Source organism: Acartia tonsa, chromosome 2, assembly GCF_053477335.1.
Source record: "Acartia tonsa isolate MP-2025a chromosome 2, ASM5347733v1, whole genome shotgun sequence".
NCBI classification, from domain to species: domain Eukaryota; kingdom Metazoa; phylum Arthropoda; class Copepoda; order Calanoida; family Acartiidae; genus Acartia; species Acartia tonsa.
The window spans coordinates 56,652,369-56,724,457 of NC_137261.1; the positions used below are offsets into that span (position 1 = coordinate 56,652,369).

At 34.2% G+C, this 72,089-nt stretch overlaps 1 protein-coding gene across 1 annotated transcript; it reads right to left on the minus strand.

Annotated features, from left to right (window-relative positions):
* Positions 1-14,384: 14,384 nt before the first annotated feature.
* On the minus strand, positions 14,385-56,827 carry LOC145312626 (uncharacterized). Its single transcript, XM_080151887.1, has 8 exons — positions 56,822-56,827; positions 56,574-56,632; positions 56,263-56,306; positions 55,792-55,839; positions 55,333-55,421; positions 53,175-53,200; positions 52,517-52,600; positions 14,385-14,480 (listed from the first exon to the last, which is right to left on the minus strand). The coding sequence occupies exons 1-8, from the start codon at positions 56,825-56,827 to the stop codon at positions 14,441-14,443; spliced, it is 396 nt and encodes a 131-aa protein (XP_080008013.1). The 3' UTR covers positions 14,385-14,440.
* Positions 56,828-72,089: the final 15,262 nt, after the last annotated feature.

The window sequence follows — 72,089 nt, forward strand, 5'->3', positions numbered from 1 at the left end:
TAAACTGTGTTAATATTAGTATTAATAAGGTATTGGTCATCTAGATTTACTATATTTATTTTACATTTTATATAGAAATATATTCGGCTAGAAGCTGAACGAGATACCTTTTTATACATATGTATGTGTTCATGTTTACAGGAATAAATGTTTATTTATGTTTTTTAATCCTTATAGTAAAGTAACAGGATGTCTCTTTGTTTGTCTTTTTGTCTGTACCGTAGGATCTCGCTAACTGCTGAACCGATCGGGTTCTTCTTTCCAGAGTAGCTTCTCATAGGTCCTGGGAAGGTTTATATCTATTTTGGAGAATGTACCACCACCATCCCAAGAGTAATCGCCCCTAGAAAAAAATAACCCCCCCACCAAAAAAAATGTAATTAAATTTTTTTACTAAAAATAAAAATGATGGGCGTCAGCAGGTTGCAGAACCTGTTTATTTGTGAGAAGCATTGATGCACAGGTCAGCAGTCAATACAGTTATGTAATCAAACTCAAATATTTATTCTGACTTACATTTCACAATAGACATAATATATTTAGATGGTCCATCTGTTCCCATCTTTCGTCAAGCTTAAAAAGGGATTTTTTGCAGACAAAAACTCCTGAAAAATTCAACTTATTATATGTTCTATGCTTCACATTATCCGAGGGAAATTTTTTTTACACGAAATAATGACACACAATGCGAACGAAATAAAAAAATTATGTCCAAAATCTGTTAAATGTTTTAACCAATGACATGTCTAGTATGTAACTTCACTTTTATCATATTGGCTGATTTAGAAGTATGGCTCTAGCTTATCTCTATTGATTTCACATACAAAGTGAATATGAATATTTTTCTCAAACTTTTGAAAAGAAACATGGTAACTGGGAAAGTAGCACCAATGCTATTACTAAGCGTCTTTTTAAAAAGTTACAGCACTAAATAATATGGGCGGTCTCTCTCAAAGTGCCTAGTCCAGTTTAGAAATAATAAAAAAAAATTGAAAATAAGCTTCTAGGAAAAACGCAGGAGTTATTAAATGACTAACCATTACGAGCGGCTTATTTGTATATTCTAACCTGACCTGTATATTAATCGAAAATAAGAGGTTTGGGGTGTAATTTGAAGTTTTTTAGGACAGGTAAGTTAGGGTTATATTAGCTGCAGAGTTGCCCCGCATGGTTGGAGCATCGGAGGTATAGGCCCTGCTGGATTAGATCACCTCAAAGAGATTAGGCTTAAGAAATATACTACCTCCCTTATTTTCTTTCAATAATATTGGAGGGGGGGGGGGGGGGGCACGGGGTACTTTGGAAGAAAGCACCAAAATTTGAATACTAAAGTTGACTCAAGTTAAGAAAATGAAAACAATAAATGGGTCAATAATAGAATTATCTTTATATTGAAGAATATTTTGAGTATCTGAATATCTTTGATATTTTGTAAGTATGAATTTTATTAGTGTACTGTCAACCTTACAGCACTAAAAGAACGTGTTCTAACTTTTGTGATTTTGTTTAAACCAATTTGTAACGAGCTCCCAAAGTTCACAGTTTTGATTCAACGGGGTTCAACAAAATATACTTTTTCATTAAATACTTAACAGAATTCAAAAAGTAAGGTGCCAAATTAAAGATCATACTATTTTTGTTCATAATGGCATTTTTTTTCTTAATTTGTTGCATTTTTGTACCTGAAAACCAACTTGATTAAAAAAAACTTAATTTACTTCAAAAATAAGAGGTCTACAAAAACCCAATAGCATATCCAAATTCTATTAATCATTTTACATCTACTACTTACTAAAAGCACCGACTACCTATTTTAAAACAAAATCACAAAAGTTAGGACACGTTCTTTATAAATAGATATGGAAATCAAATAAAGTTTCAAAAAATCCTTTGTGATTTTTAACACACTAGATATGGTTAAGGGATCTATCTATAAATTTTATATATTGTTGTTAAAACTAAAAGGAAGCTAGAAGAAGCTTCAATGCAAAAAAGATTTTCCAGTATACCACACAAAAAATATATATTTGCTTTGTGTTTGTTAAAAAAATTTCTGTAGGTACAGAAAATATGATTGATTTATTATTTATTATTTTTATTTTTTTTCGTGGAAATTTGATAATAAATCATCGTAAAAAATGTATTTTTTTCTACAGGATTATAATTCAAATGTTTTGTTAAGTTCAAAGTTACATTTATTACCTTCTAAAAATACCATTATCAACATGTTAAATTATGACCCCAGCCTCGCCAAATTCAAGAGTTAACCAAAGAGTAAATTTCCGGTATAAAAATAAACTGAGACTTTAATTATAGTCTACATACGCTGTAAATAAAGATAAAATGGAAAATTTATGCATATTTGTTAAAAGCAAAGATTTTCTGTAATTTGAGTTGGTCCTTTTGTACGTTTGTCCGTCCGTAACGGTTAGCTCTTTCCATTAATTAAGACATGTTAGAATTGTCCTACCGATTTTAAACTTTGCATGAATTATCATAAAAGTTAGGTACGACTTAGAAAGCGAATCAACTATATAATCATTACTGGAAAGTCCGTACGTCCAATTAGAACATGCTGTTTAACTTTTTTGACAACAAAGTTTTTTATGCTATAATTATCCTTTTCATCTGATATTTGGAGTAATGATTCTTATTACAGCAAGGTACAGTGCTATAAGCGAAGCATCTCTATAATCAATTCTTAAAAAAACATTATTCTGTATTTACGCAGTTATGCAACAAATTTACTTACCATTTTGTTAAGACTTTTATATTCTGTTTATTCAGTTCTGACACTCTTTAAGTATTACTGTTCGTTTGTCCTGCCTTTTCAGAGCTTAGCTTTTATGTATGTTTCCATCCTTGTTAAAATCGAAGCTTTTCTATAATTAGGGTCGGTCCGTCCGTCCGTAACGGATAGCTTTTTTCGTTAATTTAGGCATGTTAGAATTGTCCTATCGATTTCAAACTTTGCATGGTGATTCCTGTAGTAGTTACGTACGATTTAGAAAGCGTAGCAACTCTATAATCATTACCAGAATGTCCTTACGCCCATTTTAAACTTATCGATTTTTTACTTTTTTTAACAACTAATTTTCATGTGATTTAATCATCCGATTGATCTGATTTTTGGTATATTAATTCCTGGGACAACAAAGTATAATGTTATAAGCGAAGCAACTCTATAATCAAGTCCTAAAAATGTAAGTATGTCCATGAACATTATCCTGTATCCAGCAGTTTTTTTAACAAATTTACTTACAATTTTGGTTCGACTCTTATACATTTATATTCTGATTATTCAGTTCTGACACTCTTCAAGTATTACTGTTCGTTGTCCTGCCGTTTCAGAGCTTAGCTTTTATGTTTGTTTCCATCCTTGTTTAAAGACTTTATCTATATTTTCTTTTATTTTGTTTTTAGCTATTCAAATGACACTAATACACATATTTTGAATATGTTTTTAGAAGCGAAGCTACTCTAAAATTCGATATAACCGTCCATCATTTTTTTCTCTTCTGCTTTTTAAGAGAGTAGGACGTCTCCTGGGTAAATCACATTGCCCGTCGCTCTATCGTTACTTCTCTTAAATACAATTTTTAATGCTGTAATAAAACATAATGAAATTTTGTGTGAAGATTCGTATGACCACTTATCATCGTTACATGTCTATTATACTTATCTTTCTTCCATTTGCTTTGATGTTTTTACTTTTATATTAAAGAAACAGATCTATAGTATAGATTTATGCATGAGATAACTACTTGTCCCTTTTCCCATGACCGTTTTCGTCTGCTAGCAAACTGTTTTCGGCTACTTGGCTGTGTCGATTTTAAAAGACCCAATTGAGAGTCGACAAAAGGTCAATGGGATGGAGACATACAATTATTTAACCCCTTCCCCTTCTAGTGTTTTAAAGAGCTTCGCTACTTATGGATGTTTTTAGTTAAATATTTTTGTTTAAATTGTTGCATCCCCTCCTGGTTCATAATGGAATTCTTTAAATTTTATTGTGGAGAATATTAAATCTCATTAAATAGGATTACACTGCCCACTTTTATCATCCTTTAAGACATAAACAGAGATTATGAAATGTGGAATTTTCTGCATTACATATACATTCCAATGTGCAGTGCACCCTCTTTATTGAGCTTTCAATTTTCAGTTTAACCATATGCGCGAATCTGGTGGTTGGTCAACTAATGAATCTATAAATATTGATGTAGACCAGACAACTATCTGAACTCCCCTGTTCAGGACCTTTTTCGTCTGCTAGAAAATTGTTTTCTGCTCTTTTTAGCGACTTGGCTGTGTTAATATTCCCATCGCTTTTGGTTGATTTACAAAGACCCAATTGGAAGTTGGCACAGGGTATTTGGAGTTGAGACCTACAGTTATTTAACCCCTTTCCCCTCAATGGTTTTCCTCTAATGTTCAACTAAAGTTTGGTTCCTGATCACCTTTTCCTAGGTGGATCCTAACCCTTCAAGGCCTATACCTGTAGTGCCCTAACCCTACGGGGCTACTATTAATTTATAAACAATAAAATTCTGCCCTAAAATTCACTTTGTCCATTTATCCAACAAACATTTTGTGAGATTCGATACTTTGTGATTTTGTTATCCTTGTTTTTATCTATGGCTCATACCCTATCTTAATACAAACTGCATAATACGCCCTTGTTTGGAAGTATGCACTTATTGAAAATAATAGATCCTAAGATATGTTATAACATCAGGGATCATAGGGGATAAGGCGCAATGGACGAGAAATTGATCTACATACTTAATGATGATCAACACAATTACCTCATTTTAGCTTAAAATTATTGGTTGAAAAGTGTGGTCACTTGTTGTTTCAACTATCCTATCGAGTAAAGTTTTCAAGCCCCCGATACGAGAGCAGCTTAAAAAGAATACCAGTAGAATAAAAAGTGATACAGCGTATAGTGTCCAATAAAAAATTATGTCATACAATAAAAATGACCAATGATATTCCAGTTTGCAATTTACCATTTGTCAATTACAATGAATACTGGCCTATCATTTGTCATTTATATTGTAAAACGTCATATTTTTTTTTACAATGTCCCCCGCATCCCTGTATAATATATACCCTTACTGTCCTCCACAGAAATGCTGACTCACATTTTATCAGGAGCGCAGCTATGTATAATTAGGGTCTGGTTGCACGTCACTTCATTAGAAATTATTTAGTTTACCCTTATATAAAAGTAAAGGATGTGTGTATTTGTTTGTAGCAAATGATCTCATTTACAGTGAAGATTATTTTAGGTCAAAGAATGGTTTAAAACTCGGGAATCTAATTAGATAAGACAATGGCCCATAAATCAATGTACATTCCCAATGATGATACACAAAATTACTCTTTATGTAGATCACAATTAGTGTTTGAAACGTTTGGACACTCATTTTTATGAACCAAGCAATCAAAATCAGTCCTAAATCAGTCCCTAAAATTATCAAGCCAACGAAAAAGAAAACATTATTATAAAACTTTGGGGACAAGTGCAATAAACAGCCCATTGTCTCCCCCCTCCCTATTTAAAACTATTTTGAGGAAATATAAATTTATTTTCTGCATGATATTTCTGCATTATTTATGGATATAATTGTTTTATCTTTTCAATTTCATTTTATAATGTAAGCATATAATAAAGAAATGTGAACGAAATCTGTTAAAGCTTAAAATTCTATTTTTCTACATATAAAATCGGTCTAGTTAGATTCTTTGATTCTAATTTTCCTGATGATTCTTGTAACAATTTGGTACAATTTAGAAGCTTTGAAACTGTGCTATGTATGTTAGTAGTAAAATTTTTTTTTGCAACATCCTTATACTAAAGTAACAGGATGTCTGTGTGTCTGTGTGTTTGTGTGTCTGTGTGTTTGTGTGTCTGTGTGTTTGTGTGTCTGTGTGTTTGTACCGAAGGATCTCGCTAACCGCTGAACAGATCAGGTTCTCCTTGACAGGGTACCTTCTCATAGTTCCAGGGAAGGTTTTTAACTATTTCGGGGGAGGGTAACAACAACCCTCCCAAGAGAAATCACAATAAATCGCAATTTTTTTCTCTCGAATAGAGACTCCTACGTAACATTGCAAAGTATCGCAAAATATTGATAAAGACTCCTTCGAAACATTGCAAGGTATAGTATTATTTTTTTTAAACCAAACATTTAAAGTGCTACTAGATGCCTCTAGGGGCGTAGCCGCTAGTATACAATAAAGTAAAAGAATAGTTGGTGCATAAGCTAAATGTATCTCTGTCCAGAAAGTGTTTTGATTTTGTATTGGGTCTTTGAATTCAGAGCTGGATCTTTAAACCATTTTAGTGGTGAGCCAGATCGGGATGAGCCAACTTTCCACCAATTAGAGCACAACATTTCATGAAATGCCGCGCTGTGATTGGCTGAAATTCGGCTCACCCCGATCTGGCTTACCACTAAAATGATTTAAAGATCCAGCTCAGCTATTAAAAACAAAGCTGAGTCCCTTCAAAATAACTGAAAACAATTAGTTGGCATACAAAAAGGGTCTCCATCACTTGGATCAGATAGCTGTCTGGGTTATACATCTAGACTTAAATAATTATGATTTAGAACAACTTTTAGATGAGTACTAGTACAATACCTGATATTACTACATAACATAATGAAATTCACCAGAGCTCGATTCTTAAATAACATTAGTTTAAATAAAAACTTATGCCTTTTGAAATGAAATAAATAATACTGGCCTTTCGTCTACAGTCATATAAACCCATAATTAGCTGGAACTTATTCTTTAAGAATCCGCTGCATAAAAAAAGGTGTGACCCACACAGACAGATAATTTTTTAAGGCCACTGTTTTGGAGATCCTTAATGCCATACAAATAAGGAGAAAATATTTTTCAATTGGTGGAACAGGATTGCTGTAGATGCTGTAAGAATTGTATGATAAGAAATAAGGAAATTTTCTAATTTTATCATAACATTACATTTAATAATTCGATTTTTTTAGAATTGACATTTGGTAATTTTTTTGTTTGGCTAAACTTGTAATAAAAGAATGAAATTCTAATTTAACTTTGAGGACATAAAGGGATAAGACAATGGCCGATAAATTGATGTACATCCCCAATGATGATTCAAAAATTTAACCCTTCTATTTATTAAAATTGGTGGTTAAAACGTTCAAACACTCAACTTAATGAAATAACCTATCAAAATTCACAAAAGCTGTAAAGCCATTCGAATAAGAAAACTTTATTATAGGACTTTGGGGACTTGTGTAATAAACAGCACAATGCCCCCTCCCTCCCTGACAGCACACACACATATATTGATTTTCATTTAGTTTGCTAATTGAGATGAGCACCAATTATTCTAATTCAATAAATTTTAACAATTTTGCATTTCATCATTCAAATTTGTAAGGAAAAAAGACAGAATAATGTCAGTACAAGAGCAAATAGCTAAAATTCCAGGTATTGTCCCTTTCGTGGCAACGCTCCTTAAGGGGCGATTCTTCATTTTGGCTATACTCAAAAAACGCCCATCTCAGAAAACGCCTATCTCAAAAAACGCCCATCTCAAAAAACGCCTATCTCAAAAAACGCCTATCTCAGAAAACGCCTATCTCAAAAAACGCCTTTTTCATAAAATGCCTACTACATTTTAAAAAAATTGTCTTGTAGTGAAACATGTCAGTCTAAGGTATTGTGAATATTGTACAATATGTACACTATAAATCTTCTTATTAAAATATCTATCCCTGAGGTATAATATCACTATTGTACATTCCTTTGGCACTTTTTATTTTTGTAAGCATTTTGAGCAACAAAATACTAAAGGTTTGCTGTTTGAAAATTGATCACAATTGAATAACAAAAACTTTTACATAGTTAATTCATTTTTTAAGTTTCTTTACTTCATATATCTACTGCAAACAACCCAGTTTACTTTTCTGTTATTATAATAAGATGAACAACTATTAGCTCTATAAAACATAATTCTTATTTATTATGCTATCATTTGACCTAATATCTTGAATTAACAGAATATCAAGTTGAAATGTTGTAAATATGACTAAGCCTAGTAAATTTGTTAAGAGACATTCATAAAGATGTTGTGTCATTTTGTTCTAGTTTTTATTATGCTTAAAAGAAATTTTAGATTCATGTTATATAATTATTAACATACACAAATAATATACAAAATATTTATTGAGTATGATATGCTTTAAAATTATCAGAATTATATAGCTATTCCTCAAAATAAAAAATGTTTTTAGAATAATTATTATAAATTAATTATAATTATATAGCTGTTCCTCAAAATAAAAAAAAAGGTTAAAATAATTATCATAAATTATAAAGCAATTTAACATTTTGTTAAATCTTACTTTCCATAGATGATGAATTTTGGGGGAAAAATAGGGTGAGGGTATTTTAATGTCTTTTCCCTATATTCCTTCTTATTTTTATTAGATTCAAAAATGATGTACTTTTGAATAAGCTTCAATAATTAAACCCTTTCCTCCAATAATTTGTCTGAGAACACTTTTAAAGGTATCAATAGTCTTATATTTATGAATAGAATGGGTTAAAATAGCGCGCCAAAAAATTTTGCATCTTGAGTCGGCCTACTGTTTATTTGTGTTTTAAATACCTAATAGACCATGAATGACAAGTATTTTGTTATTCTATTGAATACTAGTTATAAATTAGGCTTAATTTTTTAAAAATGTAGTAGGCATTTTATGAAAAAGGCGTTTTTTGAGATAGGCGTTTTCTGAGATAGGCGTTTTTTGAGATAGGCGTTTTCTGAGATGGGCGTTTTTTGAGATAGGCGTTTTCTGAGATAGGCGTTTTTTGAGATGACCCTTCATTTTTTTCACAGTAGCTTTTCTCCTATTTCTAGCCCCTGCGGGGGGCTCTAACCCTACGGGGCCAATTGTCTAACCCTGTGGAGCATTCACCTATCCCATAATAACCTATCAAAAGCCATTTTAAAAAAACATCGAATCGACGAAGGGGCGTTGCCAAGAAAGGGACTGTTTCCAAAATTCCAGCATTGTTTCGAAAATGATTAGTGTCCGCTGGATTAGAAAATAAATCATGTATACAATTGTATTAAAGGCAATTTTCAGCGAATATTGAAATATAAAATTAATATCTGTGGAAAGCTGTCCCTAATACGATGCAATAAACAACTATTGTCTTTAAAATTTGAATTGATCTTTGATTTTATCCCCTTGTTTTGTACATTCTAGTACATTTTAAAATTTTTTCCAAATCATGGAACAAAGTACAATAATTTTCCTATACAAAATCTGACCCTGAATCAACAACCTATATAGATACAAGGCCATCATGTTGTAAGTCTAGGGTGAACAGCCTAGACTTTTTTCAAGATTTGTACTGTATTTAAAAACAATATTCTATTCAGATGTGTTATTGATAAACTAATAATTTTATTTTAAAAACGACTTACTATGAAATTAATTTGAAAAAAAGTTAAAATTTTAATAAACTGAATATTTGAAAAGCCTTAAAAAATGTGCAAAAATTATGTACAGAGGGCTTTTCATTTGTGTGTGTGTGTGTTTGTATGTGCAATAGAAAACTTTTTTTATAAAGTTTCTTATAGAAAATGTTGAAAAGTAAACACTTAATAATATATAAAATGTTGTGCACTCGGCTGCACACACTATTCTTCTATTTTTAGCACACTTCCAACTGGAAACCAAGTTTGAATTCCGTAAAAAGACCTGTGCTTAGTAAAGAAGCATACAAACTTTTATTCATAGCACACTGTTACCTGGAAATCCGGTTTGAATTCTTTGAAATGACCTAAACTCAGTAAAGAAGAGTACCTACTTCAATGTATAGCACACTTCTACCTGGAAACCAAGTTTCAATTCTGTAAAAGAACCTGCACTTTGTAAAAAAAGTGTAAGTACTTCAATTTATACACGTATATTTAGCACACTTCTACCTAGAAATCTAGTTTCAATTCTGTAAAAGGACCTGCACTTTGTAAAAAAGTGTAAGTACTTTAATTTACACACGTATATTTAGCACACTTCTACCTGGAAATCTAGTTTTAATTCTGTGTAAAAACCTGCATATAAATAGAAATCTAGTTTAATTATGTCAAAAGGACCTGCACTTAGTAAAAAGTGTACATACTTTTATATATAACACACTCCTACCTGGAAACCAAGTTTGAATTCTGTAAAACAACCTGAACTCAGTAAAAAAGTGTATGTACTTCTATTTATGGCACACTTATACCTGAAAATCTAGTTTTAATTCTACAAAAGGACCTAAGGTGGATTCTAAAAAAAAAAAAATTGCCTAACTAATCGCTTAGTGGGGCAAAAATGTTTTAGTGAAAAATCCTCCAAAATCACATAAAAAATCTACAAAAATTAAATAAAATCTTATGTTCATAACCCTTCTATGATTTGTTTAATTTTTATAGATTTCTAATGTGATTTTAGTGGATTTTTCACGAAAACAATTTTGCCCCACTAAGCGATTAGTGGGGCAATTTTTTTTAAGAATCCACCTCTGTACTCAGTAAAAAGTGTACATACTTCTATTTATGGCACACTACTATCTGGAAATCTATTTGAATTCTGTAAAAGTAACTGCACTTTTTAAGTTTTTTAACTTACTTTTCTCTGAACTGGAAATTCGACCGACAGATGAACTTTTCGAATTATAGAGCACGGGTCCCAAGGAGGGGTGTGTCAAAACTTTATATATTTGAAAACTTTACGTAATCCTTTTTAAATTAATCTTATTTGCTAGTTGCTTTACTTAAAGTCTCAGGGGCTTAACCGAGACAAAGGTTAAGGTAACCCCAATTTTCTTAAAATAGCCTTAAACCTGCCACGAATCAATACTTCTTTTCCTTGAAAATTGCTCCAGTCGTTTGCTAGATCTTAGTGGAAATACATAGATGATACTAAATGAAATTGTTTGCAAATTTTGTAAAAAAAATTGCTTTTATACATGGGACAAAATACCTTTAAAAAACTTGATTATAAAAATACTTCGCATATAACATTGTACCCTATCGTTCTAGTAATCATTATTCAAACAATTAAATGAAAGGAATAATTATATCATATAAAAAATTGTTGTAAAAAAGTAAAAAAATCTAAATGTTTTAAATGGACGTATGGAAATTTTGGAAATGATTATACCTAGAGTTGTTTTCCTCACCTTAAAAAAATTAATTTTTATGCCAAGTTGGAAATTAATAGGACAATTATAACATGCCTAAATTAGCAATAACAACATAATTGTAGAAAATAATAATATTATACTAAAAATTTAGCAATGCTTTGACAATTGAATAAATGACAATAAAACTACTTAACAACAAAGTTTGATGAAAGTATCCCAAAAAATAAAAAAGTATTGAAGTTAATGACCTATATAAAAGTTGCCAATTTTGTGCTCGCTGCTCTACTGCTGCAATTTCAGACATTTATTTGACAAGCAATTGTAAAAAGAAATAGCAAAGCGAGAATTGGGACTTTTCCTCACAGTGCCAAGCGAGAAAAAAAAAACACCCCCCCTCCCCCCCTTATACTAATAATTGATAGAAAAATATGCAGGGGAGTTTCTTTAAACGTCACCCTTGCGTTGGACTAAACCCTATGGGAGATTTTACCATTCGACGTTACCCTGTACCTTATATAATCTAACGTAACCTAAACTAAAGTGAAACACAAACACACGAAAAAATACCCCCCCCCCCTCTTGTTTTCAATTTATTTCAAAATAACTTGAAGGGGGGTTCGTTGTTCAACTATTTACTTTGTGGAAAACCACCCTAGAATTTCGTAACATTGTTTGTGCATTTAGGATATAAATAATCCTTAGGTTTACAAAATTTTATTTATTTTGTGATGCATATTTTGTCTTGATTCTATTTATAAAGTTGTAAGGTTTTTTTATATAACAAATGCGATTTCGCAATACACTGAACTGATTGCTTCAGAAATATTTTTGGGGGGGATGCTTCATAAAAACACGGATGATAACATCCATAAATGCGAAGCTCTGAAAGTTAGGACAAACTTGTAGAGTGTCAGAACTAAAAAAGCGGAATATAAATGTATAAGTCAAAACAGAATTGTAAATAAATTTTTGGAAAACTACATGCTACAATTTTAAAACTTGATTATAGAGTTTAAAATCGTTAGGACAATTCTAACATGACTAAACTAACAAAAAAATCTAACCGTTACAGACTTACTGACGGACCCTAATTATAGATAAAGCTTATTGATAAATTTTAAAATTAATAACACGATAAAAGATATATTTATTAAACAAATTAAATTACAATTGTTTTGCATTGGTTATTGATACATAATTGGTATAGTTAATTATCTAATCGTATAATGAACACCTTTCCGCGGATAATAAAATTTAAAAGATTAATGCCAGTTTTGTTTGTCCTAAGGTTCTGAAGACCTGGACCAACTGGATATTAATTTTATTATTCGTGAAAAATTGAATATAATACGACACTCTTCTTAAAGTATGGCCGTAGAACCGGTTCCAATCCCGCGTATATTAATCAGTTTTGAATCCATGCTTGAAATGTTTATTATCAATAGGTTTCTCTATCGTTACTTTTGATACATAACTATTACTTTGTAGTTTACTAGCGGGTTCGACCCTAGCCTCTAGGGGCTTTGCTCCAAGAGGTTTGATCAACCTAATTTTTCGCATTTTAGATTTAAAAGAAAATTTCATTAGTTGGGGGGGGGGGGGGGGAGATTAGTCGACCCAACTATTCTAATTTTAGTTTTGAATAGAAAGTTTTTTTTTTTGGGGGGGGGATTTTTCATTTAGAAAATAGTTATAAACCTTCCCGAGGCCTATGAGAAGCTACCCTGTAAAGGAGAACCTGATCGGTTCAGCGGTTAGCGAGATCCTTCGGTACAAACAGACAGACATTATTATACTGTGTATTATAGATAGGAGAGATCTTAAGGGATAAGACAATGGATGATAAATACATGTAAACCCCAAATGGTGTTTAACTAAATTTTCCTGTGAAGAGGCGTAGACATTGCTATATGTACTAAACAAATAGAAATAGTTTAGAAATCCTCAAAGATTAAAGCCGAAGGAAAAGCGAGCGTGTTTTAAAATGACATGTGTTTTAAATTACCCCCCCCCCCCCCCCCCCTTAACCCTTTACAGTCGGGCCCCTTGCCGCACCTTAATCGGTCGGGGGGGGGGGGGCGTTCAACGCCCCCCCTAATTATCTCAGTTCCTATTAGAGCTAGAGGGCTAAATGTTTTTGTGCAAGTCCCCTGTTTGATAATGAATTTCCGACCTTTTATAAGTCTAAGTCAATTTTCGCTTCCTTCACCCTTTTATTTAACAACCTTTGTTTTTAGGTCTTTTTTTATTTAAAAATTTCAAACGGCTGTAATTTTCTTATTTTTGAAGCTAGAAGAAAAATTTTTTATGTAAATTTTACATTAGAAATATCAAAATATAAATTTCAGCGGCCGCAGCTGTACTTGGCAGCTGCCAGCTGCCGCAGTCGGCGGTCGACGGGAAAACGGCGGCGGATCTTCATGAAATATTAATACGTTATGTAGACATGTAAGAAAAGCTTAAGTTTAAAATTTGAAGTCTCTAAGTCAAAAATTGCGGCCACAGGAGCCTTTTAAAGATTTCTGGAGACCTGGAGGATCAGGACCTGCAGGATCATACCTGGAACCTGAAAGTGACTTGAACACCTGTATTTCATATAAGGATGTACTACTAGAGGATTTTTTAGTATTTTGGTATGATAAAATGCTTTGTTTTAGTCAAAAAAATATTTTTGCTCTTTACCTGGATGACCCTGCCAGGTTTGCTGGCATCCTGTGCCCGCCAGGATGGAGATATTCAAAAAATTCCAACTCTCAGTTATGTGTCATACCCATACTTAAAAAGTCAAGCAGTTTGGGCTCTTTATCTTTCACACACAGAAAATGAGATAGAAAAAACCGGATGGGGGGGCGTTCAACGCCCCCCCCCCGACCGTTAAGATTTTAATTCAAAATTTAAAAAAATGAATTAATTGTATTTGAAATCAATTTTGAATGTATTTGATACAACTTTGTAACTGGAGCAGGACATGTCATTTATACATATCAGGATTGCTTGCACATATCCAGAGAAGGAGGGTACATTGGACTGTAAATTACACGGGTGCCCAAAGTTTTGTTTGTTGACTACAAATTTTCAGTACTCTAATTGAATTTGGTTTTAAACTTGAAGATTTAAAACTTTTCCATAATTTTAATCTACGTACAGGAGTAATTTTGTTTATCAATAATGGGAAGTTACACCAATTCAATGTCCATGGTCTTATCCCTTAAGATCCCTGAAACATATGAGATTGCTATCAATTTGCAGGTGGTCCGATATCTCTGCATTCAATCGCCCTAAATTAAATTTTTAATTAGTTAAATTCTATACAAATATTTTGTATTAACCCTTAACAGTCGGGCCCCTTGCCGCACCTTAATCAGTCGGGGGGGGGGGGGGGGGCGCCCCCCCATATTATCTCAGTTCCTATTAGAGCTAGAGGGCTAAATTTTTTTTGTACAAGTCCCCTGTGTTATGATGAATTTCCGACCTTAAGTAAGTGAAAGTCAATTTTCGCTTCCTTCACCCTTTTATTTAACAACCTTTGTTTTTAGGTCCTTTTTTACTTAAAAATTTCAAACGGCTGTAATTTTCTTATTTTTGAAGCTAGAAGAACAATTTTTTTGCAGAAAATGTTTTTCTTTATGTAAATTTTATATTTGAAATGTCAAAATATAAATTTCAGCGGCCGCAGCTGTACTTGGCAGCTGCCAGCCGCCGCAGTCGGCGGTCGGCGGGAAAACGGCGGTGGATCTTTATAAAATTTTAATACGTTACCCTAGTAATCTCAAAACGTGTAAGTAAGCAATTAACATTTTTTTTGGCTTACTTAAATGTGCCATTGTGCCATTTTTGTGGTAAATTACTGATAAGCCATAAAGAATACTAATTGCTTACTTATATCAGCATTCTACAACAATTTGGTCTTACTTGTGAGATAAAAGAGGGTGGAGTAAATAAATACTCAGTCATTTACAGTAAAAGTGGCTTATATAAGTTGAAGTGAAGAAAAAGAAGGAGGAGTAATAATTAATCCCTTCCTTCCTGTAAGCAGTTTATGAAAAAAAGAGAAGATTTGGCTGATATAAGCCAATTAAGCAACAAATGTGATTGATTGCTTATAAGTAATTTATCCAAAAATTGCATGATTTGGTATATAGGCCAAATAAGCATTTATTGTGATTGATTGCTCGTAAGTAATTTATCAACAAATTGGATGATTTGGTATATAAGCCAAATAAGCATTTATTGTGATTGATTGCTTATAAGTAATCTATCAAAAAATTGTATGATTTGGTATATAAGCCAAATAAGCCAAAATTTTCATTGATTGCTTATAAGTAATCTATCAAAAATTTGCATGATTTGGTATATAAGCCAAATAAGCCAAAACTTTCATTGATTGCTTATAAGTAATTTATCAAAAAATTGCATGATTTGGTATATAAGCCAAATAAGCATTTATTGTGATTGATTACTTATAAGTAATTTGCATTTTCATTGATTGCTTATAAGTAATATATCAAAAAATTGTATGATTTGGTATATAAGCCAAATAAGCATTTATTAAGATTGATTGCTTGTAAGTGATTTATGAAAAAATAGCATGATTTGGTATATAAGCCAAATAAGCATTTATTGTAATTGATTGCTTGTAAGTAATTTTTCAAAAAATTGCATGATTAGGTATATAAGCCAAATAAGCACTAAGTGTGATTGATTGCTTATAAGTAATCTATCAAAAAATAGCATGATTTGGTATACAAGCCAAATAAAGATTCATTGTGATTGATTGCTTATAAGTAATCTATCAAAAAATTGCATGATTTGGTATATAAGCCAAATAAGCCAAAACTTTCATTGATTGCTTATAAGTAATCTATCAAAAAATAGCATGATTTGGTATATAAGACAAATAAGCCAAAACTTTCATTGATTGCTTATTAGTAATTTATCAAAAAATAGCATGATTTTGTATATAAGACAAATAAGCATATATTGTGATTGATTACTCATAAGTAATATATCAAAAAATTGGATGATTTGAATTATAAGCCAAATAAGCATTTATTGTATTGATTACTTATAAGTAATTTATCAAAAAATTGCATGATTTGGTATATAAGCCAAATAAACAATCATTTTCATTGATTGCTTGTAAGTAACTTATCAAAAACTTGTATGATTTAGTATGTAAGCCAAATAAGCCAAAACTTTCATTGATTGCTTATAAGTAATCCATCAAAAAATAGCATGATTTGGTATATAAGCCAAATAAGACAAAACTTTCATTGATTGCTTATAAGTAATTCATCAAAAAATAGCATGATTTGGTATATAAGCCAAATAAGCCAAAACTTTCATTGATTGCTTATAAGTAATTTATCCAAAAATAGCATGATTTGGTATATAAGCCAAATAAGCATATATTGTGATTGATTACTCATAAGTAATATATCAAAAAATTGGATGATTTGGTATATAAGCCAAATTAGCTCTTATTGTGATTGATTGCTTATAAGGAATTTATAAAAAAAAATTGCACGATTTGGTATATAAGCCAAATAAGCAATCATTTTCATTGATTGCTTGTAAGTAATTTATCAAAAACTTGTATAATTTAGTATATAAGCCAAATAAGCCAAAACTTTCATTGATTGCTTATAAGTAATCTATCAAAAAATAGCATGATTTGGTATATAAGACAAATAAGCCAAAACTTTCATTGATTGCTTATTAGTAATTTATCAAAAAATAGCATGATTTTGTATATAAGACAAATAAGCATATATTGTGATTGATTACTCATAAGTAATATATCAAAAAATTGGATGATTTGAATTATAAGCCAAATAAGCATTTATTGTATTGATTACTTATAAGTAATTTATCAAAAAATTGCATGATTTGGTATATAAGCCAAATAAACAATCATTTTCATTGATTGCTTGTAAGTAACTTATCAAAAACTTGTATGATTTAGTATGTAAGCCAAATAAGCCAAAACTTTCATTGATTGCTTATAAGTAATCCATCAAAAAATAGCATGATTTGGTATATAAGCCAAATAAGACAAAACTTTCATTGATTGCTTATAAGTAATTCATCAAAAAATAGCATGATTTGGTATATAAGCCAAATAAGCCAAAACTTTCATTGATTGCTTATAAGTAATTTATCCAAAAATAGCATGATTTGGTATATAAGACAAATAAGCATATATTGTGATTGATTACTCATAAGTAATATATCAAAAAATTGGATGATTTGGTATATAAGCCAAATTAGCTCTTATTGTGATTGATTGCTTATAAGGAATTTATAAAAAAAAATTGCACGATTTGGTATATAAGCCAAATAAGCAATCATTTTCATTGATTGCTTGTAAGTAATTTATCAAAAACTTGTATAATTTAGTATATAAGCCAAATAAGCCAAAACTTTCATTGATTGCTTATAAGTAATCTATCAAAAAATAGCATGATTTGGTATATAAGCCAAATAAGCAAAATCTTTCATCGATTCCTTATATTTTATCTGTTGCATATCCCCTCTTTGTCTAATTCCAATATGAACCCGCCCTATTATACATCATATATTTATGGTTTTTTTTTATTTAGATTTTAAAAATTATATTGATTTTTAAAATATTAATTTTTTGTTTGTTTTTTTATTTTAAAAAATTAATCAAATGATTTTCATTTTTAACTGTTCTAAGAAGAAAACCTCCTTCAAAAGTTTAATGTGATAATAAATGTAGGATGTCTAAGTCCCCAATTACTTAATTTGACGAATAGGAATAAAATGTAGACTAAATCATACCACAATAAAAATTAAATTGAGAGTAATCAATTTGCCAGGTATTTTTACAATATTTGATTAATACAACTTTGAATATTTGAAATTAGCTTAAGATTAAGGTTGTTTAGGGAAATTACAATGTTTAAAATCTATTTATTATGAGATTGATTTTCTAGTAGTAGTAAATCTTATTTGTATCTAGATTGTATTGTTCAATTATCACACTGATTATAACCAGCTTTCTGCAAATATAAAATGTACAATCATAAAATTAAAGGCATGGGCTTAAAGGAAGCCTGCAAGAAATACCACAAATTAACTGTTGAAAGACTGCAACAAGTAGACCCAATACCCCAAATTTGAAGCCTTCAGCTTCAATAACCAAAAAGTTCATGGCATTTTATAATGACATTTTATGTGCAATTAAAATTTTGAAAGATTGTCATTGCTCATGTTGGAAATTTTGAGATTTAACTACGTGGCCTAGAAACAAAATTATAAGCTTATTTTTGTCATAAATTTAGGTTGCCAGTAACTAATTATATTTTTACAAAAAAATACCCATTTTTATAGTCAAATCATTTTAAAAAATTAAGTTTAACTTGCGTTGTACTGAGAGTACTGTAGTATTTCCAGCCAATCAGAAGGCTGAATCAGCTCAACAGAGCTGAGCTTGCATTAGTTTCATTTGTTTGTGCTATGATTTTTTGTTTACAAATGTAATTTAAACCAATTTTTAATATGGAATGTGGTGTTTTTATTGTAAAAATGTAATCAGTATCCGGCTTACCAGTTATCTAAGTTTCTGACAAAGATAAGGTTTTAATATAGTGTCTAGGCAATGTAATTCAATATTTTTTTCTATTATGGGCAATGGAAATCTTTCAAAAGTACGTAAAATGACATTTGAAATGCCTAGAACTTTTTGTTATTGAAGCTGAAGGCTGTAAATTTGGGGTATTGAGTTTTACTTGTGGCAGTCATTTAACAGTTAAAGCATGGTATTACTTGCAGGCTTTTTTTAATCTTATGGTTGTACTTTTTTATATCCATAGCAAAACTGGATATCAAACAATGCCTTACACAATTATTCAGGATAGCTGAGAGCAGGTTCCAATCAACAGGATATTTGTTGGTTCCAAAGCAATTCTTCATATGTATTACACTAATCCTCCCCCTTTTTTCTCTTCCTCTCTCTCTCAAAACACTCCTAAAGGCAAAAGTGTTGTCACCAAAATATTTATATTTTTTTCTGTTAGAGATAAATATGGTAAAATTCTATGTTTTCTAGGCTTAAAAAGAATGCCTTATCCACATAATTTGTTTTTAAAAATTGTACAATAGGGCGGGTTTGATTTTCCCCTTTTTTCTTTTTCACAAATTTTTGTTGGCCAAGCTTTAAATATGTAAAAATCAGTTTTACTCAAACAGCATTTTTCACGCAGCTACTCAAAATTTGGTGTTTTGGTATAAAAGCTTAAAATCATAACTTTATTGTTTTTTTTAACCCTTACAGATCTGGCCCCATTTCCAACCTTATAAGATTGGGATCAGGGGTCTAAGAGCCCCCCCCCCTCTATCTCAGCTCCTGTTACAGATAAAGACGTAAATTTTTTTCTGGTGGTTCATGTGTTTTTTTTAGAGAAAATTCCTAGTCATAACGGTCAGACCGCTCCTTAGCCGCATTTTAGCAGCCAGCCACAAAATATTAAAACAGCTGTAGAGCGGCCAATTTTAATGCTAGGTTAACCAAATTTTAGGATGAACTTTTATTTGTCATAACAAAAAAAAACACCATTTTTAGCGGTTACGGCAGTAAAACGGCGGTTGGCGGCGCCAATTAAAGGTACTGTGAACGAGAAAATTTCTCATCAGATTATCAAACCTTAACATCATCTCATTAATATAATTTCAAATATAGGGCAAAACTGTCTTTCATTTCCTTAAAAAACAGCTTTTTTTTGCCGATTTTTACTACGTCCAAGATTGGGGAAAAAATTTCCAGACTATATAAATGTGCAGTTAATTGTCTTTTTTCCATATATAGCTACAACTAAACTTTTTGACATAGTTCTGTATTTTTCCTAACGGTTAAGTTGACTTTTAACATAATCCTTGCTTTGAACCAATGTATAGTTACTTAGAAATTGATAAAATAAGCAATATTTGAAAACCAAATACAATAACAAAGCTAGAAATAGGTTTTTAATTAGTATCCAAGTAACTTTAGATGGCCCATCTCTCGCCCACCTTTAATTACAAATTTGTAAATAATAAAGGTGCAATATTTCTTTATAAATAGTCTGATAAAAGTGTAAACTAATTCTCCAAAGTGGGTTATATACTGTCCAAAACAATAGAAAAGGATATTATTATTTTAAATAACCTTTGAGATTTAACCCTTTTTAGACAGTGAGGTATTTTTTTGTCAATAATACGAATTTAAAAAATATCTTTATTACCTAATTACTACGTTATTAAAAAACTAATTGGTAATTTTATGTCATAAAAAAAATCCTTAACAGTAAGTAAATTGTTTCAACTATATATGACAAGTTAAATATCCGTACAAACATTATAAGAAACAAAAACGTTCAGATTTTCCCTTTTTTTCCTTTTTCACTCCCAAAATACCATAAAATCAAGGCATTATTTCTGGATATTTTTGTTAATAGGACGTTTTTAGTTGATCCGTGTAGTGAAATGTGCTTAGAAAATGTTAAGATTTAATAATCAGATGAGAAATTTTTACGTTCACACTCCCTTTAATATTTTTATCTGTTTATAATCACAATAATAGACTACATACAAAAATTAGCTGGTCTAGAGCTGTTTTAAATTTCAGCAACTGGCAGCTTAAAAACTGCAAAACTACAGGTAATAAATAGAAAATCAATCAATGAGTGGTCAAACGGTCATGACCTTACTATTCACAGAAGTTCATTATTCCTCAAGGATTTACCAAAAAAAATTATAGGTCTCTAGCTGTAACAGAAGCCACAAAATGCATGACATATGTCTATAGTATAAGACGGACAACAAATTGGTCATGAAACCCAAACGGTCAAATGGTCTTAACACCACTTTACTCAGATGTTCATTGATATCTAAGTATTCACCAAAAAAAAAATCAACTTTTTTTCTCCAACTATATAAATTTTTAGTTTTTCTTTTAAAACTTAGACTTCACTATCTATATATTGAAGTAACCGCAATTGTGGCTCAACACATAGCACATCTGCTTGTCGACGTGGAGGTGATAGGTTCAAATCTCAGACTGACCTGGCGTCATAACTATAGAAATTAAAAATGGTGCCTACTGCTGCTCTGTCAGGTGCTAGACATGAATAGTAAGAGCAGGGGGAATGCCCTGGCCCATAAACAGGTGCAGCAACTTACTACTATGCCCAAATAGGACTTCTCAGACAAAGGTCGTGCAATTAAAGGGTTGGTTGTTTTACTTAACCTAATATCCTTGAGTGTTAGAGTATCGCATCCCATTACAAATGGATGATGCTCTATATTCTGTAAATGATCCCTTAAATCTAAGGGGAATCCTGCCCTTACGAGGTAATGGTAATTGTAATCTATCTATATATAAAAAGTAACAATTTGTTTCTTCTTATATAAAAGTAACAGGATGTCTATATGAGATTGTCAGTTTGTCTTTTAATACGATAGGAATCTATCTAACCTCTGAACCAATATGGTTCTCCTATGCAATGTAGCATCTCATAGGTCCTAGGAAGATGTTTTTTACTTTTTCTTTATGGACCTAAAATTGATTCACCCCTCCCCCATTAGAGGCTTCTAGGGCCAGGGAGTAGCCCCTAGTAAAAAACAAAACACAGGGAGGGAAAGAAACCATGGGCTTTTTAATACACTACTCCCCAAAGTTTTATAATAACATTTCCTTGTTTGTTGGCTTGCCATTTACATTTATTGTATTTTTATTTGTTGGTTCATAAAGTTGAGTGGTCAAACATTTCAACCACTTATTTCATTCTACAGATGTTTCTATTTTGTGTATCATCATTGGGGATATACAACAACAATTTATCGGCCCTTCTTATCCATATAGATCCCTGAACAAAATAGCATTATATGAAATGATACTCAGGGATACAAAGGGATAAGACAATGATTGATGAATAGATGTACATAACCAATGATGGCACACAAAATTACCCCTTCTGTAGAAATTATTGGTTAAAATGTTTGAACACTCAACCAATCTTAATTTATCAAAAGTCCCCAAAGTTGTTAAACTAACGAATGAGAAAATGTCATTATGAAACTTTGGGGACCAGTGTAATTAACAGCCCAATGTCCCCTCCCTCCCTGATAAAATTAAATGATACTGTCCAGCAAGATTCTCGGTTGAGTCATCTTCTGTCAGGGTTATCATTGTTTTAGCCTGTGAGGCCAGCCTTGCTAATGTTCTTACTAGGGTTGGGCCGGATATCCGGTGTGGCCGGATATCCGGCCGGATATCCGGCCATTTTCAATATCCGGCCGGATACCGGATATTGAAACTATCCGGCCGGATACCGGATATTGAAACTATCCGGCCGAATATCCGGCAATATAATCTTTTATATTTTACAACAAAAATCTCTGTTTTTTTAATCTTCAATGGCTTTAATTTTCTTATTATTGAAGCTAGAAGAACAATTTTTTCTGAATATGTTTATGTTTATGTAAATTTTTTATTAGAAATCTCAAAACATAAGTTTTGGCGGTGGCAGCAGTACTTGGCAGCTGCCAGCCGCAAACCGATGGTTGGCAGGTAAACGGCAACAGATTTTATGAAATTGTAATATGTCATGAAGATATATAAAAAAAGCCTAAGTTTAAAATTTGAAATCTTCAAGTAAAAATTTGCGGTCACAGGAACTGTTTAAAGATATCTGGAGACCTGGAGGTTCAGGACTTGCAGGATTATACCTGGAACCTGAAATCAACTTGAACATCTATATTACATATGAGATGTACGACTATAGGATATTGTAGTATTAGATAACATAAAATGCTTTGTTTAAGTAAAAAAATATTTTTACTTTTTACCTAAATGACCTTACCAGATTTGCTGGTATCCTGTGCCCGCCAGGAAGGAGGTATTAAAAAAATTCCAACTCTCAGTTCACTGTGGGCTACAATTGAATCAAGACAAAAGTAAGTGCCGAGCCCTGGGACCTATGTAGGGTGAAAATATACATAAATCCTTGATGATTCCATGTGGAGACAAAATATTTTAGCGGGGTCTTTTGGATTTTTTTCAATTTAAAGTTCTGAAAAAAAATTGAAAAAAATATTAAAATCTTGAATAAAAAACAAACAAAAATTGATTTGTAATATTTTTTTTTATTTAAAGATACAAACAACTTATATATATACTATAAGCTTTAAAAAAATCACAATTTTCAAATTTAGACTTTCAATATAAAGATTTGTAGAAAAAACCTAACAACAAATTCTAACATATTTCTGATCAACATAGCAATAAAACGTCTTTTGCAAAATCTTTATCATCAAAAATAAATAGCACTTACTAAAGACTTTTTTTTCATTTAAACTTATACTTTTCACATTATTTAACTTTAAAGATTGATTTTTTTTAAAAGAAAGGTTGCGTGATTTTTTTATTCATAATTAATTGCCTAATTTTGAGATTCAGATAAAAAACTTTACTACTTTATATTAATGGATAATCTTCTAGCAGCGGCTACGCCTCTAGAGGCATATGAGGCCCTTGGGTTGGGGGGGAAGTTGAACCCCCCTTACAATTACAGTTTTTTTAATGAATAAGTCAAAAACATTTATTTTTGGAGAGTTAATTCTCTTGGGATAGTGGTGTTACCCTTTCCTAAAATAGTTATAAACCTTACCAGGACATATAAGAAGCTACCATGTAAAGGAGAACCATAGTTCACAAAGACTCACATAGAACCTGTTACTTTATTATAAAGATACATATATACACAGAAACTCTACAATCAGAGTATGTCTGGTTGTTCATCCGTCTGTATAAAAACAATACAGAATATATTTATTTCGCTATAGCGGCTACGCCCCTAGAGGCCTTTAGGGGCACTTAAGAGGTGAAGAAGGGGTTGAATTCAACAACTATATTTTTATTTTAGGCTTAAAAAGAAAAATGTTTTTTTGTGTGTTGTGGTCCTTTTTTAAGGGGCAATTTCTCTTATCTTTCTCAAAAAAAGTTATAAACCATCCAAGGACCAATGAGAAGCTACATAGTAAAGTAAAAAAAGAACCATATCAGTTCTTAAGCATCAGAAAGATGGACAAACAGACATCAATCTATTTTGTATCATAAATAGTGCTTTAAAGCAGGGAAAGAAATATCATCTGGAAAGAAAAAAAATTTTCCTATCATTTAAAAGTTATATCCCTGTAGAAAAAATGTATGTACATAGGTCCCAGGGCTCGGCACTTAATTTTGTCTTGATTCAATTGTAGCCCACAGTGAGTTATGTGTCATACCCATATTTCAAAAGTCACACAGTTATAGCCCTCAACCTTTTATACACAGAAAATGGGATAGAAAAAATCAGAGGGGGGGGGGGATGCATTCAACGCCACCTCCCCGCTAATCCTCCAACCGTTAGAGATTGATATTACAGATTGAGAGTAGTAATAGTTAATTAGATTTATTTACTAAGCTTTTTTTGTCTGTAGCAAAGAATCTTGCTAACTGCTGAACTGATATGGTACTCCTTTAGAGTGAAGCTTCTTATAAGTCCCAGGGTGGTTTTAGGCTGTTTAATTTTTATAAAAAAGTCGTTGTAAGGTTTTAGGTTATTTTTCTGCACTTTCATGTCCCTTCTAATATATATCCCTAGATACTAGGGACGCAGACGCTAGTATAATATAAAACACCAGTTTATGAAGAATTTTTTTTTGCGGGAATAGTCCCTTTCGTGGCAACGCTCCTTAAGGAGCAATTATTCGTATTTTCACAGTAGCGTATCTCCTATTTCTAGCCCCTCGCGGGGGACTCTAACCTGTAGACGTTGACCGGATATCCGGCCGGAACTTTTCTTTTTTTGGGGGGTGGGGGCTACCTAACCCTATTATAATTTTAGTCTTAAAGTAAGATTTAAAAAAAAATTGGGGGTGGTAATTTCTCCTGAAAGGGTGGTGGTACCTTAACCTAAAATAGCTAAAAACCTTCCTTAAAGCTACCCTGTAAAGGAGAATCATATCAGTTCAGCTGTTAATGAGACCCTTTCAAACAAACTAATAAATAGACATCCTGTTACTATATTATAAGGATTTTAGTTTTGAAAAGAAGAAATAAATTTTGAAGGTTAGGATGATTTTTCCATGGATTACGAAGGTAACATCCTCTAAATTAGTTATAACCCTTCCTAAACCTTCGATAATGTTTATTGTAAAGGATAACCATATTGGTTCAAAGGCTCTGATACATAGAGACACACAGATCTCCTGGTAATTTAACTAATTTTATATGTCATACTGTTTATTGATAAAGGAAGGAGTAGGTTGCGCTAAAAACCTGTAAAGGAGGTAAGTTTTAAGTTTAAAAAAGTAGTAGAACGATAAAAATTTATACTAACTTTAAAAAAATATTTAGTGAATATTATCGTGCTACTACTATTTTTAAGCCTTAAAACTCACACCTTTACAGATTTTTAGCAAAACCTTACTAATAATTATCATTTCAAATTAATGTTTTTTTTTGACTTATTTACCAAATCATATTTTGTATAGGCATATTACTTACAGGCAATCCATATATATTATTGCTTGTTTGGCTTATAAACCAAATGATACTGTTTCTTCAATTCTTCTGAAATGAGCAACTTTTACTATAAATGTGTGAGGATTAATATTATCTGCCCATTGTTAACTTACATGTCAGACAATATTGTTGTAGAATGCTGAAAAAAGTAAGCATTTTATTATTTACTAGTGGCTACGCACCTAGAGGCCTCTAGGGGCACTTGAGGAGGGGGAAGTCGAATTTGATAACCCAATTTCTTATTTTAGATTTTCAAAGAAAAAGTAAAAAAAATTGGGGGATGGGTGTCCCCCCCCCCTGATTATTAAATTTAGTTAAAAAAATTAATTTTTTTTTTGGGGGGGGGGGGAGTTGGAATAATTTTTTTCTTGGGGCAATTTTTCTTTGGAGGCTGGCGGTACCCTCCCCCAAAATAGTTATAAACCTTCCCAGGACCTATGAGAAGCTACCCTGTTAATTAGAACCCGATCAGTTCATCGGTTAGCGAGATCCTTTGGTACAAACACACATCCTGTTACTTTATTATAAGGACTAGTGGCTATGCCCCTAGAGGCCTCTAGAGACACTTGAGGTGGGGGGAGTTGAATTTTTAAAAAATTTTTTGGAGGTGGGGGCTGACACTCCTTATTTTTAAAAGCGAAGCTTTTCCATAATTAGGGTCGGTCTGTCCGTCCATCCGTAACGGATAGCTTTTTTGTTAATTTAGGCATGTTAGAATTGTCCTATCAATTTCAAACTTTGCATGGTGATTCCTGCAGTAGTTAGATATGATTTAGAAAGCGTAGCAACTCTATAATCATTACCAAAATGTCCGTACGTCCATTTTAAACATGTGGATTTTTTTTCTTTTTTAACAACAAATTTTTATATGATCTAATCATCCGATTGATATGACTTTTTGTATACTGATTCCTAGGACAACAAAGTACAATATTTTAAGCGAAGCAATTCTATAATTAAGTCCTAAAAATGTAAGTATGTCCATAAACATTATTCTATATACCATCAGTTTTTCAACAAATTTACTTACAATTTTGCATCAACTCTCATACATTTAAATTCTGATTATTCAGTTCTGACATTATACAAGTGTTAATGTCCGTTTGTCCTACCGTTTCAGCGCTTTGCTTTTATGGATGTTGTCATCCTTGTTATTTTTAGTTTTAAAAAAATAGATTAATTTTTTTGGGGAGAATTTTTTTTTCTATGGGCGATTTCTCTTAGGAGGGTAGTGTTACCCTCCCCCAAAATAGTTATAAACCTTCCCAGGACCTATGAGAAACTACCCTGTAAAGGAGAGTAAGCGAGATCCTTCAGTACAGACATCCTGTTACTTTAATATTTTAAGGATATAGCTAATCAGAGAAGAGAAAACTAGAGGTAAATTTGTGTGATTAATAGGGGATGGTTAGTTTGATGGTTGGTTTGTGTGTGTGTGTGTGTGCGTGCGTGCGTGTGTGTGCGTGCGTGTGTGTGTGTTTTGTAAGTGCGCGCCGGTCAATACAATGAGTGTCGGGTCGCGTCAGTTATCCAAAGGCAACCATAGGAGAACCACGCAATTGTTATAATTATGTGCAATGTATCTTTTAGTTATATATAGAGTTATTTGATAAGTAATGAAACAATTCAGTCGAGTAAATTCTAACTGTATTTTTAACGGTGCCTCTAAATAATTTTAAATTCTATTAAGTAATACTTTTAGGGATATATAAATTATTTAAAGCCGTAACGTTAAAATAAAACTACGCATTATTGAAGCCAAACTCTATTGAAAAGAAAACTTGCAGTTCTATATGATTAAGGTAAGAACATTTTTAATGAGAAGTTTATAAAGTTTTATTATTATTGCGGCTTTTTATGGATATTAAAATGAAAAAAAATATATTTAAAAAGAATGATTATGTTTATTTTAATATTCATAGAAATTTGTCTGTAATACAATGCTATATATTACATAAATCAGTATGGCTTAGAACCGATCCTAATCCTGCGGATATTAATCGGTTTTGAAGCTCTACTGGAAAATGTGTAATAAATTTTTACAAGCGAAGCTTTTTTATAACTGGAGTCGGTCCGTGCATTCATAAGTCCATATTGGGGGGTGGGGGGGGGGGGTTAAGCAAGGACATCAAAGCTTCGATTTTATTAATTTTGTCATCTTTGTTTCTCTGTTGTTTATCAGGGATCTAAAGTGATAAGACAATGGCCGATAAATTGATGTACATCTCCTTAGATAATACACAAAACTACGAATTCTGTATAATTTCTATAGTGGTTGAAAACTTTGGACACTCAAATTAATAAACCAACCAATTAGAATTTAAGAATATTAAAACTTTATCTTAAAACTTTGAGGACTAGTGTAATAAACAGCCCAATGTCCCCTCCCATTCTGGATATTTCTATTTTCATTTTCTTATCTCTACCATTTTATTATTTATACCCAAAGTTTTATAACCACGCATATTTTATAAAAGATCTTTTAGGGGTTTTAATAGTTGGTTTTTAACTTGTTTTGCCCAATCTTTAATCAATTCATTAAATAATTTAATTCCACAACAGGGGTAATTTTAATGATCATTGTCTTATCCCTTAAGATCCCTGAATTATACCTTACCTTGTAAGGGCGAGATTATCTCTGAAGTATATACAAAGTTTAATAACCACGTTATCTTGTTTGTTGACCCAAAAGCTTTACGTACTTATATTAAAGATTTATTATCGCAGGTATCTAAAGGGATAAGACAATGGCCGTTAAATTATTATACATCCATATTGATGGTAAACATAATTACCCCTTCTGTAGATTTCAATTAGGGTTGGAAACGTTTGAACACTTAAGATGATAATGAGAAATTATTGAATTTTGATTAGTTAAGTCCTCACAGTTGTTTGTAAATAGGGAATTTTCATCAATTCATCGTCCATTGTCTTATTCTTTAAGATTCCTTGTAAAAACGAAAATTTAGTTTAAAGTAAAAACAAGAAAAATTAATCCATAAATGCGATGCTATAAAATAAAATATTTACGCTTTCACTCGAAGTACCTTGATGAGCACTGAAACCTTTAATTTTGGGTCAGGTTGTCAGGATAGGTTGTATAAGGAGAAGGGGGGTGGCATTTTACTTAAAACGTTTTTTATTTGAGGCATATCTTTGAGCAAATAAAATGAAGTTTTTTTTAATAATTATTTTAAAAATATTTTTACTCTTACAATGGTACATTTTAAAATCCACGGAAAGCTGTTTAATGTTTATAATACGATACTATAAATAACTATTTTAGTGTGGCTACGAATCTAAGTTTTCCCTCTTGATAGGTTATGAGTCATACTGAAAAAACATGTATTATATTGTAGAAAAACATTGATTGCGCGATAACTGTTTACAATATGCATGCACAAAACAATTATAAAAATGGGACCCCTTTTTTTAGATTAAAATAATCGGTGGAAAAGTTTGGACACTGCCTTTTTGTAGACACACCATACCCAGGGATATAGCGATCATTGAGCAGTAAATTACATTTTTACCCAAGGAGGGAGAGTACACTGGACCTTATTTACACAGGTATCCAAAGCTTCATTACTATCCTTGCTCTATGGTTAGCTTAAAAACTTTGAGTACTTTTGTCTAATTTTGATTGGTTGGTTCTGAACAAGTATTGCCCAATCAATAATTTTAATCTACAACAAGGGTAATTTTATTTTCAGTATGGCTTTGAAACCGATTAATATACGCGGGATTAATACCGGTTCAAAGCCATACTGGAAAAATGTTAGACAATTTTATATGAATATTAAAATGAAAATAAAAACATAATTTGAATGCCAGATTTGTAAGCCCAGGACTTCAGTCCCTCAGGGTTAACAAAACTTTAATTAATCTTTTAATTTTTAAATTTACTATCCGCGGAATGCTGTCTATAATACGATGCAATACATAACTATTATCATCATTGGGGATGTATTTCAATTAAAAATTAATATTTTTTATCCCAATTAAAATTGGCGCTTTCACTCAGGGTACCTTGTTGAGCACTAAAACTCTGAAACCTTTAAAAAATTTAAAGAACAACTCTAACATGCCTAAATTAACGAAAAGGTATTGACAGACATAAACAGATGGACAGTCACAGACCGACAAACTGACGGACAGACAGACGGACATATACTTTAAAGAATATTTTGAGTGTTAATTTAAATATGCATTAAATTAGATTAAAATAGGCACGTCAGAATTTTTCTATCAATTTCAAAATTTGTATGGTGATTCTTTTGGTAGATAGGTAGACTTCAGAAATCGTAAGAACTCTATGATTGTTACATGAATGACCGTACGTCCATTCTAAACAGCAAATTTTTGTGTTATATAATTATTTGATTGATCTGATTTTTGGAATACTGATTCCTAGGACAACAAAGTACAATTTTGTAAGCGTAGCATCTATAAAAATGTAAGTATGTCCTTAAACATTATTCTGTATTAAAGCAGTTTTTCAACAAATTTACTTAAAATTTTATTTCAACTTTTAAACATTTATATTCTGATTAATTAGTTCTGACACTCTAAAAGTGTTAATGTTCATTTATCACACCTTTTCAGAGCTTCGCTTTTATGGATGTTGTCATCCTTGTTTACCTATTTTGACCCCACCCTTTTTAATTTTTTTATGAGCAAATCATTTTGTTATTCAAATTTACTTTTTTAAATTAGTCAATGGGTTAATGTTTGGCTTTATTTCTTAAAACGTTTTTACGATGCATTTGTTTGAGCAAATAAGGAGGGAGGTGCCATTGGACCGTAAATTACACTTGTACCCAAAGTTTTATAACCAGTTCAACTTGGTGAATTGATATAGGGTAGGGCTTTACATTATATGATTCAATATTAATATTAATTTAGTTGGAACGCTGTTGATAATACGATGCAATAAATAACTTACCCAGTATGGCATCGTATACTTTTAATTTCTGCTGGATCTGAGCCATACTTATAAAATAATGTGTATTGTCGTTTTATAGACAACTTTCAAAAGATATTTAATTATAAAGTAAAAACATTTTACTTGTTTTGATAGCCTAAGCCTTCGGACCTTAAAGCCAACTATACTGGAATTAATCTCATAATATTTTTTTTTATTTTAATATCCCTAAAAAGTTGGTATTAACACGATATGTTTTATTTTAACTGGATTAAAAGGATCATTTAGATATATACCCAGGGAAGGAGGGAACATTTTATAAAAAAAACTTTGGATAATTTTAGAGATTTTGAATTTTGAATTTTTGGTTTCTAACTAGTTGTGCCCAAACTTCAATCAATTAAATTAAAATTTAAATCCACAATAGGGATAACTTTATTTATCACCATTATCTAATCCCCTAGTTGTGCCTGATTATAGGTAAAAGCATTCCCCATACTCAAACTATTTTGTCGCGCCGCTGACCTAACCCAACTTAACCTAGCTAATGTAACCTATCAAAATCTAATATAACAAGGATGACAATATTCATAAAAGCAAAGCACTAAAATGTTAGGACAAACGGACATTAACACTTGTATAGGGTCAAAACTGGATAATCAGAAAATATATGTATAAATTTGTTGAAAAAATGCTTGATACAGGATAATGTTTATAGACATACTTACGTTTTTAGGACTTCATTATAGTTACTTCGCTTATTATATTGTACTTTATTTTACTATTGTCCCAGGAATCAATATACAAAAACCAAATCAATCGGATAATTAGATCACATAAAAAATTTGTTGTTAAAAAAGTAAAAAATCAACATGTTTAAAATGAACGTACGGACGTTCTGGTAATGATTACAGAGTTGCTGCGCTTTCTAAATCGTACCTAACTATTACAGGAATCCCCATCCAAAGTTTGAAATCGATAGGACAATTCTCACATGCCCCAATTAACAAAAAAGCTATCCATATAAGACCATACCCAAATTTTATTATCGCAGAAATCTAAAGGGATAAGACAATGGGAGATTGATTGATGTACAATGTACATCCTCAATGATGGTAAACAAAATTACCCCTTCTATAGATTACGATTAGGGGTGAACGTTTGGACACTATCCATACAACGTAGAACGATGTCTGTTTGTTTGTAACGAAGGATCTCGCTAACCGCTGAACCGATCGGGTTCTCCTTAACAGGGTAGCTTCTCATAGTTCCCGGGAAGGTTTATAATTATTTTCTTGAGGGGTGGGACACCTAGGGGATTGGGGCAAAGCCACTTGTAGTTAATAAACCAACCAATCAAAATTCAATAAAAGTCCTCAAAAAATATGAACGTTATCATAAAACTTTCGGGACTAGTGTAATAAACAGCACAATTGGTCAGCTTAATAACTTATATCGAATTTTGATTGCTTGGTTCAAAATAGCTGAGCCTGTGTCAAAACTTTTTGACCAATGATTTATTTATTCCCTTTCGTAAATGGGAAAATTGTCATCAATTTATCGTCCATTGTCTTACTCCTTAAGATTCCTGGTAAAAAAATCTAGGTTGAAGTAAAAACAAGAAAAAACATACATAAATGCTTTAAAAAAACATTAACGCTTTCACTTGAAGTACCTTGTTGAGCACTGAAACTAGGCAAGGTTAGATTAGGTTGTATAAAGAGGAGGGGAGGGTGTGGGGGGGGGGGGGCTGTATTACTTTAAATGTTTTAGATGATGTGTATCTTTGAGCAAAAACAACGAAGAAGGTGCCATTGGACTGTAAATTACTGGCACCCAAAGTTTTATAACAACTTTATCTGAAGTTCTATTTTAAGATCTATTTTAAGTTACCTCTCTGTGTCCTCCTTGTAATATAATTGAATTATCAGGAACTAGCAGAAAATGAGGGGGGACAATGGGCTGTTTATTACACTAGTCTGCAAAGTTTTAAGATAACGTTTTCTTATTCGCTGGCTAAACAACTTTGGGGACTTTTATTGGATTTTGAATAGGTAGGTTATTAAGTACTAGCGGCTTCGCCCCTAGCCTCTAGGGGCTATGCCCCAAGAGGTGATTTAAAAAAATTATGTTGAAATTCGTAAAAGGTCCAGGGAAATCTTCAGCAAATTTTTTTAAAAATGGGGTTCAGTGTTTACCGAGATCTTAATGGACAGACGGACAGACAGACAGACAGACGGGCAGACATCAAGCTACTTTGTATTATAGATAGTAGTGGTTAAACCAACCATTCAAAATTCAAGTCCCCAAAGTTGTTAAGCCAACGAAAAAGAAAACGTTATTATAAAACTTTGGGAACTAGCAGAGAGAGAGGGGGACAATGTGCTGTTTACTACACTAGTCCCAAAAGTTTTACGATAATGTTTTCTTATTCGCTGGCTTAACAACTTTGGGGACTTTTATTGGATTTTGAATGATTAGGTTGTTAAGTATGCCAGTGGTTAAACCAACCAATCAAAATTAAAATTTCAGTAAAATTCCCCAAAGTTGTAAAGCCAACGAATGAGAAAACGTTATTATAAGACTTTGGGAACTAGCAGAGAGAGAGAGAGAGAGGACATTTTGCTGTTATAACATATAACATATAACACTAGTCCCCTAAGATTAAAATAGCGTTTTCTTGTGCGATGGCTTAAAAACTTTGGGGACTACAGAAGGGGTAAATTTGTGTGTCATCATTGGGAATGTACATCAATTTATCAGTCATTGTCTATAGATCCCTATAATTTAATATAACTTCGGTATTTTGATTTATTGGTTCAAAACAAGCAGAATCTTAAATTTTTTTGGCCCATAATTTAATTTCTCGTATTCATTCAAATCCGTTGGATAGGAATAAAAAAAGGAGAGAGGGGACATTGGACTGCAAATTATACTTGTCCCAAAAACAAATCTGTTGTTTGTTGTTAAACAAGGATGACAACATCCATAAAAGCGAAGCACTGAAACGGTAGGACAAACGGACATTAACACTTGTATAGTATCTGAACTGAAAAATCGGAACATAAATGTATAAATGTCGAATCAAAATTGTAGGTAAATTTGTTGAAAAACTGCTTAAAAACAGGATAATGTTTATGGACATACTTACATTTTTGGACTTGATTATAGAGTTGCTTCGCTTATAATATTGTTCTTTGTTGTCCCAGGAATCAATATACCAAAAATCAGATCAAACGGATAATTAAAACACTTGAAAATTTGTTGTTAAAAAAGTAGAAAAATCAACATGTTTAAAATGGACGTACGGACATTCTGGTAATGATTATAGAGTTGCTACGCTTTCTAAATCGTACCCAACTACTACAGGAATCATCATGCAAAGTTTGAAATCGATAGGACAATTCTAACATGCCTAAATTAACGAATAAAAGCTATTTATCTCGGACGGACGGACGTACGGACGGACCGACCCTAATTATAGAAAAGCCTTGCTTTTAAAAACTAGTATGTTTCTTTTTGGGTTGTACAAACCAACAGTGTCTTAACCTTTCTACTAAAAAAGTGTAACCTACAAAAAAGATTTATTGTAATTAAGGTGCTTACATAAATTTAACGTCCATTGTCTTATCTCCTTAGATTCCTGGTAAGATCAAATATTTAGTCTATAATGAAAAGAAGGATAGTTCAATCCATTAGAGGGAGGGAGGGGACCATGGGTTGTTTTATACACTAGTCTCCATAGTTTTATAATAATTTTTTTCTATTCGTTTGCCTAACAACTTTGGGGATTGGTTGATTCATTAAGTTGAGTGTCCAAAAGTTTCAACCACTAATTGTAATGGAAGATTTTTGTTTTTTCATCGGGCATGTACATTAATTTCTCGGCCTATATGTTATCCCTTTAGATCCCTGCATTAAAGCCTGTGGTGGGCCTTCACGTCTGCATATTGTCATATTTAAAACAAATATTTTTGCAAATTAGTATAAGACCATACATATTTGAATAGAATTTTGTTTGATAAAGGTAAATATAAATGGGAAGATTAAGTAATAAACTGTGGTTCTGAATATTCTATCATATTGACGAAGGTGATGATGCACTATCCTATCATATAAAGTAGTAGCGTTTTTTGTCTATCCCAAAGGATCTTGCTAACCACTGAACCGATATTAGTCTCCTTTACAGTGAAGCTTCTTATAGGACCTGGGAAGGTTTTAAACTATTTTTGGGAAGGGTATCTTCACCCCCCCCCCCAAAACAAAAAATATTTTTTTACTCTTTTGAAACTCAAATTCAAAATAGGTTGACTTTTCCCCCTCCTACCCCTAGATGCTTCTAGGGGTGTAGCCGCTAGTTAATTATCATAAAGAAAGACAAAATAACCCTTTCCTTTGTTATATATTTCAAATACTAACATTTAAAAAATAAGCAAACAAGAATAGTCATTTCATAAGAATCGCAGCAATAAAAAGTAGACTTTCTTAATCAAGAATAATAAGATCATAGGTTGGGCAACAATAACAATTCAACCTTTTTAAATCTTTATATTTATTTAATAAGAAGCGAAACAATAACAATCTACACCTTCTTAAACAAGAATGATTAGATTATAAGTAGGGCAACAATAACAAGCATAGCTTCTTTAAGAAGAATATTAACCCTAATCAATTTTATATAGATAGCTGATTACTTTGTAGTAGCAAAGCTACTCTATAATTTGAAATGCCATCCTTCCGTCCGTCTGTCTGTTTGGCCGTCCGTCCGTCTGTCTGTCAGTCTTTCTGTCTGTCAGAGAAAAAGTGGGAAAACATGAATTTCTCGGCTCCTATGACAGATAGAAGGCTGAAACTTTATGACGAAATTCCCATTGCTAAGGAACATAATTAACTTTCACACATCCATGGCGGTTGGACTGCTTTTTAGCAAGTTTTAGGCTATTTTTGTTGTTTTCACCAAAACTTTGGTGTTCATAATCTGATTTTTAAAATTTTTTTTGTTATAGATATCTAAATTAAATTTCCTGCTGTTTAATGAAACATCTATGAAGGTTGGACTGCCTTTTAACAGGTTTTTGGCTATATTTATATTTTTACAGATTTTCCCATATCTTTGGTGATTATGGTCCAATTTTCAAAATTTTTGTAGATAAGAATATCAATTAATTTTCCAGTTGTTTTAAAAAACATCCATAGTGATTGGACTGCATTTGAGCAGATTTTTGGCTATTTTTATATTTTTACATATTTCCTAATATCTTTGGTGTTTTTGGTCCAATTTTCAAACTTTTTAAAGATGACAGTATCATAATAATTTTTCCAATTGTTCTGAGCATCCAGTATGTAATTTACTTTGAGCATTTGTATGTCAGTCATCATACAAAATAAAAAAAGGTTTTGTGTTTATTTTCTCCAATTAATTAAATCTATTCTTGATTTTAAAGAATACTCTTTCTTTCTACTTGTAGGTATTCCCATCCACAATTTTTGTGCTGTGCTACTTATGGATATTGTCATCCTTGTTCAATTTTTTACTTGCACTTCTGTATTTCTTCTTGTAAGTCTGTATGTAAATCCCATATGTCTGGACTAGCTAAATGTCCATATATTCATATGTTTATCTGTATGTCTGAAAATCTGTCTGCATGTCTGTATGTCAGACTGTTGTCAGTCTGTCTGTCTGTCTATATGTCCAACCATCTCTCTGTCCATCTGACTATCTGTCTATTTGTTACTCTATCCATTTTTCTGTCTGTCTATCCATCTGTCTTGAAGTCTTTCGAAATGTCCATCTGTTTGCTTATCCATCTGTCTGTCCATCTATCTATTTGTCCATCTGTCTGTCCATCTATCTATTTGTATTTGAACTGTTTTTCTGTCTGTCTGTTAGTCTTTTGTCAAGATTAATTATTTTTATGTAGTGCAACAATAACAATTTACAACTTTGTAAACAAAGATAATTATATCAATAAGCAGTACAAAAAAACATTGTATACTTTTCAAACAAGAATAATTATTTTATAGGTAGTACAAAATAACATTCTAAACTTTCTTTAACAAGAATGATTATTTTATAAGTAGCGCAGCAATACCAAGGTATACAATAAGTAGCACAAAATAACATTCTATACTTTCTTAAACAAGAACAATTATTTTATAAGTAGTGCAGCAATACCAAGCTATACCTTCCAATTCAAGAATAATTAGAATATAAGTAGGGCAACATAACAAGCATACCTTCTTAAACAAGAATATTAACCCTAATAAATTGGGGGTTTTACTATCTGTTTTACTATCTGTTTGACAGTCTATCTAAATGTCGGTTAATATGTTTGTCTATATTTACATCTGTCTGTTTGACTGTCTGTCCATCTGTCTGTTTATCTTTCTGTGAAAGGAAAATAAATGTTTTTTTTAATGTTTAGAAAAAAAGGCATCAAGTTTTCAACTCCACCAATTTAAAATATTTTTTCAATGCTCTCATGTCATTTTGTCTGGTCTTTGGGTAATCTCAAAATTTGTCTGTCTGTCTGTTTGTTTGTTAGTTTGTTCATTATGTTTATTAGGGTGGGTTCATATTGGCAATTTATCTGACACTAAAGCAGGAACTTACACTTAATTTATATAACTACAATACACCTCTGGATGAATTTGATTCATCTTAAGTCTAAGAACTGTTAGTTACCACACATTCAATTGTATAGCTATTTGTGAATTGTCATAAGCTCTAGTTTTTGGATATGTAAGAACAATTCCTGAGCTAAATTTAGTATAGGAGCTACATGGTAAAATGTTCCACCTTACTCAAAACTTTTCAACTTTTTTCTCATATTTTCAATGTAGCTCCTAAACTACAAATAGCTGAAAAACTGGTATTCAAGGCACAATAATAATCAAAATGTTTTAAAGTTTTCCTATAAAAGTTTTACCCTAAATTAAAATACTTTTCTTGAAATTTATTCAGGTTTATTAACAAACAGGCATTGGAATATTATTTGTTTCTATATTTGATGTATTTTATTAGTATTTATTGTTATTAAATGTTGATAAAAATTCTTGACTGTTTAATTGGAAATTGTTAAGAAATATTTGTATGTAATCCTATTTAGTACATTTGAATATATTTTGTTTGTCTGTAATTATTTTTCATTAGATTACTTCAGTGAAGAACATAAACTTATCACCTGAAAAAATAATAGGGGGCATTTAGAATCACTTTAAAAATAGATTGTTGTTTTTTTTAATTCAGTCTGTTGTTAGAGTGGTTTTGCTGGAACTCCTATATACTTCATTTAAAAAGAAACATCAAATTAATTTGTATCAACTTGAATAAATTTTCATCAGAGTCTTTTGTATTATAAATAAATATATAAAATAATTTTTTAAAATGTTTGAGCAAGTTTATTTGAGGTTTTAGTAGCTCAAAAGAAAGGTAAGTAAACATAAGATAGCTGGTGTTCAAGCACATATTTCACAGTAAAAAGGTTGAATTAAAGAAAGCATAAAATAAATAAATGGATGATTTAAGTAAGCAATCAACCCTAAAAATGGCTTATTTAAGTAAGGATTTTGTAGCAAAAATGGATGATTTAAGTAAGTAATCAACCCCAAAATTGGCTTAATTAAGTAAGGATTTTGCAACAAAAATGGATGATTTAAGTAAGTAATCAATCCCAAAAATGGCTTATTTAAGTAAGATTTTTGCAGCAAAAATGGAGGATTTAAGTAAGCAATCAACCTCAAAAATGGCTTGTTTAAGTAAGGATTTTGTAGCAAAAATGGAAGATATAAGTAGGACATTAATCACAAAAATGGCTTGTTCAAGTAAGGATTTTGTAGCAAAAATGGAAGATATAAGTAGGACATTAATCACAAAAATGGCTTGTTTAAGTAAGGATTTTGTAGCAAAAATGGATGATTTAAGTAAGCAATCAACCCCAAAAATGGCTTACTTAAATCATCCATTTTGGTTGCAAAATCCTTACTTAAAAAAGCCATTTTTGGGGTTGATTGCTTACTTAAATCATCCATTTTTGCTACAAAATCCTTACTTAAATAAGCCATTTTTGGGGTTGATTACTTACTTAAATCATCCATTTTGGTTGCAAAATCCTTACTTAAATAAGCCATTTTTGGGGTTGATTGCTTACTTAAATCATCCATTTTTGCTACAAAATCCTTACTTAAATAAGCCATTTTTGGGGTTGATTACTTACTTAAATCATCCATTTTGGTTGCAAAATCCTTACTTAAATAAGCCATTTTTGGGGTTGATTGCTTACTTAAATCATCCATTTTGGTTGCAAAAACCTTACTTAAATAAGCCATTTTTGGGGTTAATTACTTACTTAAATCATCCATTTTTGTTGCAAAAACCTTACTTAAATAAGCCATTTTTGGGGTTGATTGCTTACTTAAATCATCCATTTTTGCTACAAAATCCTTACTTAAATAAGCCATTTTTGGGGTTGATTACTTACTTAAATCATCCATTTTGGTTGCAAAATCCTTACTTAAATAAGTAATCAACCCCAAAAATGGCTTACTTAAGTAAGAATTTTGCAACAAAAATGGATGATTTAAGTAAGTAATCAACCCCAAAAATGGCTTACTTAAGTAAGGGTTTTGCAGCAAAAATGGAGGATTTAAGTAAGCAATCAACCCCAAAAATGGCTTGTTTAAGTAAGTATTTTGTAGCAAAAATGGAAGATATAAGTAGGACATTAATCACAAAAATTGCTTGTTTAAGTAAGGATTTTGTAGCAAAAATGGAAGATATAAGTAGGACATTAATCAAAAAAATGGCTTGTTTAAGTAAGCAATCAACTACAAATATAGCCTAAATGGCTGAGAAGGGATTAAATTTTGAGGAAAAATAATCCGGATTAAAATCTGTAAGACATTTACCTCAAAAGCGTCCGATTTTGCTGATTCTTATCAGCCACCCTTATTTTTGGGGTTTTTTAGGGGTTTATAGGGCAATAATAGTTCTTCAAGTAAGCAATTAACCTACGAAAATGGCTCGTTAGTCCGACATGTCCGATTTAAGTAAGCCACTTTTGTTGTAAAGTGCGGACTTTCCCGATGTGAGCACGTCCTACTTAAATCTGACAAAAATGCTTATATAAGCACAAAAAAAGGTAAATTGCTGAGACAGAGATTACTAGGGTTATGTAGACATGTAAGAAAAGCTTAAGTTTAAAATTTGAAGTCACTAAGTCAAAAATTGAGGCCACAGGAGCCTTTTAAAGATTTCTGAAGGATCAGGACCTTCAGGATCATACCTGGAACCTGAAATTGACTTGAACACCTGTATTTCATATAAGGATGTACTACTAGAGGATATTTTAGTATTTTGGCAAGATAAAATACTTTGTTTAAGTCAAAAAAATATTTTTGCTCTTTACCTGGATGACCCTGCCAGGTTTCCTGGCAACCTGTGCCCGCCAGGATGGAGATATTCAAAAAATTCCAACTCTCAATTATGTGTCATACCCAAACTTAAAAAGTCACGCAGTTTGGGCTCTTTATCTTTCACACACAGAAAATGAGATAGAAAAAACCGGATGGGGGGGCGTTTAACGCCCCCCCCCCCCCGACCGTTAAGGGTTAAAACATTTACATATTTTTACCATTTTCATTTGAAGGATAATATCGAAATGCGAATCTTTTCAACATTTATTGTGTGTACTATTGTGCTTACATCCATGCTTTGTAAATCAATTGGATAACATTTCCAAAAAGTTAGAAAATTTGATTTCAAAAAATCATATTGTACATATTTTTGAAACATGAAAGAGTGAATACTTTGAAAACAATTTTTTAATCGCTCCAACTTATTTTTTTTTAAATTTAACCAATATAAAAGTAACAAGAGGTCTGTATGGGTAGCGAGGAATCTTGCTGATAACTGTACGTACTGATATGGTTATCCCTTACAGTGAACCTCCTTTAGGGACAATTAATAACAATTTTGGAGGATAGCCTTCACACTCTACAGAGAAACCGCCCCCACCCCTCTGTAAAAAATACTCCACTACAAAAAAAATGAAAATGGGAGGGTTGACTTATCCCCCAACTTTCCCTAATTGTTCCTATATGCTTTTAGGGTCGTAGCCACTAGTTTTAGATAAATAAAATTATTTTTTTTTGTATGTCCTGATCTGATTTGCTATACAAGCATATACTAATGGATATTCTCATCCTTGTTAAAGGCTTAAATAAATAATATTCCAAAACTTAAAATGGCCAGGGATCTAAAGGGACAAGACAATGGCCGATATATTACATAAATTATGATACACAAAATTACCCCTTCTGTAGATTGAAATTAGTAGTTGAAACGTTTGGACACTCAACTAAATAAACCAATCAATCAAAATTCAATAAAAGTCCCCAAAGTTGTTTAGCCAACGTATAAGAAAGCGTAATTATAAAACTTTGGGGACTATGGAAATAAACAGCCCAGTTCCCCCTCCCTCCCTGTAAAATGGTGCAGAACATAAGGGTTGATAAATTAGCGGAGACAGAAACTAAATTTAACTTGAGATGGCTCTCAGCAATAGATATATTATATTAGAGAATCAATGGCATACAATTATTCGTCCAACTTGAAAAGGATTTTATAGCAGCCTAAAATTTATGTTCATTCTATTTTATACAGTAGTAAGGTTTCTGTTTGTTAAGATCTAGCTAACCACTGAACCGATTGAGTTCTCTATTTTCAGAAAGCTTAGCATATGTATATGGATGTTTTGTTTAACTATTTCACATATACATTTAGGTCTTAAGATGGGTTTAGGCTGTTTACTGACTACCTCCCGTATGGTGTACAATAAATTATATAACATTTTATAATTTATTCAAGAAAAAAGAGATTTTATCTTTTAGTTCTATTATCAAGGCTGGAAATAAATTGGTATTAGACAAGATAATTTGGAAGGAAGGGGACAATGGGTTGTTCATTGCTCTAATCCCCAAAATTTTATAATAATGTTTTCTTAATCATTCAGGGATAAGGGATGGGAAACGTAGGAAAATATTATTTCAGGCCTATTTCAAGCCTAGGCCTATTTCTAGCCTAATAAACCAGTTTTGGGATAGCGCAGTGGTTCGTATAAAATGCTAATGAAAAAGCTGTGTGTGTGTGTGTAGATAAAGTATAGAATCAAATTCAGGTAGCTAGTTTAAAGTAAAAAACATAACTTTTTATAAACCTATATATTAATGGCTTTTGTTAAAATGAAGTTTTTTCTCTCCCAAAATTTTTTATCTTTTACTTTGGTAATTTGAACTGTCAGAAAGCTATCGTTGGGTTTCCCTCAGACAGATTTTAGTTTGTATTATTTGCATTTTTATTAATGAGTAAAAATTTTATTTGAAAATTTCATTGCTAATTAAAATTCAAAATAAATAAATAAATATGCACTTGGGTAACATTCTATCAAGTTCTTTGGATACTATACTGGATATAATGTAATGATATATCTGTACTGTGTTGTATTGTACAAAAATTAGGGTGAAGGTGTTGTATCAACTCCGTACTAAATTTTTAAAATTCAAAATACAACATCTAATTTATAAACTACCAAATGAAAATTCGTAGCTACCTTCTTTCCAAAAAAATAATCCCGTTATTTTTGTTTTTTCTATGTGGCCCTTTTTTAATGTTTAACTCTAAGCAGATTTAATAATTAAACTAATGTGATCTACACCATTTATATTTATTTTTTCGTAGCAGACGAAATCATTATTTTTTCTAGAATTGTCTGCTTGTAAAATTTCCGCCATCTGTGATTTGGGCTTGTTTTGTATCAACCAATCACCAATTGGCTCCGCCAATTGGTGATTGGTTGATACAAAACAAGCCCAAATCACAGAACACTATTGGTTTAGAGCGGTAGCCAATATGAGCCGTCCGCCAGTAAGGTCATTAAATTAGGCAAATGGTAAAAGTTGCATGATCCCTTTCAAAACCAGGCCGAGACCTAATTTATGGCCAGGTTTCCTATCCCTTATCCCTGATCATTGGCTTAACAATTTTGGAGAATTTTGCTGAAATTTGATTGGTTGGCTTATTAAGTTGAGTGTTCAAACATTTCAAAAATTAATTGTAATCTACAGAAGGGGTGTTTTGTGCATGAACATTGGGGATGTACAGCAATTTATCGGCCATTGTCTTATCCCTTTAGATCCCTGCAAGCTAATACATAGAGAATTTCATCAGAGGCGAGACAAAAAATAATCAATGTATTTTTTTTATTAAGTTGCTTTTTTGGTACTTCAGGAAAAATGTTAATAGTAATTCATTGCTTCGCATTATAGACAGCTTTCCGTGGATATTAAAATGACAAATTATAGTATAACAACAAGTTTTGTTAGCCCCGAGGGGGCGAAGGTTGACAAAACCGGTATTACTTTAATGATTTTATATTCGTAAAAAATTGTCTTTAATTCGATGTTATACATGATTTTCCAGTATGGCTGAGAACAGGTTCTAATCCAGCGGATATTGATAGGTTTCAAAGCCATACTGGAATAATTGTTACAATAGAAGTAATGGTACAATTAAGAAAGCGAACCCTATTTAGTGTACAATGAAAAAATTTTAGAAGATTTTTTAGGAAGATGATTATCTAATCCGTTTTAACGTTAAAATTTGCTGGTTGTCTGATATGTTTAGCTTCGCTTTTATGCATGTTGCCATTCTTGTTTTCCACGGAAGTGTTCTAGTTTTGCATGTACATAAAAAGATCAACTAATGATGACACATTATTGAAGTTTTTTGTTTTGTTTTTTTTTAATAGGGGCGCCGTGGCTCAGTGGTAACACACTGAATTACGGTGATGAGAGTTCGAGTTCAATTCTCCGTGTGTTGACTCGAATTTCTCATAATCACGCAACTTCCCCTGGTTGTGTTAGAAGGGGATTATTGGGTAAGTTTGGATACTCAATAGTCACGTACATAATATCAGTACTATCCTTATCTCAAGCTCCTCTGAGGAGAGCGTCATTCATTACTGTGACTTAAATTAGGACACATGCCATACTCGGCGAGTGTGAGGTAATAATGAGTAGTTCTCATGAGACAGCGGGTCAAAAGTGTCTCAGATTACTCCATGACTAATTAGGCCCAAACCCTAAGAAACTATGGCTAATCAATCAATCAAACAAATTGAAGTTTTTACAGATAAATACTAAAACTAACTTTCTTGTAAAATTAAACATCCATTATTTTAAAATAAATTGAAATAAATGGAGAGAGAAATATTTTTTTATTACTGCGGGGCCTATACCTGCGATATCCTAACCCTCAGGTCTACCTTGTACCAAATATAACCTAACCAAGGTAAAATAATAGTACAAGAAATATTATCCTACTTAACCCTTACAGCTCGGTCCCAATTCCCACCTTAATAGATCGGGGGGGGGGGGGGGGCTCAAAGAGCCCCCCATCCTCTATCTCGGCTCCTGGTACAGATAAAGACGTAAAATTTTTTTCTGGTGGTTCATGTGTATTTTTAGAGAAAATTACTTTTTCTAGTCATAGCAGTCAGACCGCTCCTTAGCCGCTTTTTAGCGGCCAGCCGCTAAATTTTAAAACAGCTGTAGAGCGGCCAATTTTGCAGTTAGGATGACCAAATTTTAGGACGAACTTTTATTTTTCATAACAAAAAAATAACTTTTTCTGATCATCGCCGAAAAACAGCAAATAACGGAAACCGCCATTTTCGGCGGTTACGGCGGTAAAACGGCTGTTGGCGGCGCAAATTAATATTTTATCTGTTTATTATTGCTCAAGGATTTACCAAAAAAAATTATAGGTCTCTAGCTGTAATAGAAGCAACAATATTCATGATATATGTCTGTAGTAAAAGCCGGACAAAAATCGGTCATAAAGTCGGTCAAGGAGCGGTCAAACGGTCATAACACCACTTTTCTCAGAAGGTCAATGATATCTAAGTATTCACCAAAAAAAATTTAGGTTTCTACCTAATACACAAAAGTCATAATGTAGAAATTAAGATTTATTTATAATTTTTTCTAATTTTTTTTTGCTACCCAACCGACTTTGACCGGACACCACGACCGACACAGACCAGATATCCTTATAAAATCAACTCTTGCCGACGTATAATTACTAAACTTAAAAAGTCATGAAGTTACAGCTCTCCATCTTACCTACAAAAAAAAGGGATTGAAAAAACTAGATCTGTAAGGGTTAACTTTTTAAATATCTAGTCCTAAATGTAAGTAGTTTGTGTGGTATTCGGCAACCGTGAGCCATGCCTATGGCACCCCTGACCGGGGTTCGGTGGAGGGTCAATGGCCCTCCCCCGAGTCCTGGGGAAGGGGTCTGTCGACCCCCTCCCTATGCCTAAAATTAATGATTGAATCTACCAAGTTTTATTATGGTTAACTGTATTGTTAATTCCCCCCACCCTTTCCAGGGATGGGGGATCATTATTGCCCAAACTGACTATTGTATATGTATTATAATGCTTTTATGTTATGATTATTTATTCCTATCTGTGTAGTTATTGTTTGTTGTATATAGCTTTAGTACCCTTTAGACCTGCAATAAAGTGACAACTGAAATAGATGTTGATTATTATTTAGTGAATGCTAGAGAAGCGTAGCTTCTCTATAGTAAGGTGTCCACGTCTGTCACACTGCCGTAATCTAATTGAACTCCGGTGTCTGCCATTTATCCTCTGCGGATACCACAACTTTTGGTGACAGCTGTGTGAGATTACGGCAAACCACAAGTGTAGAGCAGACGCGCAGCTGAGGCTAAGGTGCTCCCAGCAGTGGAACTGGCAAAACTGACACAAGCAACCTGAATTACCCACCCTGGATAGCAAGGTCTGACTCTGCATCCGGCAGTTGTGGAAGTGAAACAGCGAAACTCGACAAAGAACCGCGAGAAGCGCCGACATCTAACGGAGAATTGAGCGCTCAAAGGGCTGAAACAGGCCTGCGGACCGGCTGAAACAAGCCAAATAAGTGTAAACGGCTGAAAATAGGCCAATTTTACTGCAAGAGATAGCAGGATCCGAACCAGTGGCGCTAGCAGGACGGGACATTCCCTGCCGCCATCAGCCGGATTTGGATCAGTGGCGCTAGCAGGACGGGACATTCCCTGCCGCCGATAGGCTGAGACACGCCATATAGCTGCGAGCTGCAAGCCAACATTCGAGTGTAGTGCACCAAAGCAGAGAAAACTACGTCAACTCCAAGTATCCTGAGAGGCTACAACGCAGCCACCCATCTAGAAAAACAGATATTATATCACATTGCAGGGATTACCACCCTGGTGTGATGGCTAAACAATAGATTTATGAGCAAAGATTGGCAAACAATTTGTTGTGTTGTGATAAAACTAAAAATAGAACAGCCTTGGATTTATTGTGTATTGTGATAACAACTAAAAATAGAACAGGGTTGGTAAACAAATCTGTTATGTAATTGTGATAAGGACAAAAATAGAAGCTAGATGTAATATAACAAATGCCCTGATACACAATCTAATCACCTCAAGCCTACAGCACAACAACAATACACCCCTTATCTCAGAGGAAAGGGAGGGGCCCACTCTCCACTGAACGAAATACAATCAAGGTGACATAACAGATAAGCCTAGGATTAAGGAGAAAGGGCACCATTACTTCATCACACAGTTACCTCAAACCCACAGCACTCCCCCCTTCCTCATAGGGGGAACGGACGGATTTACCCCCGTCCCCTCACGCGCTTCCCCCCTCCTACCCACACTAGACTAAGTCCGCCCACGGTGTGGAGCTAGTGGCCGGGAACACAGAGCGCCATTTACGGGTAGCGCAACGGAGTGCGGAAATATCATAAAATTCAACGGACAAAGCGGACCAATGAGAGAGCGAGTTGAGGGATAAGTGCGCGTTTTACCTGTGTGCGCGGATTTGACGGTGCGTAAGCGCGTTGCAAGGAAAGGAGATTTCACACACACACACCGGAGCGGAGCTACTCCATAGCATCTAACAGAGATATTTTTAGAAAATCAAGAATTACAAGCTTCCTCCTCCTATCTGTAGTGTGATAAAGGAAAACCAAATCAGTTCCTGACAGCAGTTCAGACCCTCAACACCTATCTACCCCTACCAGCCTACTCTACAACCTCAGAATCCAACTAGTGATAAGTACAGCTAAGTTATATCTTTGTAATCAAGCTACCAACCTAGTGATAAAAACAGTGTTGGCTGTTAGGCTAGAAAGCCTCAAGTGACAAACCATTTATCCTATTGCTTTATAACTTTGTGTCCCGCCGTTGAACCGTTGACCCGATGGAACAGCCGCAAGCGCCAGGAGGCGACCAAGCCCCAGGATGGCTCCAGGATGACCCTCAGCTGGCTCCAGCCGAGTACCGCAAGCTGATGCTGAGTAACCTGCCGGAGTATAGAGGACCGCCCAAGCAATCCTGGAGTTCACATATCCGCAGACTTGAGATGTCATGGGCGGCTTACCGCGTGCCACCCCATGACTCCCTCAACCGCCGCAACGCCCTTTTACTGTCATTGGTAGAGCAAGCGGCGGAAATGGCTTCTCATCTGTTTGGCGAGGCAGGCCAAGCCTTGACCTACGAGCAGGCCAAGCCTTGACCTACGAGCAGGTCAAGGCCGAGTGTGAAATGTTATTTCGTCCTGCTTTTGAATCCCAAACGCTTAAACAAGCGTTTAGGGATTACAAGCAACACTCGACAGAACCTATACAAGCGTACATATCAACCAAGTGTGCCTTGTATAGGGACGCCTACAGCCATGAGGATCTCGAGTTGTTAGTGGACGAATTAAATCGTGGCATTCGTAACGCTAATGTGAAACGCGAGATGATGAGTCATGAGATCACGAGTGTACCTGAGTACACTCGTAGAGCCATGTTCACCGTCACCATGATTACCAAGCAGCTGAAGGAGGGTGTGTGCCTAGTGGACTCTACCGACGGGCTAACTGGATCTGCCAGCATCCAGTTGCCCCAATATGACGAGTCGGAGCCAATGGAGATTGGCGCCTTGGCTCCGGGTCTCCACCAGATGGGGAAGGTCGCTCCAGATGACAAGGTTCCAGGTCGCTGTTTCCGCTGCCAGGGGAGAGGCCACCGAGCTCGAGACTGCCCGACGCCGATGGAAGTTAGCCTAGAGGAGAGACGCACCCAGCCACGCCGTGACCGTTCTGCCAAGTGCGAGCGTTGCCACTATGCCGGTCACACGGCGGCCGAGTGCAGAGCTGACTGGGACCAGGTAGCCAGCCGCAGGCGCACCGCAGATAAGGGTGCCCCTCCAGGAAAGCCCAGCAGAGTGGCCCATATGGAAGGGAGCGCGCCCCCAGCACCACCGCAGCAGACAGCCGCCCCCAAAGCCGCGGACCGAGCCGACGGGATGCCGCAGTTTGGGACCGTCCCAGCTAGGATCAACGTACTGGGCGGCGCGGCTGAACCCAACCGGGTTGGCCTGGGCTTCAGTCTCAACCACCTGGGGCCGGAGCTGGTGCAACCCTACAACATCGCCGAGCCAGAAGTTCTGAGGCCCCAGCCTTTTAGCCTCAACATGATGGAGCCTGCTCGACCGAGCCTACCCAGCAAGAGTGGAGGGGCGCTACCCAGCGTCACTGAGACGGTGTACGGGGAGGCCCTGGCGGCCGCTGAACGAGAGAGGCAGGAGGCGCTAGCCAGCGCATCAACATCGATGTATGGGGCGCCACCCGGCGCCGCCACCTGTGATGACTGGGGGGTGCTATCCAGCGCCTCCCATCTGGAGCCTGGGGCGACAACCGTCGCCGCCACCGAGATACCTGGATCCTGGAACGAGCCAGCCTCCAACCTGGTGCCTGGGGCGACAACCGTCGCCGCCACCGAGAGACCTGGATCCTGGAACGAGCCAGCAGTCCCAGAGGAAGGGGTGACACCCGTCACCCCCAGCCAGCCAGCGCCACCAGCCTGCAGGGAGAGCCCAACTACATGCCATCCAGCGCCCCCTGCCATCCGAAGGAACCCAGCTGCCCAGCACTCCCAGTCGAACCAGGATAAGTTAAATTTGACAAATGTGTTGTATCCAAACCATTGTAAAACCCCAGCCTTGCCTGTGCCCCCTGCACCAGAGGCTGGGGAGATTGAAATTTGGGGATATAAGGACTTGCCTGTGCCACATGCACCTGAGTTCCTAGGGCAGGGGAGGGACGTGAGTCAGGGCGAGCCTGTGCCACACGCACTTCAGCCCCATGCCACTGGGCATGCCATGGACAAGGGAAGGGACCACTTGGGGCTAGGGGAGCCGACACCCAGGCAAGCGCCAGTCGCCTGCCAGTCTGTCATTGGGGAGGGTATCGGGGTGCCCCGGCCACACAAAGATAACGCTCAATGGAAACTTGTATCTAGCCAGGAGCAGCCCAGCCGTGTCCAGCCCAGAGAAGCAGCCGTGACCCGAGCCGAAGATCCCCAGCCGCGTGTGCGAGGTAGATGGCTGCCTGGAAGCTTCTCACACTGGTGGATGGTCCTGTGGGGACTACTGCTGGCAGCCGTGTGGCCTACAACCAGCTACGTCCTGGTGGGATGGGACTGTGCCAACCCCACCCACGTCACAGCCTACAATAAAGAAAAGATGTGCAACACGGAACCTCTACACCAGGAGGTGCCCCTGGGCCATGAAGTACACGTCCTGCAGCAAGTCAAGGTGAGGGAAACAACAGGATACAGTTGTCAGCTCACTGTGTCCCAGTGGACATTCAGGTGTGGGGTATGGGGTCACCTCAAGGTGACCTCGGTCCCCACCCTCATGAGGCCAACCAAGATAGACCCAGAAACGTGCCGAGACCTGGCCAGGAACCGAGTCTACACGCTGCCAGGCAAGACCCAGCCACTGACGTTCCAGCTGAACCATCCCCTGTTCTTCACCCTCGATATGGTGGGCGCCCTCGTCAACAGCCCCGAGGGGGTGGGTTGTGAAGGGGAGGACTTCCACTTCGAGGGCCAGCTGTACCGCAATGAATTAGTGCTCCAGGAGCGACGGCTGCTGGTCAAGGAAGAGACCTACGTAGTAGAGGATGGACGGGTGGAGTCCCAATCTGACCACCTGACCTTGGAATGTCCCCATTCAGAGCTGTCTTGCATCACTGGGGAAGCAACCTACGTGTGGGACCACCTGGGGAGAGATTGCCCCTTGAGGCTGATCCGCAGCCTCCAGCCTAGCCTAGTGATGGATGCGTTCCTGGTTGACCATCAAGCCCAGTTTTTCATCAACATGACCAGCCCCACCTCAATAGTGAACTGCGACTTTGAGGCCCATGCCACCAACCACCCAGCATTGTTCGTGGCAGCTGACCCAGCCGCGGCAGCGCTGCCCAGAGTATCGGCCAGGGATGTTGATGTCCCCCTGCAGGCCCAGATACATGCAGGTTATATTGGATTTACTCTGGAGACACGCATGAAAAGCACAGCAGCAGAAGAAGTAGCGGCCAACTGCTGGAAGCTCCAGCAACTAGACCCGGCCCACCCGGTGCGTGTCCAGGGGAGCACGTTCTCGGTGCTGAGGGGAGATGTCCTGCTCCAGCTTACCTGCCAACGCAACAAATATGTTGTCCGTGAACACAAGGAGTGTTGGGACAAAGTGCCAGTAGAGCCCACAGGGTTTGTAGACGCCGTGACACGAGTGTATAGCGGCCACGCCACCAAGATTCCCTGCTCCTCCACATACCCCCTGACTGTGCACGCGGAGGAAGGCTGGATAGAGTTAACCCCCGCTCCTAAGAAGAGGCCACCCCCGCTGGATACGCCTAAGCAGCTGCTGACAGAACCCTTGGATGACTTCAGTTCAGGGGGCTTGTATTCGCAGGCTGAGTTGAACGACTGGCAGCAACTGCTGGCGTTCCCAGCATATAAAAGCGCCATGCTGACCGGCCTGTCCTATGGCTCATGCGTTCAGCAAGGTAGCTGTTCGGCCACAAGTGACAATGGGATAGTGTCCTACAACATCGACCGACTGGCGGAGGAAGGAGAGGCCGCCCTGGATGTCTGGGCTGGGTTCAGACAAGCTATTCACGAGTGGGGAGATGGCGCAGCCATACTGTGCTTGCTGTTGTTAATCCTCAAACTGCTGGGGGACCTGACCATCATTTCTCTGGCAGCAGCACAAGGAGGTGTACGGGCAGCCATGAATGCGATGTCACAAGTGTTCCTGTACCATCCAGCTTTGTACAGGAAGGCCTTGGCCAGAGCCCGGCTCACCCATGCCAAGTCCCGGGACTTTTCAGTAGACTGGGATGCCATTCCCATCGGCCGGGAAGCAGCCGAGGAAATGGTGTCCATGCAATCAGCCGATAGCGGGCATGACTGCCCAGGCAGGCCAGGACCGCCCTCTGGAAGACCCCGCGGCCCCTCGGGAGGTCAGGCTGCCGCCCAGACGGTCAACTTGGCAGCCAGTGCCCCAGCCGCTGCCAACAACAACCAGCATGCCCCACTGCTGACTGTCCCAGCAACAACTGTGCCACCCGCCAACCTGACACCTGCCGGCGCTGAACTACGTGTCCAACCAAAGCCAGCCTCTGCCTTCTATCCCACGTTGGGACCCCATCAACCCTGAGAAACACTCACCACTAGGATTCCATTGAATCATTATCGTTTGTATATATCTTAGCCCTAAGGAGCGGACCGAAGGCCTCAACCACTGTCGGAAGTCTGGTAGGGAAACCCTCTCCCAGCCTTCCGAGGGGAGAGTTGTGGTATTCGGCAACCGTGAGCCATGCCTATGGCACCCCTGACCGGGGTTCGGTGGAGGGTCAATGGCCCTCCCCCGAGTCCTGGGGAAGGGGTCTGTCGACCCCCTCCCTATGCCTAAAATTAATGATTGAATCTGCCAAGTTTTATTATGGTTAACTGTATTGTTAATTCCCCCCACCCTTTCCAGGGATGGGGGATCATTATTGCCCAAACTGACTATTGTCTTTGTATTATAATGCTTTTATGTTATGATTATTTATTCCTATCTGTGTAGTTATTGTTTGTTGTATATAGCTTTAGTACCCTTTAGACCTGCAATAAAGTGACAACTGAAATAGATGTTGATTATTATTTAGTGAATGCTAGAGAAGCGTAGCTTCTCTATAGTAAGGTGTCCACGTCTGTCACACTGCCGTAATCTAATTGAACTCCGGTGTCTGCCATTTATCCTCGGCGGATACCACATTTGCTTACAATTTTGTTTAGACGTTTGCATTAATATTCTTTTAATTAAGTTCTGCCACTCTACAAATGTTAATGTCCAATTGTCCTACCGTTTTTAGCGATTCGCTTTTATGGATGTTGTATACTTGTTTTCAATATAAGAAGTCCTGTTCGACTGGGCAACTTTGAGGGAAACCGCTACTGTTACCTTGGACAACATTTTGGATATGGAGGGGTTTGTTAGGTTAGGTTAATACTGCTAATGATACCTTGGACAATAGTTTGGATAGGGAAGGGTTCATTAGGTTAGGTTAAAACTGCTAATGATACCTTGGACAACAGTTTGGATATGGAAGGATTTGTTAGGTTAGGTTAAAACTGCTAATGATACCCTGGACAACAGTTTGGATATGGAAGGATTTGTTAGGTTAGGTTAAAACTGCTAGTGATACCTGGGGCAACAGTTTGGATATGGAGAGGTTTATTAGGTTAGGTTAATACTGCTAATGATACCTTGGACAACAGTTTAGATATGGAAGGGTTTTTTAGGTTAGGTTAATACTGCTACTGATACCTTGGACAACAGTTTGGATATGGAGAGGTTTATTAGGTTAGGTTAATACTGCTAGTGATACCTGGGACAACAGTTTGGATATGGAAGGTTTGGTCTAGCCGCCATGACACATTGATACTGCGGATTATCAACTATACTGTTACATCTAGGAAAATTTGTAGTATTTATGCTCTTTATAGTGACTATAAGAAATGACGTCATACCATACAAATGACCGATGATAGGCCAATTCACAGAGTAAAATAACCAATGGCAGGCCAGTATACATTTTAATTGACCAATGGTAGGCCAGTATGACGTTATTTTTAGTAGTATTAAAACAAGGACAATTATTATCATAAGAAGCGTAGGATTGAAATCAGCTAATAGCATCGGAAATATAAAAACAGCCATGTCTCAACAAAAGTAAGAAAAAAGTACAGAAAAAAAGGGTCCCCACCACTTGGGACAGGTAGTTGTCTGGTTTATTTATACATCTATGATTCCTACTCTATAAAGAAGAAATTCGGTAAAATTTATGTATTGTTATAGAATTTTAAAAAATGTAAAAATAATTCAAGAAAATCACAAACCTTGCTAGCTAAAGTACTTTTCATTTTTTACAGACGTACGGACATACTCCTTAATTTAGAGTAACTGTAGCTTCTATCAAAGATGATAGTATTTCAAAAATATTAGTTTTAAGAAATATTGTCTATGTGTATTGGCTAAAAAAGTACCTTTCTGTTTGAGCAACCCATGATCCCTGAAAAAAATTTAATTTTCATTAAAACATATATGTCAATTTTTTATATCAGGGATCTAAAGGGATACGACAATGGCCGATAAATTGATGTACATCCCCAATTAGACCTTCTGTAGATTACAATTAGTGGTTGCAACGATTGGACACTCAACTTAATGAACCAACACATCAAAATTCTATAAATGTCACCACAGTTGTTAAGCCAACGAAAAATAAAACGTTATTATAAAACTTTGGATGCTAGTGTAATTAACATTTTAATGTCCCCTCTCTCATTTCATTCTTAGTAAACTATACATTATAGCTACTCTATAACTAGGACATGTATGGATGTCCGTCCGTGCAATTTTTTTTACAGCTTTTAAATGCTTAAAGATTTTCCTTTTTTTCAATTTCCTGTTTTCTTTAACTGACCTCATTTTCCTCCCAAGCTCTACGCTTAATATGGAAATATATGTCCTTGTTAGAACAAGTACTTAATAAACTTTTTGGACGTTTATATAATCCGAAACAAGCTGTAATAATGTTTGATTTATAGCAGGAAAAATTCCTAAAGCAAACACAACAATTTTTTCTTGTCTAACATTCCACAATGAGGCAAACAAAGAAAAAAATAGGATATATATATTTAAAGCCTTATTTTAGTTAAAAATTTAGCAAATTTTAACCAATTCTTCAAATTTTCAGAAACTTAGCGGGATTTTCAAACTTCAAAGATAATCTAAAAAAAAATTCTGTAAATTAGAAAATTACATTAAACTGTTTATTAACCTTTTTAGAAAGGTTTGAATCAAAATAAAAATTCGTTTTTTTTCTCAATATCTTTCAAAAGGCATTGAGAGGTGCCATTTAGAAAGTGTATTATTAACATAATACAGTTAGGGACTTGAATCCATTTTTATAAAAGCAGAAACATAATCTATGATTATGGTTTGGACCCTCTAAAACTGTAATCTACCCTTCCACTTTCCTCTCTCTTGGTGAAGATATCTTCAACGCCGATACGATTTTTGAAATACAAGATTCCACTTTTGTCTCTCTTGTTAAAGATATCTTCACTAAGAGAGGCAAAAGTGGAATCTTACATTTCAAAAATCGTATCGGCGTTGAAGATATCTTCACCAAGAGAGGGGAAAGTAGAATCTTACATTTCAAAAATCGTATCGGCGTTGAAGATATCTTCACCAAGAGAGGGGAAAGTGGAAAGGTAGATTACAGTTTTATAGGGTCCAAACCATAATCATAGATTATGTTTCTGCTTTTATAAAAATGGATTCAAGTCCCTAACTGTAATATCTGATTTTAAGTATATTCTGAAATTAGACAAAAAAAAACATTCCGAAGTTGCAATCACACGGCTACCCGGCAAAACAATATAATATCCAGGGATCTAAAGGGATAAGACAATGGCCAATAAATTTAAGTAAAATAATACACAAATTTAACCCATCTGTTGATTAAAATTAATGGTTAAAACGTTGGAACACTCAACTTATTGAAGCAACCTATTAAAATTCCCCAAAGTTGTGAGGCCAACAAATAAGAAAACTTTATTGTAAAACTTTGGGGACTAGTGTAATAAACAGCCCATGTCTGCTTTGCCCCTTAGTATAATTACATCTCAAAGAAAAATACAGGAAGAATATAAATAATTTAGTTTGGTACTCAAGGAGGAAGGGAACATTGGGCTGGTTACTACACTAGTCCCCAAAGTCTTAATATAACGTTTTGTTATTCGTTGTTTAACAACTTTGGGGACTTGACTTTTAATTGATTGGTTCATTTATTTGAGTGTTTAAACAATTCAAACAATAATTGTTACTTTATATCTCGGATACTACTAGATTATTCTTCAGAATAATCAAAACAACAAACTTATGGTAATAGATATAAGATATATGTGGATATATTTACAATTTAATGTCAATTTAGCATGATAATATGGACCGCATTTATTGGTCAGTTCATCCATTTATATTGGAGGGGATAGGGTAAAGGAGGAGTTAATCATTTTAGCCAGCTGCTAGCATCCATTAATCAATGTACATACATGAAAATCTAGTGCTGTATCCAAGTGATAAATATCGATTCCTATGATATAGATGTGGGTTTAAAAATAACAATGACTGTACCTCTAAGGTGACAGCACAAATACCCAGGCCACAATCTGAAACTTGCCAGCTACTGCCAGCTGCCCGAAATCCGGAATCCGTGTCACAACCTTTATATTTATAATCAATGACTTACGTAACTTTTGAAATGTCAATTTTACAATTATCTTTCCAGTATGGCTTTGAAACCGATTAATATCCGCTATATTAGAATCAGTTCGCAGCCATACTGAAAAATCATGTATAGCATCGTATTACAGAATATTTTCCACGAATATTAAAATAGAAATGATACGATTGTTGTGTTTGCCCGTAACTTTCGCCACTCGGGGCTGTGAAGAATGGTTTAAATCTCACAATCTTTCATTTTAATATCCGCGTAAAGCTGTCTATAGTACGATGCGATAAATAACTATTATATGCATACAATTATTTAGATGATGCACTTAAAATTTTGATAATTTAAAAAAGTTTTAATACCTTGTTGCGCTAAAGTTTGCCTTCCAGCAAAGGAGGGACTCTCAAATCCTGCTGAAACAAAACTTTATAAGGAATAAGTATTTATCCTTACGTAAAATTTAGGATGTTTGTCTGTCTCTCTGACGGTACCAAAGAATCTTGCTGACCCGCTTAAAATTGTATCTTGTCATAAGTCATGAGAAGGTTTATAATTATTTTGGGGGAGGGTAGCACTAAACCTCCCTCTTTAAGAATCCCCCCTTAAAATTCCCCCCCGCCGCCTTTCTTTTTAAAACTTATATTAAAAATTGGTTGGGGGTCAACTTACCCTACCCAACCACAAGTGCCCATAGAAGCCTCTAGGGGCGTAGCCCCTAATAGAAAATATAATGTATATTTTTAAAAATGATAAATGCACACTGATGTAAAACAGCGATTTTTAAAGAAAAGGGATATCTCCAAAATACTCCAAAAATCCAGCTTTTGAAATACCTGGATTAAATTGAGGAATGTCTTTCACATCTCCATCATTGAACCTAAATAGTATCAATTTAAAACATTAGCCAAAATCACACTAATAAGTGTATACCTACGTTTTGTAGGATGTCATTGCTACTGTAAGTTTTATCTCCTGAATTCAATTGATTGGGTCTTCAAATATCAGCCAATAGCGTCGGGAATATTAACACAGCCAAGTCGCTACAAAATATCAGAAAGCAACTTGATTTGCTAACAAACGAAAAGGTCCCAAACAATAGATCCAGGTAGGTTAAACATCTATATTTAAAGATTTTTTAAATTACCTGTTGTCATAATTATGTGGTATTATAGGGGAATGACTTGGCCTAAATGCATCAAAATCCTAAAAAAAATATTTAAATCATTAAATCATTTAGTGCCCATACAAAATGACGTCATACTGGCCTACCATTGGTCAATTCAAATGCTTACTGCCATTGGTAATTTAGTCTGTGTATTGGCCTATCATTGGTTATTTGTATTGAATGGCGTCATTTTTTATAGGCACTATAAGAGCTTCAAAATCATTAACTGACATATCAACCTAGAGTAACTTTATTTATTTAGTATTTATAGTGTTCGAGGGTGAGATGGGTTTGAACTTAAGCCACACTGCAGGGATCTAAAGGGATAAGACAATGGCCGATAAATTAATGTAAACCCCCAAAGATGATAAACAAAAATACCCATTCTGTAGATTACAATTAATGTTGAAACGTTGGACACTCAACTTAATGAACCAGCCAATCAAAATTAAATAATGTTGGGCAAACAAACAAGAAAATGTTATTATAAAACTTTGGGGCCTAGTGTAATAAACCATTGCCCTCTCCCTCCCTGCCAAACTTAGTCTTAACTCTAAGAATGTGTACCAACTGCTCCTTTATAATATGCGTGGCATGAAAAGTAAGAGTAATGCTTTGACCCAATCAGAGCCGACACATTACTGTGTAGATTTAAAGATAAAAGTCGTGCAATCAAAGGTTGGTTATCTGCAATATGTATGTTTGCAAATCAGGTATTATGGATGTTGTCATCCTTGTTTTATAAAAGTAATAGTTTACCTGATATTTATCTAATAATGAATGTCAGAGTGGAAAGTTGAAGGTAGTATTTGTAGTAATCAATCATTTCAAAGTATAAGAAAAATTATTAATAATTTGATTTATTAATAATATTATATAAAGTTATGTTTTACATTAATTTTACCCTGTCATTTATTTATCAATTTGTTTGTAGGAGGGGAGGGGATATATTAAAGGGATTGGAGAGGGGGAAGGAGGGTTACAGCCCGCAACAAGTTTCACTTTCCATTTTAATTTGCCAAAAATTATATATTTTGTTAGTGTAGAGTTATTCTTTTATGTAACTGAAGGGAAGTAGATAAGAATGGGGGGGGGAGAAAAAAGGAAATTGGGTTGTTGGAAAATTTTCACTTAGAATTGTTTGTCAGAATCACATTCCCTTTTCCCTGCATCGAAGTAAAAATTAGATCAACGAATATTTGATTGACAATTTCTTCTCTAATTTCCGAAGTTGTACAGCAGATAACTCAACTATTGCAAAAGTTATTTTCAGCTACTCCGGTCAAAGGGAGAAACGATGTAATGTATAAACGATTTATACATTATACATTCAAAACTTTAATTTTTCAATTTTTTTTTTTTTTGAAATTTGAAGCTTTTTTAGCTAGTAGTAAATATTGAGATAGGTGCTATGTACACAATCGGAAACTCAAATTCAGCTGACCATAAAACTATTACTCAAATATATTTTCATTCTTTCCTCTCTCCTGATGCGAGGGATAAAACTGTGGTAGTTCATGATCAGGAAATGTATCTCTGTGATCATGGATAGTCTCAGGGATCTTAAGGGATAAGACAATGGACGTAAAAAAATATATACAATCCCAGTTATGATTTACAATATTGCCCTCTCAGAAGATCAAAATTATTGGTTGAAAAGTTTTGAACCAACAAATCAAAACTTTTAAAAAACTTTTAGCCTACAATTAAGATAACATGGTTGAAAACTGTTAGGTATAATGATAGTATAATTTCTAATCCAATGTCTCCTCCCTCCCTGGAAATTCTGATGAAATTTATGGAAATTGTGATCTCTATTTTCATCGTGGGAATTACCATGACTTCTGTATGGATGGTGAGGTCGTCTTCGGGTTATCCTGATAGATAGATAGATACATAGATAGATAGATAGATAGATAGATAGATAGATATATAGATAGCTAGATAGATAGATAGATAGATAGATAGATAGATAGATAGATAGATAGATATATAGATAGATAGATAGATAGATAGTTAGATAGATAGATAGATAGATAGATAGATAGATAGATAGATATATAGATAGATAGATAGATAGATAGATAGATATATAGATAGATAGATAGATAGATAGTTAGATAGATAGATAGATAGATAGATAGATAGATAGATAGATAGATAGATATATAGATAGATAGATAGATAGATAAGTTCTAGTGAAAGATCCAAGTACTAATATATCCATCTTTAAATTTACCTAGGTAGAAACTGATATGACAAGTGTATTGTGTTGAGAAGACATATTAACATTGACATTTTTAGAATATTAAGTTCATGAATTTCCATTTTATGGTAATAATTCTGGTGCAGCCAACCTGAAAGCTGAAATAGAAATATTCATATCATAACAGGGAGGGAAGGGGACATTGGACTGGAATTTACACTAGTACCAAAAGTTTAACAACTCCAGTTCGTTGTCTTACATGCCTTGGAGACTTTAAATAATCTTAATTTTTTGTACAAACCTGCTCTATGTACAAACTACAATTGGGGATTTTAATCAATTTCACGTTCATTTAAAGTTTAAAAGATTGATATCAACTTAAAAAATAAAACTCTATTGATAATACCTAGAACGCAATGTAAGTTAAAAAAAACTTGTAATGAATTTTAAAAGAACGTGTCCTAACTTTTGTGATTTTGTTTTAACCCATTCGTGACGAGCTCCCAAAGTTCAAAGGTTTGATTCACCGGTCTTTAACAAAATAAATTTTATTCATTAATTAATCAACAGAATTAAAAAAGTAAGGTGCCAATTTAAAGATCTTACTATCTAAAATGTAAATATAAATATAATGGCAATTTTCTTCTGTTTTGTTGCGTTTTAGTACTTTAAAACTAACATAACTTTTTTTAAAACTTAAATTAAACCAAAATAAGAGGTCTACAAAAAAAACGATTGCATATCTAAATTCTATGGATCATTTTGCATCAACTACTTACTTAAAGCACAGACTAGTTTTATTTTTAAATCACAAAAGGTAGGACACGTTCATTAAAACATTACATATAACAGACACAAACACTTACTGAGTAGCTTTTCAACTGAACATATTGAATTGCTGTTATTTGAAATAATTTTTGAGAAAACTAAATATGTAAAGGTTAAAATGAATATTTTCAACAACCAAATATTCATTTTTATAGGACAACAGACGATTATTTTATATACTAGCGGCTACGCCCCTAGATCTCTAGGGGCACTTAAGGTAGAAGGAGGAAAAGTGGACCTCATCCCATTTTATATTTGAGTTTAAAAAGAGTAAAAACTTTTTGGGGGAGGGGTTGAAGACACCCTCCCCAAAAATAGTTTAAAACCTTCCCAGGACCTATAAGAAGCTTCACTGTAAAGGAGAACAATATCGGTTCAGCATTTAGCGAGATCCTTCGGGCCAAACAAAAAACGCTTACTACTTTATATAATAGGATTACCTCAATTATGATAACAAAATTACCCCTTTTGTAGATAAAATTTATTTCTATAAAAGTTTTTTACAACATTATCAGCATTATTTGCATGCCATTATCCCTTTTCCATTTTTCTGTATGAATTGAACTTTTGATAATAAATAAACAATGATGGCAACATTCATAGTGAGCGAAGTTTGAAAAATACTATTTACATCTAGACATACGACAGTGTAAGTCCTATTGATTTTATACTTATAAATGGCGATTCCTGTAAACAGCTAATTACAATTTTGAAAGCGAATCATCTTAATGATTTCTACTATATAGTAATAATAAAAATTAGATGATAATTAGCATTTTCATTGGCTTTTTATGTGATACATAATGTTATCTAATTATTCTTATCACGATATATTCACTTAAAGCATTCTAACAAGGATGACAACACCCATAAAAGCGAAGCACTGAAACGGTAGGACAAACGGACATAAACACTTATATGGTGTCAGAACTGAATATTCAAAATATAAATGTATAAGAGTCGAAGCAAAATTGTAAGTAAATTTGTTGAAAACTGCTTTATACAGGATAATGTTTATGGACATACTAACATATTTAAACTTGATTATAGAGTTTCTTCGCTTATAACATTATACTTTGTTGTCCCGGAATCAATATATCAAAAATCAGATCAATCGGATGATTAGATCACATAAAAATTTGTTGTTAAAAAAGTAAAAAAATCAACATGTTTAAAATGGACGTACGGACATTTTGGTAATGATTATAGAGTTACTATGCTTTTTAAATCGTACCTAACTACTACAGGAAATACCATGCAAAATTTGAAACGGATAGGACAATTCTAACATGCCTAAATTAACGAAAAAAGCTATCCGTTACGGACGGACGGACCGACCCTAATTATAGAAAAGCGTCGCTTTTAAAAATGATATCTCTCGGAATTAACCAGAATGTAAGTAGTCAGGGAAGAAGGGAAAATTTGGCTGTTTATTACGCTAGTCCCTAAAGTTTTATGATAAAGTTTTTTTTTTATTCATTGACTTAGCAACTTTGGTGGCTTTTATTGAATTTTGATTGGTTGGTTCATTAATTAGAGTCTCCAAACATTTCAACCACTACTTGTAATTTTAAGAAGATTGCAATTTTATGTATCATAATTGGAGATGTATATCAATTTATCGGCCATCGTCATGTCCCGTCAGATCCCTGGTTGGTAGTTGACCAAAGCCATTATATTTTCAGATGTGTAGATAATGTTGTAGTAAATGTCAGAATCACATACACACATACCAGGGATCTTAGGGGATAAGACAATGGATGGTAAATTGATTTACTTCCCCCAAGATTGTAAAACAATGACCATCTTCACTATGTTAATATTATTGATGGAATTGTTGAGACACCATTAAGATATTAAAAATATTTTCAAGCCATCGAATTCTAGAACTTTGGGGACTGGAATATTTTACAGTCCAATGTTCCCTCCCTCCCTGTAGACAAATGCACAATATAAACACTACTAAAATCTACCACTGACTAACTAAACTGACAGCACTCTTGTAGTCTTGGAGGGGGGGGGGGGGCGGAGGGGGCATGGCACCAAATGTAAATCCTAAATCTTACACATTCAGCGTGCGTTTAATTGGATATGGTCTTCGAAGGATATTATCATTTAATGGTTGCAAGGGTTTAGAGTGTTTATGTGGTTAAGCAAAGAATATTTTATAGCAATCAGTATGTTAGATAATAATAATATTATACATATTACTTGTGTGTGTAAGGCCAATAGATTTAATTTAGAGACACACTCTTTAAATAAGCCAATAGGAGAACAGTACAGGTACATTCCTGACATGTCATTGGTTTGAATTGTATACAGATTTTGGTAGATAGGGACATTTTTTCCCTTTTGTTCGCACAATGAGTCACCTACAAATAGGCGCATTTCTTTAGATAAAGACATCAATTTATCGGCAATTGTCCTATCCTTCTAGATCCGTGCTTCTATCTACTTTAGTTATATTACAGAAACTCTGTGTACAATAAGATATATAAGTTGGAAAGAATTTTAATGTTAGAGGGAGATTTGAAATCTGCATCAAATTTTAAGGATTTTTTTTTATAAAATTCGTTTTTGTATAATTCTTTATCTAAAATCGGAAATACAATTTAATTTTGACATCTGTGATTGGTGGATTGAAAATTATCTGCGCTCTGATTGGATACGCTTAAGTGTCGCACATTCAACCATTTAGAGCGCAGGTAGTTTCCAATCCACCTATCATATTGGTCAAAATTTATGAACTTCCTTCCAACTTATATATCCTAGTGTACAATAAACATGTCATTACATGACAATCAATTATTACTACTGAACTAAATTCGACAAATATAACAAATCAACCAGGGATCTAAAGGGATAAGACAATGGTCCATGATATAACACCAAAAAAAACCGCAACTGTGGCGTAACGTGTAGCGCATCTGTTCGTTGACGGGAAAGCAATGAGTTCGAATTTCCGCCGCGTCATAACCTACTGATTTTATGTCAGGTGCACGACATAGATAGTTAGAGTAAGGGAAGTGCCTTGATTCAAAACAGGCGCAACTCATTACCATGCACAGCAAGATATATAAGTTGTAAAGAATTTTAGTGTTATAGGGAGATTTGAAATCTGGATAAAAGGATTTTTTATATAATTCGTTTTTTGTATAATTCTTTATCTAAAAGCGGAAATACAATTTAAGTTACTTAATTTTGACATCTGTGATTGGTGTATTAAAAACTATCTGCGCTCTGATTGGAGAAGCTTAAGTGTCGTACATTATTCAACCAATTAGAGCGCAGGTAGTTTTCAATTCACTATCAGGGATGTCAAAATGAATTAACTTAAATTGTATTTCCGCTTTTAGATAAATAATTATACAAAAAACAAATTTTATAAAAAATCCTTAAAATTTTATGCAGATTTAAATCTCCCTCTAACATTAAAATTCTTTCCAACTTATATATCTTAATGCACAGTTAGGACTTCCAGACAAAGGTCATACAATCAAAAGAATTGCATTTGACCATATGAAAATCTAATGTTGTATCCCATCCTCAAAGGCTATCCGAGCTATCATCCAATAACAAATTTAATAGAAGTCCTCAAAGTTTTTAAGCCAATGTGCTATAAAACTCCTGTTAAATGGTCCCCCCCCCCCTCTCCTTGATATTATCCCAATAGGAAGTATCGAAACATATTACACAAACGTTTCTTTACTTTATTCATTATAAAAGCAAAAAGTGTCTAGACTTTTTAAAGGCAAAGATTTTCTAAAATTAGGGAGGTCCGTAAGAGTTAGATCTTTCTGTTTATTTTGTCCTAACGATTTCAAACTTTGCATCATTCAATCTTCAGATTCCTAATAGTCAGGTACGATATAGGAAGCGTAGCAACCTTATTATTGTTACTGGAATGTCCGTAGGTCCATTTAAAACATGTTGACCATTAACCTTTTAGACAATAATTTTTTATGTGATATTGATTCTTATGACAACAAGGTACAATGTTTAAGGAAATGTATGTCCTTAAACAGTATCCTTTATATATAAGCAGTTTTTTAGTTTTTGATTTATACATTCATATTTTGTTTTTTACTTTGTAATGTACGTTTGCTCTACCATTCCAGAGATTAGCTTTTATGGATGTTGTCAACCTTGTTTGTTTAAGTTACAGAATGTATAGCAAAAGATATCGCCAACCTCTGGAATTGTATAGTTATACTTTACATTAAAGCTTCTTATAGGTCAATTGATAGTTCATAAATATTTTATAGCAAAAGACTAAGAGATCGCCAACCTCTGGACTTGTATAGTTATACTTTACAATAAAGCTTCTTATAGGTCAATTGCTAGTTTATAAATATTTTTAGAAGGGAACCTCTACCCTTACAAGAGAAATTACAAAATAGTTATTTCTTTCATCGTATTATAAACCGCTTTCCGCGGATATAGAATGTACAATTATAAGATTAAAACCAGTTTTTTTGCCCCGTGGGGCCGAAGGCACGGGCTAAAAAAACTGGTTTTAATCTTATGATTGTACATTTTTATATTCGTAGAAAGCTGGATATAATACGATGATAGACATAGTTTTTTCGTATGGATGAGAACCGGTTACTATCCACCGGATTCGAATAAATACGAGAAAAATTTATACTAAAATTCCTTTAAGTGCCCCTAAGTTCTCTGTGGGAGTATCAGCTAGTTATGCATAAAATTGTAAAATTTCAACTGAGTTCTCCATTTTAGAATAACTTTGTATAGCTTATAGGATGAAATGTGGATGTGTTATTTCAAAATGAAAATCTTCATATGGTTTTAGACTATTTCACCCTCTAGCCATTTGAATAAAGTCCACTACATGCTTGGGTTGAAGTCATTGTAATGCTCATTTTAATTATGCTCTCACGGAACGCTCTGACAAAGGTCGCAAAATCAAAAGGATTTGCAGCTATTTTGTTTTTTCTACTTTCTTTCACATTCATGAATTTGCTGATTTTCCAGCGAATTTAAATCGTTTCTAATTCATTAACAAAAATCAACGATTCTACATTATTTGACCGCAGATCTTTAATAAAACATAATAATATTTTGATTTATTTAGAGAAATATAATAAGAGAACAATATCAAAAAAAAAAAATAAAATATCGATTTCCCTCAAACTTCCTAGTCGAGCACCTCTCGTTTTCTTATTAATTTGAAAAATAATGGGGGGGGGGGGAGATTTTAGTGTGTTTATTTTTCAATTTAGGTTAGGTTAGGTTATATTAGCTACAGTAGTCCTTCATTATGAAAAAAAATCTCCTATTATTTCTAATTAAATTCGAAATTAAGGGGGTTTGAGTGTTTTTGTGCTCGCTACGTATTTTAAGGGAAAGCTTAAATGAAACAATAGTATGTATATAAACATTTAAAACAAAACAAAATTATAAATAACAGAATATAGTTTGATTTCTTCTTTCAACCTAAAAAATATGAAAAATAATATATTGGTTGAACAGTTTGGACACTGCTAGTAAGAGAACCAACAAAATAAAATTTATAACGTGGTTATTAGGGTGGGTTGATTTTGGACATTTTTTTCTGAGGCCAAAGCGGGGATCTGCAAATTATTTGTATGAGTATAATACACCTCTGGATGATTTAAAATTTATCCTAAGTCTTAAAACCGCTGACGACCAGACATTCAATTGTATAGCTATTTGTAAATGGGAGTCAAAAATTTATTGAATTAGAACTATGGCTTCATGGTGCTCCCAGGAAAGGCATTGAGGAGTAGAATCAGTAACTTTTAACCGTTTCAAAAAATCTCGTTCCTAGCCTGAGAAAATCTAAAAAACCTTTACAAATTGGACAATTCTCAATAAACCTTTAAAAAATGTGGCTTTTTAGTGATTTCTAAGGCTAGGAACGAGATATTTTAAAACGGACAAAAGTTCCTGATTCAGCTCCTCAAGGCCTTTCCAGGGAGCACCATGAAGCCATAGTTCTGATTCAAAAACAAATTGAATGTCGTCTTTGCATATTAAGTAATTAAATATATTTTTTAGTGGTCACGTTCTAAAACTCAATTTTTAAAAATTCTTTTTCGGTCAGAAATGTTTTAAAGGTTAATTTTATCTGTTGCATATCCCCTCTTTGTCTAATTCCGATATGAACCCGCCCTAATGGTTATGAATTTTTGGGTACTAGTAAAATATACAGTCCAATGTCTCCTCCCTCCAAGGGACTAATTAATTTATTTAATTAATCCTTAATTTTTTTCGTCGCTATGGGAATATTATTCTTGAGTATTGTTTCAGGGAGGGAGGGGACATTGGGCTGGTTATTACACTAGTCCGTTATTTAATAACGCTTTCTTATTCGTATGGTTAACAACTTTGGGTGCATTAAGTAGAGTGTCCAAACGTTTCAACCACTAGTTGTAATCTAGAGAAGGGGTAATCTAGTAATCATCGTTGGGGATGTACAACAATTTATCGGCCTTTGTCTTATCCCTTTAGATCCCTGATATGGTTTAAATAGAAAGTAATTAGAATACATTAATGTTTAATTAACATCCACTTTATCTAATTAACATTTTTATCTCAAGTGTTTAATTGTCTACATATCCTTTTCTCTTTAATGATTATCAAGAGCCGGATATTTAAATCATTAATGTGTCACTGCCAGTTATAGACGTCCAAGGGGGGGGGGGTAAAGGGGTGAATACCCCCCCCCCAAAAAAAAAAATGAATAGGCACCTCCAAAATTTTGAATTTTCAATTTTTACCCCCCACAAATAAAAAAAATGTTTCTATAAAATAAAGATTACCCCCCCAAAATGAGCTTGGGTAAAATTTTTATTTTCAAAATTTTAACCCCCCCCCCCTTCCCAAAATAAAAAAGCTTGGACGCCCTTGCTGCCATTAAAACATGGATCTTTAAATCAAAATGTCATTGGTAAGCCGGGAAACACCACCAATTGGATCTAAAGATCGCTATTAGGTGAGCCTTTTTCAAAATCGGCTCACTAGAGGCATCGATAGTGGCATCGATATGATTTAAAGATCCAGCTCAGAATCAAGATTTATTCATTCTATTCCGTATTGATTCCATGATTAAGTGTTTTTATTTTCAAACATTTTTAAACCTTAGTTAAGGAGAAACTTCACACAAATCATCAATAAAAATTGTGTTTTCCATCAAGTTGCGTAAAGAACACAGAAATCCCTTATCCATAAAATATATTGAAAGATAGCGAAAACAAAAAGTGAGAAAAATACCCCACTCACTTATTTTGGATTTATTTAAAAATAATAGGGTAGAGGGGGGATTCTTATCTCAACTACGCGCACTTCGAGGGAAACCTTCATAAAATTACCAGGGTTCGGCCGCTGCACATCAGCCGTCTTTAAGCCTTGAGGCTTATCCGCGGCTGAGTCGCGGCTGCCGAGCCCTGAAAATCACCTTTAATTTATCCCTATACCGAGTTACCAATATCTGCTGCTTCTAGAAGTTGAAATATGCTGAACTTGCACTGAAAACAAAATATTTTAATTAATAATTAAAAATGACAATTAAAAAAACATAAAAAAACAAATACAGTACTTAAGAAAAGAAAACAATATTTTTAGAAAATTTATCATTCTAATGATAATAACTTTGAACTAAGAGATATTAAAATAATTTTTGATATAACAGACTCCTATCAAATCTTGATTGGTTAGTACTAACTAACTCTAAATTTTCTTTTAATAATTGATTATAGAAGAAATATTTTTTAAAGCGAAGCTTTTCTATAATTATTAGGGTCGAATTAGCTCTTTTCGTTAATTTAAACAGGTTATAATTGTCCTATCGATTCCAAGCTTTGCATGATAGTAGTTAGGTACAATTTAGAAAGCGTAGCAACTCTATAATCAATACCAGAATGTCCGTACGTCCATTTGAAGCATGTCGATGTTGAACTTTTGGACAACAAACTTTTGTATGTTAAGATTATCCGATTCTTCTGATTTTTTGAAAACTGATTCCTATTACAACAAGGTACAATGTTATAAGCAAAGCATCCCTATAAACAAGTCCCAAAAATGTAAGTATGTCCTTAAACAGTATCATCTATTTATGCAGTTTTACAACAAATTTACTAACAATATTGTTTGTACTGATGTATTAATATTCTGCTAATTCAGTACTGACAATCTACAAGTGTTAATGTTCGTTTGTCCTTCCATTTCAGAGCTTCGCTTTTAAGGATGTTGTCATCCTTGTTTAACAATATGATTAGGGGTATATAATTTATCGTCTGTTGTCCTATACCTGAAGATCCCCAGGAAATAAGTTAACCCCGGGAGGGAGTGGACATTGGGCTGTTTATTACACTAGTTCCCAAAGTTTTATTATCACTTACTTTATTCGTTGGCTTAACAACCTTGGGGACTATTATCGAATTTTGATTGAATGATTCATTAAGTTAACTGTTCAAACGTTTTAACTATTAATTGTTATCTACAGAAGGGGTAATTTTGTGTGTAATCATTGGGGATGTATATGAATTTATCGGTCATTATCTTATCCCTTTAGATCTCTGGAGTTAATCTGACACAAGAATGTGTATTTCTCGTATTCATTCGAATCCGGTGGATAGGAACCGGTTCTCATCCATACAAAAAAAAACTATGTCTAGCATCGTATTATATCCAGTTTTCTACGAATATAGAAATGTACAATCATAAGATTAAAACCAGTTTTTTTAGCCGGTGCCTTCGGCACCACGGGGCTAAAAAAAACTAGTTTTAATCTTATAATTGTACATTCTATATCCGCGGAAAGCCGTTTATAATACGATACGAGAAATAACTATTAAAAAAACTATTTAATTTGCAGAATTTAATTGAACTAATTAATCAAAAAAAAATTTTAATTGCGCTTATAAAAATTGACGTATGTGCTAGTGCAGTACAAACCAAAACAAAAGATTAAAATTTAATTTAAATTGTTTCAATAACAACTAATACTCTATTCTCCCCTCTCCCCACCCCCCAACATGCATTCTTTGAAAAGATAAATCCTTATATAAAGTAACAGGATGTTTGTTTGTTTGACTGTCTGTCTGAAGCTTAAGATCTCAGTAACCCTTAACCGATTGGGCTCTACTCTTCAGGGAATATACCTTCTGGTCCTCTGAAGGTTTTAAGCTATTTTCTTTAGGGGGTGGGACACCCCCCTAAAAAATAAAAATATCTCCCCAAATGTACATTTTTTTACTTTTCTTTTAAAATCTAAAATAAAAAAAATGGGTTGATCTAGCAGCCGAAAGAATTACCCTCATAGATGACAAACGGACAGACAAAGTAAATCATAGAGTAGCTTTGCTACTAAATAAAAAGAGAGTAAATAAGGGGGAGATTGGCTAGGCTAGGAGACAAAAGAAAGATTCATCTTATCTAAAATTGAAAAACTAATTTTCTATCCTTTTGTGTCAATATTTTGATTAAACTTTGTGATGAGTGTTATTTTAGAATAAGAGTAAAGTGCTCAGTTAATTTTTATACTTAGAGTAAAATACTAGAGGGAGAAAGGGTTAAATAACTGTATCTCCCCATCGCAACCACCTTGTTCAACCTTTCTATTGGGTCATTGAAAATTAACCGATGGTGTCGCTTATGTTAACACAGCCAAGTAGTAAAATAATTTAGAAGCAGAAGAAGGAGGTCTTTGAAAAAGGAAGGGAGGTAGTTGCGTATACTTAACTAGCGGTTTCGCCCTTGGCAACTAAGTGGAGTGGAAGAGCAGTAAAATAGTCCTAAACAATCCCAGGATCTATGTAAAGCTTTCAATGTTGAAACATTTTTTTAATTGGCTAGATATATCTTAGAGAGATTAAAAACAAAAAAACTTTACTACTATTTTTAATACTAACGACTTCGTCACCATAGGCCTCTAGGGACACTAGGGGTAGTGAGGTATTCTCGATTATTCTTTTAATTGTGATGTCTTGGTGATGTTACCCCTTCACCCAAAATAGTTATAAACGTTCCCGTGCAGCTACATTGTAAAGGAAAACCATATCGGGATCTGCAGATAATAAATCCAGTCGCTCATACCATTTATGGCAACCCTTTATTGCCAATAACAATATTTTTTCTAAAGCGAAGCTTTTCTAAAATTAGGGTCGGTCCGTCCGTACGTCCGTCCGTAACGGATAGCTCTTTTCGTTAATTTAGGCATGTTAGAATTGTCCTATCGATTTCAAATTTTGCATGGTGATTCCTTTAATAGTTGGCTACGATTTAGAAAGCGTAGCAACTCTATAATCATCACCAAAATGTCCGTAGGTCCATTTTAAACATGTTGATTTTTTAAACATAAACATTATCCTGAATCAAGCAGTTTTTCAACAAATTTACTTACAATTTTGCTTTGACTCCTATACATTTATATTATTATTATTCAGTTCTGACACTATACAAGTGTTAATGTCCGTTTGTCCTACCGTTTCAGTGCTTCGCTTTTATGGATGTTGTCATCCTTGTTTAATTTACAGCTGAAGACGTCAAACATAGCGGGTGACAGTTATCATTTCAGAATTCAACACCGGTTAAACTTTTCTTATTGAATGTAAAAAAATAGAAGAATAAAATGACTAAAGGTAAGAAAAGGGAAGAAAGAGAAAGTACACTCATTACAGACAGACCGATTGACACCTAAAATATTCTACAATAATGTGTAAAACTTTACACAAAATTATTGCAGAGAATGTAAAGCTACATATTTGAGGTAAAATTAGAAGAAAAAAAGTAAAAGAAAAGAAAAGTATCCGCCAAGTTTCTGCTAGGCATGAATCTTTAATACAACAAAGTCCCAAAAACTTTGTCTTATCAGAATGAGATTGGCAAGTATATTATATAGCATGGATCTAAAGGGATACGATAATAACTATTAAATTAAAGCACCCCCAATTATTATACCCCTTCTGCTGATTACAATTAGTGGTTGAAACGTTTGGATCAAAATCAACCAATCAAAGTTCAATTAAAGTCCCCAAAGTTGCTAACCCAACGAATAAGAAACGTCATCATAAAACTTAGGGGACTAGTGTAATAAACAGCCCATAGGCCCCTTCCTTCCCTGAGTGTAAAGCCATAGGCGTGCATATGGAGTGAAAGGGAGGTTAAGAGAGACCGTTTCTAGGGAAGGGTTAAATTTTACAAGGAGGAAGGTTTTCCAATTCAAAGACGAGAAGCAATTACAACATTTTAATTTTTTTTAAGTGGGGGGGGGGGGGTTAAAGATAAATTGTGTGTGGTTGCCTTTCAGTATAGAATTAGTTTCTCTGAGTTTATCTAATATTTATTGCCTTGTCATTATAACTCTTCCTTTTTTTTCTGATAAAGGAAAAATTCATCTGTACTAGTAAAGAAATAAAAAATCATTTACTAGATCTATAGTGTTTTAATAGAAAAGTCAGCTATAATAGTTAAATATATGTGACTAAATATATACAAAAACATTCGATAGAAATTTAATGCTAATTGGGACGAATTTTTGTGTATTACAGCCCATCTAGTGTAATATATCTATTAGTTTACCTGTGGATAGGCTACGTCATAGCCCATCTAGTGTAATATATCTAATAGTTTACCTGTGAATAGGCTACGCCACAGTCCATCTAGTGTAATATATCTAATAGTTTACCTGTGAATAGGCTACGCCACAGTCCATCTAGTGTAATATATCTAATAGTTTACCTGTGAATAGGCTACGCCACAGTCCATCTATGTAATATATCTATTAGTTTACCTGTGGATAGGCTACGTCACAGCCCATCTAGTGTAATAAATCTATTAGTTTACCTGTGAATAGGCTACGTCAAAGTCCATCTAGTGTAATATATATATATTAGTTTACCTGTGGATAGGCTACGTCACAGTCCATCTAGTGTAATATATCTAATAGTTTACCTGTGGATAGGCTATGTCACAGACCATCTAGTGTAATATATCTATTACTTTACCTGTAGATAGGCTACGTCACAGTCCATCTAGTGTAATATATCTATTACTTTACCTGTGGATAGGCTACGTCACAGTCCATCTAGTGTAATATATCTAATAGATTACCTGTGGATAGGCTACGTCATAGCAAATCTAGTGTAATATATATTTTAGTTTACCTGTGGATAGGCTACGTCATAGCACATCTAGTGTAATATATCTATTAGTTTACCTGTGGATAGGCTACGTCATAGCCCATCTAGTGTAATATATATATTAGTTTACCTGTGGATAGGCTACGTCATAGCATATCTAGTGTAATATATCTAATAGTTTACCTGTGGATAGGCTACGTCACAGTTTCCATTATTTTCTCCATAACTCCTAATAGAAAGATAATTAATCAATATACTATACCACTTAGGTTTTTTATTTGAAATTAAACAATTTGTAGAATACACGTGGATATTATGACAGGGGGAAAATGTTGT

Bases quoted from the DNA above. Each gene is read 5' to 3' on its own strand.
- LOC145312626 (XM_080151887.1), bottom strand. The intron at 56,307-56,573 runs GTAATTTAAAAA...GATACTATTTAG, and splicing joins CCACATAATTATGACAACAG to GTTCAATGATGGAGATGTGA. The intron at 55,422-55,791 runs GTATTAAAACTT...ATAAATATAAAG, and splicing joins GCAAACTTTAGCGCAACAAG to GTTGTGACACGGATTCCGGA.